The sequence below is a fragment of the Rhinopithecus bieti genome, unplaced genomic scaffold, assembly GCF_001698545.2.
Source record: "Rhinopithecus bieti isolate Rb0 unplaced genomic scaffold, ASM169854v2 scaffold_14454, whole genome shotgun sequence".
NCBI classification, from domain to species: Eukaryota; Metazoa; Chordata; class Mammalia; order Primates; family Cercopithecidae; genus Rhinopithecus; species Rhinopithecus bieti.
This window is the reverse complement of record NW_016808228.1, coordinates 1,558,016-1,630,104: the sequence shown is the minus strand read 5'-3', so window position 1 is coordinate 1,630,104 and position 72,089 is coordinate 1,558,016. Positions and strand designations below refer to the sequence as shown.

Below are 72,089 nucleotides of genomic sequence, written 5' to 3'. Positions count from 1 at the left end.
CTGCTGAAGACTTGAACGGCAAGATTTGATTTGAGGCTCATTCTCAAATCTATAAAAGACCGCTGCCCTTGCTGGCGCTCAGTGTTTGTCTCCTCCCCTCCACCAGCAGTGAGTCTTTACATTGAGTGACATATAAGTTTAGGCTTAAGCAACTCTGCCAGAGGAAGAGGCATTTGAGGAAGTGGGTCTGGGAAACTGAAACTATTTGGGGTGGGTTGAGTAACTGTTAAATATAGTTCAAACCTCAGATGTAAACTTGCTTGGACTGGCATTCCCCTGGGTGTGTTTATCTCCGCTGAGACGTTAAGACTCCTTCCCTAACTCTGTATTCTTGATTTAACTATTGCTTTTTCAGTGATCCTGGCTCCTCCCAGTTAGAGCCAAGCCTCTGGAGGAAATTGACCAACTCCAGGCTGCCACCGTAAATTTTTGTGCAGAAACCCTGGAGAAACCTCCAGAGAGCCATATAGAAACTGAAAGTGGAAAGGAGGCAGCCAGGAGGACCTATTATTTGCATACACTCTTTTCTTTTTTCTCTTTGCTTCCTCCAGGCAGCTTGCCTGTCTTTTTCCCTCTCCAGAGGCCACCTCACCCTGCAGTACCCTCAGTTACTTCCTAGCCAGTTTTATTCCCAGGGTTTTCTCTTCCTCTACCAATTAGCTGCTAAGCCAAGTTGTTGCTTAACGTTTCCCCTAACAAAAGTTACCTTGCTGAGAAAAGATGAAATGATTGTCATTTTTAGAGAGAATAAACATTGTGATTTAGAAACCTAGGTGCATGTAAATCTTTAGTGTTCATAACTTTAACCCCTGCTGCTGGTGGAGATTGCTGACCCTTGCTAGTTAAAGAGAAGATAACTATAAATAGTGCCACCAAAAGTGAGAGGTATGGCAAAGTAGCCTTTAGTCATTCGGGGTTTTTGTAGAGTCTCATTATTTTTTTAAACACCTTTATTGAGGTTGTACACCACAAAATTCACCCATCTTAAGTGTACGATTCAATGACTTTAAGTAAATGTACAGAGTTGTGAGGCCATTATTGAAATTCAATGTTAGAACATTTCATCACCCTGAAAAGATCCCCATGCCCATCCATTCCTCTCACTCTTTGTTTCCTTCTTCAGTCTTAGACTACCACCAATATGCTTTCTAATCTATAGATTTGCCTTTTTTGGACCTTTGCCACAAATAGCATCTCATGTACTTTTCTGACAGTATGGGGAAGGAAAAAAAGCCTTTTTCTCATGAACACATAGCAATGGAGGGGTGTGGTCTCATTGCCATCAACACTTGGAACATAACAGGAGACAGATGTGGGGGTGAATCTTGGGAGAATAATTTAATATTTAAGTCTGTTTTCTGTAAACTAATAATCAAATGAGAACTGTGTGCGTATGTGAGAACATTCTGCAAGCCACACAGTGCTATGTACATGTTATTATGTATCCTGAAACATTTTTGGATGAGCTTATATCTTTTAAGGAATGGAGAGGAAGGAAAAAGAAGTTTTGAGAATTGCATTCACTGTTAGGTAGGTGGACTGATGATGCTGGTCTAAGATGGGAAGAGTTCTTGACCTTACTCAGCAGCCTGCTCTTAAGGTATCTTCTGGAAGGATGCTTTGTGAATTTCCTTCACAGGGGAATCATTGTATTTTATTTTATTAAAAAAAATTTCTTTTGAGACAGGATCTTGCTCTGTCACCTGGCCTGGAGTGCAGTGGCAAGAACTTGACTAACTACAGTCTTGACCTCCCAGGCTCAAGCGATTCTCCTGCCTCAGCCTCCGAGTAGCTGGAACTATAGGGGTGCACCATCACACCCAGCTAAATGTTTTGGGGGATACTTTTTGGTAGCGATGGAGTTTCATTGTGTTACCCAGGCTGGTCTCAAACTCCTGAGCTCAAGCAATCCATTTGCCTTGGCCTCCGAAAGTGTTGGGATTACAGGCATGAGCCACCACGCCTGGCTGGGGAGTCATTTTCAGTATGTTGTTTTAAGTTATTGATGGCATTTGTTCTACCTAATTTCACCATGATTGAACTTGTGACCACCCTTTGGCTATTACTTTCCTTATTCTATAATCTGTCTCTTAGTGACTAGACAGTAAATTTATACTTCATTGAGTCATACTATTCAATCTAGATTAAGGGAGACTTTTGAAATGAAAGCATTGATCAATGTACCTCCCCACTCCCATTCATCCATCCCTAAGAAACAGAGGATAGTCCTACATCAGTTTGAAAGGACACACTTTCTAGTCTCAGAGTTAATTGGATCTTAGGAAATGTAGGTAGGAAAGCTATAGAGTTTTCCAGCTCTTCCTTGGATTGGATGATGACTTTTCTTAGCTTTATGTGAAGTGAAAGTGCCAGAACAGCAGACCCATCTATGTTCAGACAGAAGTATAAAAGATACCAAAGCAGGCCGGGTGCGGTGGCTCATGCCTGTAATCCCAACACTTTGGGAAATCGAGGCAAGTGGATCATGAAGTCAGGAGATCGAGACCATCCTGGCTAACATGGCGAAAGCCTGTCCCTACTAAAAATACAAAAAATTAGCCAGACGTGGTGGCATGCACCTGTAATCCCAGCTACTCAGGAGGCAGAGGCAGGAGAATAGCTTTCATCTGGGAGGAAGAGGTTGCAGTGAGCCGAGATCGTGCCACTGCACTCCAGCCTGGGCAACAGAGTGAGACTCCATCTCAAAAACAAGAAAGATAAATAAATTAAAAACATATCAAAGCAAAAGAAAACATCATTTCACCATTTTGGATTTTTCAGTTTGTTGTCTGTGCTGTGGCAGGTGCCTCTTTCTTGCTAATCCATTTTCTGCACCCAACTGGTAATCTGTTTTCTATACCCAGCTGCTAATTCATTTTCTGCACCCAGGTGCTGAAGCGATCTTTATGATCAGATCATGACACTCCCTGCCTTCACCCTCCAGTGGCTTCTCATCACATTTAAAATAAATTCCAAATTCCTTAGCTTGGCACCCAAGGCCCTGCCTGGTTGGAAGTTTGCTTATTACTCCCTACACTTTAGCCACGTGATTTTTTCCTGCTCTGGGGCATTTGCTGCTCCTTTTTCTAGATGGAATGCTTTTATTCCTGGCTCTTTGCATGTCTGATTTCATATTTCTTCATGGGTGGCAGAGTTTAGAGCCTACTCATTTGGCCTAAGCCATAGCTTGTAAAGAACAGGTTAAGATTTTCATTACCTTTTGAAAAACCTATTCAAAGCCTTTTGTGACACCTCAAAGCAGTGACAATATATTATGGTATTCATCTGGGCTTATCCATGTGAAATTTTCCCTGTATAGTCTTACTTTGGGGGAGAAACCATTTTTTTTGAGACGGAGTCTCACTCTATCACCCAGGGTAGAGTACAATGGCACAATCTTGGTTTACTGCAACCTCCGCCTCCCAGGTTCAAGCGATTCTTCTGCCTCAGCCTCCCTAGTAGCTGGGATTACAGGCACCTGTCATTATGCCCACCTAATTTTTGTATTTTTAGTAAAGATGGGGTTTCACCATGTTGGCTAGGCTGGTCTTGAACTCCTGACCTCAGGTGATCCACCTGCCTCGGCCTCCCAAAGTGCTGGGATTATAGTAGTGAGCCACCGTGCTTGGCTGAGAAACAATATTTTGTGGGAGAAAATTTCTACCTTCCTCCTTCTCATTTGCTGATTACATATTAGAATCTGCCCTTACCTGATGCTTTCTTACTTTTAATTAAATTTAATGATAATAATTGCTGACACTTTTGAGTACTTCTTGTGTACCATATGTGTGTGTGTGTGTGTGTGTGTGTGTGTGTGTGTGTGTACTCCTGGAGTACAAGGGTGTGATCTCGGCTTAGTGCAACCTCTGCCTCCTGGGTTCAAGTGATTCTCATGCCTCAGGCTCCCAAGTAGCTGGAATTACAGGCATGCGCCACCATGCCCGGCTGATTTTTTTTTTTTTTTTAAGTAGAGATGAGGTTTTGCTGTGTTGGTCAGGCTGGTCTCAAACTCCTGACCTTGGCCTCCCAAAGTGCTGGAATTACAGGCATGAGCCTCTGCACTCAGCCCGTATGTTGTTCTAAATACTTTACATGAATTAATTCGTTTAATATTCACAATGATATATGGAGAGGAAGGAACTATTACTATCCTTACTTTACTGATAAGTAAACAGACAGGGAATGGTTAGAAAATGGGAAAGCCAGGATGTGAACCCAGAAAGTATGGCCCCTGAAACCTTGCTTCTGAGTACTATCCTGTATTAAACTCAAGACTCAAATCTGCCCCTGTCCTTAGATTGATTCCCACCTTGATGCTAACTGTGTCTGGATATCCCTGGTGTCCTTGACTCTGGCATCTCATGTGTCATCTTAGAGTCTAGACCATAAAGGTCCACATACATCTTAAATGCTTACTAATGACATTGAGATGAAGACGGTGAAGCCCCTGACTTCAGGAAGCTTGTGGACCAGTTATAGTGAGTCACTTGTGCAGCAGTATGTACAGAAGCCAGGGGAGCCTTGCCCTTCACTGCCTATGGACTCCCTGACTGCACGCAGCCTCTGACTCAGTCACCTTGTCTAGTCCTCTGTAGGCCCCTTGCTTGACCTTGATGCCCCATTGTGCTCCATATGATAGATGTGTCTGTCAGCATCCCAGCAGAATACAGATAACACTCTCAGAGGATGTGGCCGAAGAGAGTTTAATGAAGGGACATTCACTGAGTGTGAGCATGGTTGAGGGAACCAACAAGGGAAGGTGAAGCACCCAGAGACTAGCAATAGTAGGGAGACATTACCCCTAGGCCTGAAGGGCCAAGGGAACACTGGCAAGATCTGGAGCCTTGGATCTGGGACTCCTGATAGGAACTCTCACCAGAGAGGAATGCAGCCACTGGTTATGGTAAGGTCGTTCTGCTGCTATTGGAAAACCAACTGGAATTCCAAGGACAAGGGGGCCTGGGTAATGCAGTTCTTAAAAAGTCAGTCTCCTAGGGTTTAGAACAAGCCCAAGAAGAGTGGGGAATGGATTGGGAGGGGAGAGTAGGTTTGAAAGGAGAATAAGCAGCCCGACAGACAACTTACTACCCATTTCTGATTACTTCATTTTCCGTGCCCACTCCTTTGACCTGTGTTAAGTCATTCATCCATCCATCCATCCATCCATCCATCCATCCGTCCATCCATCCTGAGCACTTAGTGCGTATGAGATCTTTGTCAGACCAGGAAGGCTATAGCAATAACCAGTTCTTGCCCTGAAAGAATTCTTAGTGTACTCTTGCAGTTCCTAGCTCTGCTCAGCAGTTTGGATTCTGGTGTTCCCATCTGTTTTTCTGTCTTCCATCATTATTCCCAGGAAGCAATGACTATCAGCAATCCGTAGTCCCTTTCTGATAAGCATTTCAAAGGGCACTGTATCAGCAAGAGCTCTTTCAGCTACAACAGACAATCTGACTCAAATTGGCCTAAACAAAAAACAAACTCCAAGTGGAGTTTAGTGGCTCTTGGAAGTGAGCACGTTCTGTCTTCAGGCTGTGATCCAGAAGTCCAAATGCTCACTTCTAAGGTGGCTTCAGTATCAGATTCCACAAGGTGCCAGGATGACTGCCAGCATCTCCAGCCTATCTCCCTCTGGCAGAAAACAGCAGAGAACTCTCCCCTCTACTGCCCTGCAGAAGTCTCTTTGCATGTCTGAATGATTCTGTCATGGGCCTGTGATCTATCACGAAAGCCTGTGATGCTCCACAGGGCAGGAATGAGTCATATGTTCACTCTGGAGCCAAGGGAGGGCTTAGTGTCATTGGAAGCCTATGCACTAAGAGAGATGGAGCAGTTGGATGCTTGGGGGCAAGATCTAGGGGCCCTAAAGGTGAAATAGCCTATACCTGAACCTGCTATGGGCAGAGTGTCCAAGTTATTAACCCTCTCAAACCTGAACTAGACCAGATATACTTTGGATTTTTAGTTTTTAATTTTGTCTCTAAAAGGCACCCGCCCATGTTTATGTTCTCTTTCTCCTTAAACTAGAGACTAGAACACAAAAGACCATCCTTTTTAAAAATCTCATGCCTTTAATGGAGTACCTTTAGAAGAAAAAAGAAAGCTTTACATGTATGATTTGCATGGAATCAACTTATAACAAAGCAGGACGAACAGGGTCTACTTAGTTGACTTGGTTTTGCAGGTTTTTTGAAGTAGAAATATAAATTTTTTTGTTTTTACTCAGAATTCATTTGGCATTAAAGGCTCCCCGTAATGTGGTTTCATTAGTTGTGCACTTTAATCCAGATGTTGTATGGACTTTGGAGTCAGACAAAAATCCCAGTTTAAACGTTTAAAGAGCCATATGTACTTGGTCAAATCTACCATCTCTTTTGTGTTTTGATTTCTTCATTGGAAAATGGAGAGTAGTAAGTACCATCCACTGCCAGATACTCTAATCACTACTTTCTCTCTTTCCATATGGATATATATGGGAATATATGTATAGAATGTACATATATTTGTATCTATTCTCTCATATATATATCTCATATATCTTTGATATATACATATCAAATATATATTTGATATATACATATATATCTCATATATATATCTATGATCTCATATAGATATATAGATATATATCTCCTCGATGTGAGTGGGTATATAAGCTCTCATTTACTCCTTGCAATAACCCTGCGAAAAGTAGATGGTTCCTGTCTTACACGTGAGGAGAAAGGATCAATGAGATAAGGAACAAGCTCATGTTCATACAGTAACTGTATTTACTAAGCACAGTTCTAGAGACATGGGAAGCACTCCATAAGTAAAACAGCAGCAATGGTAAGTTTTTAAAAAATCAGATAATAGAAGGCCGGGCGCGGTGGCTCAAGCCTGTAATCCCAGCACTTTGGGAGGCCGAGGCGGGCGGATCACGAGGTCAGGAGATCGAGACCATCCTGGCTAACACGGTGAAACCCCGTCTCTACTAAAAAAAAAAATACAAAAAACTAGCCGGGCGAGGTGGCGGGCGCCTGTAGTCCCAGCTACTCGGGAGGCTGAGGCAGGAGAATGGCGTAAACCCGGGAGGTGGAGTTTGCAGTGAGCTGAGATCTGGCCACTGCCCTCCAGCCTGGGTGACAGAGTGAGACTCATTCTCAAAAAAAAAAAAAATCAGATAATAGAAATGTTAAAACAAGAATGGAATTTATTAAGTGCTATATATTTTACATTTTTAAACTTCCGAGATTTAAGTCCACTGATATTAAAAGCTGCCTTGTAGTAGAAATAGTATAGTGGGGAAAAATTAGTCTGTCCTTTTTTAAAATCGGGAAACAATTTTCCAACATCTCTTGAAATAACTGGAGATATCTGGGAAGGTTACCGAACCTGAATGAAGAGTCTCAGATCCCAAGAAAGCATTGTGTACATTTTGCTTATGAATATTGGTAGTTGTTATATAATAAACCTTACTCATTGACTTGGTTATATGTAACTCTGTGTTTCCTTTTTTATGTTTTAGATGGAGCAGATTAAAAGGGCCAATAAACTGTTTACCAATGACTGTATATTTCTGAAGAAAACTTTGAACATCCCAGTTATATCAGAGAAGCCTTTGTTGTTTAATGGACTTAACTCCATTGATTCTCCAGAAAATGAAATTGTTGATAACAGTTTTTCTCAGGAAGAGGAGCCAGTGGTGGCCGGAGAAGACCTCCCTCCTCCCAGTCCTCAAGAATCTGATGTTCAGCCTGTGCAGCCTGAGGAAGTATCAGCCAGAGATTTCCTGCAGAGACTTGACTTGCAGATTAAGTTATCAACACAGGCAGCCAAGAAGCTAAAAGAAGAGAGCAGGTAAGAATACCCTGGTACAAATGTCAAAGTCTAAATAAATCACTATTAAGATGTCCTTGCTGGGCCAAATCTTTCTTTTCTCTCTCTTTTCTTTTCTTTCTTGCCTTTCCTTTTTTTTTTTCTTTAAAAACTGCATTTTAGTTCTAGAAAGGCATTTTTAGTATGTAAGCTCTAAACAGAGCTGCTGCCTGCTGCACAAGGCTTTATCTGTTGCAGTGTTATTATCTGTTATCTGTTATTTACTATAAAAAGTTTGCTTCTTTTCTTTAATAGCATCACTGTCCAGCTAGCAATTCTGGATAACAGCAAAGTAAAAGCGTCTCTCTCATTGACACATTCAAGAGAAGCAGTGTCATAGAAAATACTTGTAAAATATTGGTCTTTATAAAACTTGTCAAAGACATTGTCTGTTATTTGTTACTGAGTATTTCCTACGTAAGATCTCATGCAAGCTTTTTTCTTTGTTTTTTTAAATTTGATATTAGGACAAACCTTTCTCTCTCCTATAGGAATTGGTTTCCTGTTTTCTTTATGATTTGATTTCAAAAAAGTACAATCTACTGTTTCCTTTTTTGCTCTGGTTACTGGGAAGCTTGCAACTAAAATTGATACCTGGGTTCAACTCCTATAATATTTCTTATGATTAATACATTGGTTTCCTTCTCCTTTCATTAGTCCTGATTTTTTTATTTCTTTTTTTCATCTTATTATATATATGCCTTTTGTTGTTGGTACCTTAAATCCTTTTGAGAAAGAGGTGGAATATAGAAAACATAAATATAAATATGAATATAATTTAGTATAGATTTAAAATATATTTAAATATAATATAGACAAATATAAATACATAAATGAATGATATTATTTATTCTAATAACTGAGATATGAATAAAATGGAGATAGTGAGGTATGTCTTAAGTATTGGCATTTCATACAATTTTCTAGGCATGCACAATATTCTAAGTTGATATATTCCTTCTTTGGCAAGTGGATATTAAATTGTATAATAAGTTTATGTTTTAGTTTTCTGAATACAGTTCTAAACACTGATTTATGCTGTATTTATTTTCTTTCAGAGATGAAGAAAGTCCCTATGCAACTTCCCTCTATCACAGTTAGGTGATTTGGGGGCATAACTCTAACCAAAATTAAGATATGTTTGGACCATAAAGAATCCAACAACTGAAGATTCAAAAACATCCCTTCTGGATTCCTATAGTGTCCATCTTAAAATCATAACTAGGTAGTTCTACCTGCTGCAATTGCACTGAAGTGATTAGTTCCCTCTGGCTTTCTATAATTTTAAGTCTTTATTATGGCATGATGGCAAGGTCGTATCCTAAAGCTCATCACTTTTGTAGGTGGTGTTAGTTTTTAGACTAGCTTTTATAAATACTAATTGACATAAAGCATCAAAGACTATTTATATATTTAGGCTAAAAATAATGTTTATCTCCTTATGCAATCCTGATCATGTGAAAATATGGTTGCTGTTTAAGTGATGCTGAATTTGCTGTGTGTTTATAACTTAAGTGCTATATATATATTTCGATATGTCTTACGTATTCTCTGTTAAAGAACCAAATTTTGTCTGCTATTTTGTAACAATAAACTACAAAGCCTGAATGAGAAAATAAACTATGTTTTAAACTTGAGTCTTCATTTTTTTAACAAATGAGAAAATAAAATTGACTTTTAAATTATATATTTAAATGGTGACAGCTCCTTCTTCACTTTAATGGTTTTTATTGTTATAAATGCAATTTTGAAAAAAGTATTACTAATCTAAAAGCAAATCAATTACAATTACTGGTAATCTTGGCATTTTCTTTTTTTTTTTTTTTTTTTTTGAGGCGGAGTCTCGCTCTGTCGCCCGGACTGGAGTGCAGTGGCCAGATCTCAGCTCACTGCAAGCTCCGCCTCCCGGGTTTACGCCATTCTCCTGCCTCAGCCTCCCGAGTAGCTGGGACTACAGGCGCCCGCCACCTCGCCCGGCTAGTTTTTTGTATTTTTTTTTTAGTAGAGACGGGGTTTCCCCGTGTTAGCCAGGATGGTCTCGATCTCCTGACTTCGTGATCCGCCCGTCTCGGCCTCCCAAAGTGCTGGGATTACAGGCTTGAGCCACCGCCCCCGGCCTTTCTTGGCATTTTCATTGACCTAATGTGATTCAGATATGGTGAAAAGATGGAATAAATCAAAAGAACAAATAAATAATACCATAATCTGACATTATATTGCAGAATTCTAGTTTAGATTTCATTGCTAAGTTACTTTATGAGTATTTAGTAGTCCTCTACTTATTTAAATTGACTTTTATTCTCATAATTTAATTGGTCTTTATTATATGTATAGATTATGGTAGTATACTTTAAGCAATATATCATTTATAATTAAATATTGTTTTGGTCTCAATTTCTGTTCAACTGTTAGATTAAATAAATCTTCAGGCTTCCACAAAAAATCCCCATATCTACCCCATCCCAGCATAGCAAAAATACTTTCACTTTCTTTTTGTTATTTTTTCTCCTTTCTTTCTTTTATCTTCCCTTGTTTTCTTTCCCCCATTGTGCTTCTCCGGCTCATCCATTAAGCAAGAAACAAGTGCCCTTAGGTGTTAATGCATCAGAGCTTGCAGAATTAGAACTGCACATATCCAACCCTTGAGGCTGACCAACTGCTGCATCAATGGGAAACAGTAGCTGTCAGCCCCTGTCTTGCTGATTTTTTTGTTTGTTCCTAACATACATAATCCCTGTGTCTTATCTTTTTTTTCTCACATTATAGGATCTTTGAAATAGGGTACCCTCTTGATCATGCTTTGCTGTTTTCTCGTATTCACTACCTGAACTGTGGGGAGTTAGTTGGATGAAGAGAGACCTAAATGAAAAAAAATAAGGGGAGGAAAACAGGTATGCGTGTAAGAAAAGGTTCAAACAAACATCTGTGGTGGCCTAGGAACCATTAAAAATGTAGAGTTATCATGCTATTTAACATAAAATGTTCTGAAATTTGAGAGTAATCCAAAAGACGTTAACAGCTCAAATTTGAAATTAGGATCACAATCTCAAAAACATTTTTTTTCTGAGTATTTTATTCTTGCCTAAGGTCTCTCTTAGCATTCTCTAGCCAAAACATTGGTCATCTTCAAGTTATTAGTAACTTGGAATTCTTTGTGGCCACAGTTAAACTATTCTGGACTGAGTACTTTAGTCCCTACCTTGCACATAGAATCACTGGAGTGGGCTGAGAGACAAGAAACTTAGGTTCTATCCCAACTTTACCATTTCTTGGCTGCATGAGCTGGAGCATATCCTGTGCTTTTGTTCCCTTTGTGAACCAGTTTCCTCTTTCATAAAACGGGACTGATGATCTTCCTTTTGTTTTGGTTATGGGTAGGAGCTAATGAATGCCAATGTGCTTTGAGAACCATAATAAACTCCCTAAGTACGTTTCTTATTTTTAAAAATACTGCATATTTAGATACTTTATAGAAAAGTGAATGGATAAAATGCTTTACCCAGCGCCAGTTTATTGTCTGATGCACACGCAGCCTGTTTGGGTATGGCTGAATCGGAGTCAGTCATGTTATCAAAGATGACTCATGGAAACAGTCTGATTCACTGTGTTTTGGCAAGTGTTATTTGGACAAAGGTGTTTTTAGTTCCCTGTCCCCACTCACGGATGGGTACTGGCTTCTCTAGAACATACTGAGTTTAGTTCGTGTGTGTGTCTGTCAGGCTTTGGCTTTTGTTTGTTTTTGCAACTCTCTGGAGAGGATGGGAGAAGAAAACAGCCTTTCCCCCACAGTCCCCACCAAAAGGTGGGATACCAAGTAGGGGCATTCAGGACAGCAATGCAGGTGTCAAAGACCGTTTGAAACAGTGACAGCTAATGTGTCCAGAGTTGGTTCCTGCCAGTGGGTTTGTGGTCTTGCTGACTTCAAGAATGGAGCCAAGGACCTTTGCGGGGAGTGTTGTAGCTCTTAAAGATGGCACTGACCCAAAAAGTGAGCGGTAGCAAGGTTTATTTTGAAGAGCGAAGGGACAAAGCTTCCACAGCGTGGAAGGGGACCAGAACAGGTTGCTGCTGCTGGCTGGGGTGACCAGCTTTTATTCCCTTATTTGTCCCCTCCCATGTTCCCTTTTTGCCCTATCAGAGTGCCCTTTTTTCAATCCTCCCTGCGATAGGCTACTTTTAGAATCCTGCTGATTAGTGCATTTTACAGAGTGCTGGTTGGTGCGTTTTACAGAGTGCTGATTGGTGTATTTTACAAACCTCTTGCTAGCTACAGAGCACTGATTGGTGTGTTTTACAGAGCACTGATTGGTGCGTTTTACAACCTCTTGTAAGACAGGAAAGTTCTCCAAGGCCCCACTGGACCCAGGAAGTCCGGCTGGCTTCACTCTAATACACAAAGCATTATGTTATTTTTACAATTTGAAGTAAATATATAGAAAAATATGTATGTAATTAATTTACACCGAGTAATACATTTTCAAAGCATTCTCTGGTTTGGGAACATTAATCATTAACATTTCAAGAGGACCTTGGGCCACTGCATGTTTCCAGGGCTGTATTTGTGGTGGGGGCTGAGTTGCAGGGACCTGAAGTTCATTAACCTTTTCCTCCAGGGAAGCTGCTCTACCAGCTTTGGATCACAAGGAAGGAATGATTTTTATCTCGATTTCTACCCTACTGCCTGGCCCTCTGCTCTCTGTTGGGAAACCTTGGCTTGGATCTAATCCAGTTTAGATAACTGAGATGTGGCATACATTTTTACCTTGCTTTATGCAGGGTTTATGACCTCATTTGTCTTAGAGAGTACATAAATATCTCTATAAGTAAAAATGTCTGAAAAGTCACTAATAGGAAGTGCTAAGAGCAGGGCGAAATTGTTAGTAAATCCAGCAAATCCTATACCCATTTACCTGGATCCTTTTTATGTCACTGGGCCTAATAAAAAGCCAGCTAAAAAGAGCAGCCAAAAAAGCAGATGGCTCCTCCAAAGCTATGAGACTTTGAGAAAATGTGAATTTATTTCAACTCCCCAAAGGGAACTGCTAGTGGAAACGACATCCTGTAATAGACATACTCTGCAAGGTGCTTTGGTACCTGGCATGTCTTGAAAACAGAACCCACTTAATTCTTCAGGGAGTGCTTGTGTGGATGAGACAGTGGAAGAAGGGTGAGTTTTAAGGTCAGTCTATTAGAGGCTTTTTCAAAGCAGCATATTCTGATTATAAAATATAAGTCTATGAGGAAATAAGGATTCTGTATACAAAATCTCAGCTTACATACAACTTTACTTTCAGATAGTTTTTACGGGAAGAAAGCTATGTTTTAACCACTTGTAAAAGGTTAACTACTGCAAATTCAGCACTTTGTAATAACCCTTGGGTCAAAAAATTTTAATCACAGAATTAGAAGTGTTTTAAGCTATATTATGTTTTCTGAAACAGTTGAAAGACTCCTGGATCTTTTGCCATTTTTACAGGCTGCTATAAATGCGCTTGATGGCCTCAGCTTCTTCCTTGTCAAGGATGCCTTTCTCCACATAAGCATCAGCTTGTTGGTTGATGAAATCTCTCATCTTCGAAAGGTCATAATCTGGAAAATATTATTACAGCATCATGAACAAAGATCAGGAAAGGCCAACCCCTTTACAGTGATTACCATTAACTAGAAACATTTTATATGATAACACAATTACCGTTCTCCATTTTTCACATTGGGAGACATTTTAATTGGTGGCATTTGTGCAGTACTTTGCAGTATAAAATAATGTTTACATGTATTATCTCATCTGCTCTTCATCACAACCCTGTGAGATGTTCAGGTGGGTCATACCATCCCCATTTGACCAAACAGGAAATAGGCTCATGACCAGGGCTTTGCAAACTTTAATGTTTATACCAAACACCTGGGGCTATTGGGAAACAGCAGAGTCATATTCAGTAGGTCTGGGGTGAGGATCCAGGTTATGCATTTTAAACAGCTGTCAGGTGATACCGATGCTGTTGGTCCAGGAACCACACTTGAGGGTTAAGTGCCTTGTTCAAGGTCACATAGGTAGTAGAAGTTATGATCAGTACCGGGTGTTCTGACTTCCTGACTTAACACTAGGTTTAAGTCCCTGTTGATGTGACAAATCACTTTTTTTTTTCAAATTAAGAGTCACTTTATTTCATGCTATTTGAATTGTATGTAAGGAGCAAAAAGTCAAACTGTAAACTCTTTTTGGTTCCTCTGTCCTACTTAAACAAACAAACAGACAAAATCTGTATAAATTGTCAAAACACCCACCAAAAATAAAGATTTCCAGGTAAGAAGGCTGCCTATGACACCTTTCTGAAGGTTTTAAAAACCCCCATTTTCTCTTGATCCTTTAAATATTAAGCAATTATAGCTGTAAATGACTAGAGAGAACCCTGCTTTCTGTTCATTGGTAAGGAGGAGAGAAAGGGGAGAGTGGGTATAAAAGGTTGGTTTAGCAGCCACCCTTAGCGAGCCTGAATGCAGTCTGAGCCTGGGTCACTTGGGTATCCTTAAGCTCCTATGAGAAAGGAAAACGAACCATGAAGGACCTCTCTACAATCACTAAGTGAGTGAGGCTTAGACAGGGCTTATTTCCTCTCCGGCAAGCAGGACATCTGCTCCCTGTTAGGGCACAGCCACGAGGATTGAAAGAGAAATCCCAGCACTGAGCACTTTACAGCCATCACCTTAATTGCTCCCCACAAAACCCCATTAGGTTATACCCTATGACTTTCTTTCTTTTCTTTCTTTCTTTCTTTCTTTCTTTCCTTCTTTCCTTCCTTCCTTCCTTCCTTCCTTCCTTCCTTCCTTCCTTCCTTCCTTCCTTCCTTCCTTCCTTCCTTTCCTTCCACCCATCCATCATCTAACTATCTATATACGTTTTTGTCCATGATTCCTGGCTTATAACTCTCATAGCCCTTGTTTCAGCCCTTTGTCATAAAGTTGGGGCACTCTGGGCCTGAGAAGAAGGCCTCAGGAAGAAGAATCATTCTCTGACCTTCCCTCCTTTCACCCAGCCAAGGAAGGACTCTAACCTGATTGTGGGTTTTAAGACCCTTGATCCATAGAGGGTCCTGCCCTGTACCCTGGAGGAAGGAATGCTGCACAGAGAGGTCAAAAGGAATCTAAAGAGACAGGCCTTACTGGGTTTAGACCATGCCCTTTTTGTCCAATCACATTCCTACTTGGTTGCCAATCATGTCCATCCAATGAAGTCTCCATGAAAGGCCCAAGAGGACAGGGTTCAGGGGCTTCCAGATAGGTGAACACGTGGAGGCTGACAGGAAAGTGAACAAAAACTCATTCACATGCCGGAAGGTTAGTGCACCCCAGCTCCACAAGGATGGAAGCTCCTGCACTCTAGACTCTTCCAGACCTTGCCCTATGTATCTCTTCATCTGGTTTTTTATTTGTATCCTTTAAAATATCCTTTTAATAAGCCCGTAAATGCATTTCTCTGAATTCTAGCAATCTTTTTCTTCTTTTTTTAGACAGGGTCTCACTCTTTTACCCAGGCTGGATGCAGTGGTATGATCATGGCTCACTGCAGCCTTGGACTTCTGGGCTCAAGTGATCCTCCTGCCTCAGCCTCCTAAGTAGCTTGGGACTACAACCGTGCACCACCACACCTAGCTAATTCTTTTTTTTTTTTTTTTTGAGATGGAGTCTCGCTCTGTCACCAAGGCTAGAGTGCAGTGGCGCTCTTGGCTCACTGTAAGCTCTGCCTCCCAGGTTCACTCCATTCTCCTGCCTCAGCCTCCCAAGCAGTTGGGACTACATGCACGTGCCACTAGCCCAGCTAATTTTTGTATTTTTAGTAGAGATGGAGGTTCACCATATTGGCCAGGATGGTCTCTAACTCCTGACCTCGTAATCCACCTGCCTCGGCCTCCCAAAGTGCTGGGATTACAGGTGTGAGCCACTGCACCTGGCCCACCTGGCGAATTTTTAAATTTTCTGTGGAGATGGGGTATCGCTATGTTGACCAGGCTGGTCTCAAACTCATGGCCTCAAGTGATCCTCCCACCTTGGCCTCCCAAAGTGCTGGGATTACAGGTGTGACCCACCACACCAGATCCACTCTAGCAAATTAACTGAACCCTAAGAGGAGGCTGTGGAAACCGAAACTTGCAGCCAGTCAGCCAGCTGTTCCAGAGGCCTGGACATGCAACTGGTGGGAAGGAGTGGGCACTCCTTTGGGACTGTGCCCTCACCCTGTGATGTCTGAGGCTGTCTCTAGGTAGATAGTGTTGGAATTGAATTGGCAGACACCCAGCTGGTGTTGGCTGCAGAATTGATTGCTTGCTTGGTGGTGGGGAGAAACCCCCACACATTTGGTCACAGAAGTCTTCTGTGTTGATTGTTGTGTTGAGTGAGAGAATAGGAAAAAGCATGTTGAGGGTTGTTTTTTTGATACTCATGGGTAAGCATTAGTATCTTCATTTCGGAGATGAAGAAACAGAAAAGAGGGGGTAGGTCACTTGTTCAGGTAGTGGTAGAGTCAGGTTCTGAATGCTGGTCATTGATTGACCATTCCGTAGCCTTGCAGTACTGACTATAAAACATCTAACAGGTACAAAGCAAATGTTCAATAAATGCTCCCTTTTGTTTTTGTTTTTCACTTTTCCCATTCTCTCAGGCATGAAGTAGAGAACGAAGCTGAACATACATTTTGTGGGCACTGCACCTAAGGCGATGATTCCTTTATTCCTGACCCTTAGGGCACAAAGGGCACTTCTTGTTCATTACTGGTTCATTAATGCTGGCTCTGCAGAATAGGCTGCAGTGTCAACATCTTTTTTTTTTTTTTTTTTTTTTTTTTTGAGACGGAGTCTCACTCTGTCCCCAGGCTGGAGTGCAGTGGCCGGATCTCAGCTCACTGCAAGCTCCGCCTCCCGGGTTTACGCCATTCTCCTGCCTCAGCCTCCTGAGTAGCTGGGACTACAGGAGCCCGCCATCTCGCCCAGCTAGGTTTTTTTTTTTTTTTTTTTTTTGTATTTTTTAGTAGAGGCGGGGTTTCACCATGTTAGCCAGGATGGTCTCGATCTCCTGACCTCGTGATCCGCCCGTCTCGGCCTCCCAAAGTGCTGGGATTACAGGCTTGAGCCACCGCGCCCGGCCAACATCTTTAATGGAATAAAAGGCAGACTCAAGCTAAGAGTATGCTGAAAATACCTCTTCTCCCTCTGTGCTGTATCTCAGAGGTTTGCAAACTTGGCTGCACACTGGAATAACCTGGAGAGTTGAAAAAATACTGATGCCAGAGCTCTGTTCCCAGAATTTCTGATTTAGTGATGCTGCAGCGCAACCTGGACAGTGGGATATTTAAGAAGTTCCCCAGTGATTTGGATGCACTTTAAAGTTTGAGAAGCATTACTTGTTTCTTTGGAAGGCATCACTTTGCAACTGCTCTGGCCAGATACCTGGGAATCATTATCAGAATCCTCCTTCTCCATATAGCTCTCGAGTTCCTCCCTTCCTTTTTATTTCCTCTGTTGTCCCCTGGTTTACAGCCCTATATTTCTGCTCCAGATCTCTGTCTTGCCTCCTTATCTCTCTCCTGCCTTCTGGGGTCTTATTTTTTCAATCTGTAGTCACACTGCTGCCAGATGGATTTCTCAATTCTTAACCGAATTAGGCCCCAATTTAGGCTCTCTTGGCTAAGATCAACCGCCTCTGAAGGGTGTACAAACATCTTCCTGACATGGCCTCTGCCCACTTCCCAACCCTGTCTGCTGCTCTTCTCCACAAACATCCAGTGTTCCTGGGGACATGAATGGCTCCAGTTCCTAGAACAACCCCTCTCCTTGGTCCCTTTATATCTTGGTACCTAGTGTTCCCTCTGCCTCCATCTCTCCTCACTTGGCAGATTCATTCTTAACTTTCCAGGAAGGGCTTTCTTGTGGCCCTTCTCTCAACTGTCTCTGTCCTAGTACGAAGATCCACCCCATCTTCTCGCCTCCTTGGCAGTAACACACCTATCCATGACATCACAGAGCAGGACCAACCATAGCTCTAATGACGCTGTGCACTCCTTGGGCGGGGCATCTCTGGCACTTAGAACAGGGTCTGATTCTGTGTGTGCTTTATGTAAGTGAGTGACTGCTTTTGTGACTGCAGGGTGCATGAAATATGTGCTCAGAAAATGCCTTTGTTTAAAATACTCCAAGAAAAGGGGGCTAGATAAAACAAGACCGGCAGCATTTGGTAATTATTGAAGAAGGGTATTGAAGACACGGGGATCCATTATACTATTAGTTCTATGTTCGCTTGACATTTTTCATAATAAAATGTAAAACAAAAGAAAACGTCTTTGCTTGAAAGGCTAATTTGAATAATAAGAGAAATGGAGGTTCTGTTCCCCTCTGCATCTGAGAGGTGACTTCAGTCTTTTTGGGGCTCTGCAGGGAGACTTTGGCACAGTCCATTTGATTGTGGGAATTTTACATAGAAAGACCCCTGACAAATGGGTGAAGTTTGCAATGTACAGCCACACCCGGTCCTACCTTCTTTATTTCCTTTTTTGTCATGTTTCTTCAACCATTCAATATTTTTTCTGATGGCTTCCAAATAGGCTTCTGTTTTTCCTGGAAGAGGTAAGAGAACTAAATCAAACACTCAGAAAATATCACGACATCTCATTTTAGAGACCACACTTATATTCAAAACCACAAATATTAGACGTATGCAGCACTTGCAAGGTTGTTTCCCTAACTAGGCAATGTAACTATTTGCATGTGCATATGTGTGTTTGTGTGTTGAGGGGTTTTAGGTCAAGGAGAGCAGGTGGGGATGAGGTTCCAGGAGGAAGAATCAAGTTGGTAAGTGTCAAGGGGCATGATTCCCACACACAAATAAATCCACCTTGATGTCCTGGCAGAGAAGAGTTTTGATTTGGTTTACTAGACAGATGGGCCCCTAGATTAGTTCATTTCTGGGTAGGGATGATTCTTCCAAACTGAGGAGCATCATCAGGCCAAGGACTTGAATGAGAGTGGCAGATACTTAAAGAGTCCATCACTTCAGTTAAAAGTCCAAATGTGTGGCTTTATGTAAGCAGCTCTAAGTCTTCTGCCCAATTCTGGCAGGGGCGGGTAAAACTTAGACAAAAGGCGACCAGTGCTTCACTTCAAGGTTTGGATGGCAAACCTTAGAACTGGTTCTAAGGCCGGGCGCAGTGGCTCAAGCCTGTAATCCCAGCACTTTGGGAGGCCGAGATGGGCGGATCACGAGGTCAGTAGATCGAGACCATCCTGGCTAACATGGTGAAACCCCGTCTCTACTAAAAATAAAAAAAAACAAAAACAAAAAAAAAAATAGCCGGGCGAGGTGGTGGGCGCCTGTAGTCCCAGCTACTCAGGAGGCTGAGGCAGGAGAATGGCGTAAACCCGGGAGGCGGAGCTTGCAGTGAGCTGAGATCCGGCCACTGTACTCCAGCCTGGGCGACAGAGCAAGACTCTGTCTCAAAAAAAAAAAAAAAAAGAACTGGTTCTAATCAAACTCCCCAGGATGTAAACACTGTTCAAAGGGCCTCAAGTGTGGCACAAGAACACCAGGCATCACTCATGCACCTACTCTGTGATGCCCTTTACCCGCACTTATGTCTGCAAGTGGATATTACCATCCACTGAGAGGTGAGGAATCTGGGGCTCAGAGAGGCGAAGTGAGTAGGCTAAGGCTACACAGGAAATAACAGCTGGCATTTGGACTCTGATCTGCTTAGTTTCCGTTACCTGCATTATCTGCAGGATAAGACCTCACCTTCAGACATGGACAGTAATGTTGCTTTGTTCTGTATCAAAAAAATCAGCCATTCTCTTAACCAGGTGAGGCCCTAAAGCTTGAGAGGTCCTAAAGCTTAGGGAGTCAGCACCAAGAAACCAGGTCTCTAGAAAGTACCAGATAGCCTACAAAAAGAGGCTTTCAAAGTCCAGGGCCTCTGCAGAAGCAATAGATGCAGAGCTCAGTGTGGTGACCACCCCATTCTGAGCCGCATCTGAGCCCTGTTACCTCTACTCTACCGCACAGTCCTCTTGGTTTAGCTACCTGTATTGTGTGCTTATCATGTGCTGAGGACTGCTTTATGCTCCAAAATGCACTGTCTCATTTATTCTTCATGACAAGTTTTTGAGGCAGTCCTATTATCATCCCCATTTCACAGATGAAGAAACTGAAGCACAGAGACATAAAGTCGTAATCACATGGCTAAAAAGTAGCAGAGCCAGGCTTGAACCTGGGTACCTCCAACTACTGTCCGTGTACAATAATACTGCCTTAAGAGTTGACTATGTTCCAATTGCCCCCACTGCATTTACCTAAGTGACTTTCTGAGCATCTTTCTTCCTGATCTTGAAGCCTACTCTTGCCTTACCACTGAAGATCTGTGTCATCTGGTTCCCAAAGAAGCACAGAGTCTCCTACGCAAAAAGGGGTAAATGGACACCAGAAGAGATCCATAATTTTTAGTCCTTAGTTGCTTCAATAGTTGGTGTAGAAACTGCCTTGATTTCAGCAGTCTGGGAGGCTGAGGAGGGAGGATTGCTTGAGGCCAGGAGTTCAAGACCAGCCTGCACAACATTGTAAGACCCTATCTCTACTAATAAATAGATACATAAATAATTATTTTAAAAATGCAATGTTTTCTATTTCATATTAATTCAGTTAGATAAGGCATTTTGAACAAGGAGAGAAATCTTAGTGTAGACCATTTCTAAACAATGCAACTTCATTATTTTAAAGAGTTTAAATCAAATTACTGATCCCCATAGGGCTCGCTTTAATGAATAATTTGTCATTCGCACATTAGGTCGTTAGGACTTCTGAAACTTTTGAGTATGTCTGAAAATAGTCTTGTTCTTTAAATAATTTTAAGCATTTTTTCTACTATCTTCTCTGATATCAATATCATGATGTTAGAGCTTATTTGGGATAAGGAAAACCACAGCTTGGTCTGTTTAAACACTGCATTAAAAATTCCAAATTAGAAGAGTAAAAACAAACGAAGTTTTCACCATAGTGGGGCAGACATTGCCCACTCTCATGCCTCCCTCTTCATAGCTAGCTAATAGAGCAGCCCTCAACTGATGATGGATGAAATGGGTAGATCAATGCATCACCTTTTTTGATCCTCAGGCATGTTCTACTGTTTCCCAGAAGTTTTCAACAGGATTGAGCTCCAGTTGCCGATGTTGAAGTTTGGTCATTATCACACCTTATATTGGCCTCTTTCCCTTCGTGCTCATGTACCTACCCTGCAGTGGTGCTTCCTGGGGTCACTTCCCAATGAAGCTACTTCACCTCAAATCCTTCTCTTAGTGCATGCCTTGGAGGGAACTCAACATAAGACAGTTTGAAATAGAGGCCTTGACCAGGCTCTGTGGCTCACACCTGTGATCCCAGCACTTTGGGAGGCTGGGGTGGGTGGATGGCTTGAACTCAAGAGTTTGAGACCAGCCTGGACAACATGGAAAAACCCCATGTCTACCAAAAAAAAAAAAAAAAAAAAAAAAAAGTAGCCAGGCGTGGTGTTGTGCATCTGTAGTCCCAGCTATTAGGAGGCTGAGGTGGGAGGTGGACTGCTTAAGCCCAGGAGGTGGGGGTTGCAGTGAGCCAAGATTGCACCACTGCACTCCAGCCTGGGCAACACAGCCAGATTCTGCCTCAAAAGAAAAATAAATTAAAGGTCTCGGCATTACTGCATTAGGCTGCTTTCTGTTCAGGAACCCACTACCTATAAAAATGGTATGGAATTTTAAACAGTATTTAATGTATGAAAAGCTATTTTATTCACTATATTGATATTATCAACTCACAACAGAGAATGCATTTACTATAGCTTAAAGAAAATTGGACTGCAATTCTAGTAAGACTAGTATCTTAGGGATCATAACATATGATTAGGACAGTTTCCCTAATTTATAACAGAATACCCCATCATTCTCATCCACTTTCATGCTTTATTTTTATCCATCAGAAGGTGACTACTTATCACCTTCTACTGTAGCATATAATTTATTAAGTTTACTGTCTTCCTCCCTTAGAAATATGTTGTTTGCTGATGTACCCTCTTGCCTAGAACAAGGACTGACAGAGAGTAAGCTCTCAAGAAATGTTTGTCAATGAGTAAATGGATGAAGGCTTTCTATACAGAAGCCAAATTGCAATTAGAAGATTGCCCAGTGAGCATGGAATCCAAACTAGGAAACTACGTCTTAAAAAACCATATAAATGGCATAGATTTATCTCTGCCCTTTTTTTTTTTAGTGACAATGAATGATTTATTTGAAAGACTTGAAATGTAATGGATTCTAAACTTAAATGACAGCTATATCAGAACATTTAAAACACAAGTGTGATAGGTATACTATATCCATTTGTCATTCTTCATAGAATTCTATTAATTAAATATCATTGTTCTCGTTTTATTCATGAAGAAACTAAGGCTCAGAGAGGTTAAATGACATGCCCAAGGCGACATAGCTAAGTGAGGGTCTGATATGGTTGGGTTGTGTCCCCACCCAAATCGCATCTTGAATTGTCGTTCCCATAATCCCTATGTGTCATGGGAGGGACCCAGTAGGAGGTAATTGAATCATGGGGGCGGTTACTCCCATGCTGCTGTTCTTGTAATAGTGAGTGAGTTCTCACAAGATCAAATGGTTATGTAAGGGGCTTTTCCCCATTTGCTCAGCACTTCTCCTTCCTACCGTCATGTGAAGGAGAATGTATTTGTTTCCCCTTCCACCATGATTATAAGTTTCCTGAGGCCTCCTCAGGAACTGTGAGTCAATTAAACCTTTTTCCTTTACAAATTACCCAGTCTCAGGTATGTATTTATTAGCAGCATGAGAGGGAACTAATACAGGGTCAGAGCCTGGTTTTGAACCAAAATAAATATGGAGTCTTTAATGACTGGGGCTGGGTCAAATTCACCTTTTAGACTAGAGAAATTGAGTGCCTGCTGTTGTTGTTAAACTGGCTGACAAGGCAGTGGTTTTCAAACTTTGATGCACATTAAAATCACTTAGTGAAAAATTTTAAAGGCCCAATGTCCAAATTATTCCTCAGACCAATTAAATCAGAATATCTGGGAATAGGGACCAAACATTTGTACTTTTTAATGATCCCGAGGTGGCTCCAATGTGCAGCAAAGTTTGGGAACCACTGCCACCAGTTTTAAGACCTCCACACGCTTACAAGAGCATTGGCAACAATGGGAATCATATCAGGTACTCTTTTGCTCTTGGAGCAAAGCAGCTGGCTCATATTGACTTTTCTCTTTGCAGGAGCTGTAAAGCAAATCTTCTATTTACACAGTATGCACTGAAAACCTTATGAGAGTCGACTTTGGAAAGCTGGACTATTTTTTTCCTCAATTTATTTCATCTTCCTTTGGAAAAAAAATAGCTCATGGCTGAGGTAATAGAGTACAAGCCTTAAAACATACGCTGAAGCAGATGGGAAAAGGGCCAGAATCAAGATGCAGCCTTGTTTTTCTGGCTGTTCTGGTTTTTAACACTGTGAGAAAAATATCTTTTCTAAACATGAATTTGTCCTTACTCTGCTATGCTGTCCTGACTGTCTCCCTCTGGGGAAAGTGTATAAATCAATAAGGTTGGCTTATTGCATACTGCCTGTACTAAAGACATTAGGTTTTGTAAAAGAGTGTTTATAAAAATTAACGTTTGATATAATACTTAAAATTATGCCAAGATTACATGACTGCACTTTTGAACTGGATGAGGCAAAGCAACTGATACTGATGCATGGGAGCTGACACAGGCCACAGAGCTGTGAGATTCAAGATTCTGCATAATGATGACATTTTACATGCCCATTAGATGCAGCATGGAAGACTGGAAGAGCACTGGAAGAAGAGTTGGAAAACATGGGTTCAAAGCCAGCTCCACCACTCTGGCCATGAGATCTTGAGCAAGTCGCTCATCTTCTGGGCCTTGTTTTACTGGTTTGTAAATCAAGGGGTGAATGCTAAAAAGGAGACTCATGATTTGTACATATAGAAAGAAATTCCCTTTTGTTGTCCTTGAAAAATCCATGTTGATATATAGCTCTCCCAAGCCAACTTGGGACTTCCTCACCCACTTGCTGACTCCCAGGGGAGAATATTGGACTCATTATTTTTGGACATTTCTAGCAGAATCCCCAGAGACTTGAAGGGAGGCATGAATTCTCTTATGTTGCTTAAAAAATAAGTGTATCCACATGAATTAGGCAACTTATTACCAATTTATTAAATAGGCTAACTTTTCTGGCTCCTGTAAAAAAGATATGACGATGATAGGACATTTAAGTGAAAGTTATCTTAGAGATCACCTTTTCCAACCTAATTTTATTGTCCAGCCATAAACTTAAATGATAGCACTGGAGTGAGTTTATGGGTATTATAATGCTTATCTCATCCCTTGGATGATTAAAAAAAAAAAGACTTTCAGAGACCTACAGAACAGATGTGAATGAGTAAACATCCAACTGGCAAAAAGAGCCACACTTAGATTATGAAATAAAGTTTGAAAGCAGTTTTCTTTGGTCTTCAGAGAGCAATTTACTTGAAAAGTTAAGCAACTTTATAGATTTGGTTGAAGTTAGAATAAATTATAATTTATTAGTATATCCATAAAAATTTAGGAATAATTATTGAATCAGTCAGACAACTAGACCGACATTGAAAAACACTATTCTTTTTTTATTTTTTTATTTTTTATTTTTTTTGAGACAGAGTCTCACTCTGTCACCCAGGCTGGAGTGCTGTGGCCGGATCTCAGCTCACTGCAAGCTCTGCCTCCCGGGTTCACGCCATTCTCCTGCCTCAGCCTCCCGGGTAGCTGGGACTACAGGCGCTGCCACCTCGCCCGGCTAGTTTTTTGTAGTTTTAATAGAGACGGGGTTTCACCATGTTAGCCAGGATGGTCTCGATCTCCTGACCTCGTGATCTGCCCGTCTCGGCCTCCCAAAGTGCTGGGATTACAGGCTTGAGTCACTGCGCCCGGCCAAAAAACACTATTCTTAATGTGGGTCCCTGTGGAAACCGTAGTTTAAATAGTTTAAACTATTTTCAAAGGTGAATGTATCATTTTTCATTATTGATAATTAAGTTGGATGTTTTTTACATTAAGCTGGAAATGAGATGTATAGAAACATGCTTTGTAAACTGAAACATGATATAAATGTAGAGTATTATTATTACTTATATTCTTCACAGAAACCAGTTCATACTAGGCATGGTTGCTGTGGTTAGATGGGGCTATCACCTCACAGACTGCAAGGCCAAAACAGACTCCCCACAGATACTACTGCCAATGTGTTCTTCTTATAATTGTTTCCGTAAGTGGTTTTAGCTGGACCATTACCTCATCCTTTATTCTACTCTGTAACGTCCTCCAACTTTCTGTCCTGAAGGGATCCTGTTCTATATATGTCTGGCTCATCAATAAGTGGGATATGTGTGCATGTATGTGGCCTGTGTTGCACTTGCCAGCATATGGGTTAAGGACTATTCTTGGGCCATTTCAAAGCTTGCTTGAGTCCTCAAAGGCAGGAATTGGTTCTTATATTCCTTCTGTAGCTGCTTCCTAGGCACAGCATTAGGCATGCCATTGGAATAAGTGTTTATTTCTTGCTGAATAACTGTCCCAGAAAACCCAGTCAACCCTGCCTCCACTCAGATGGATGATTTTCTTTTTCTACCTAGAGACAATGGGTGTTTTCTCACTGGGTTTCATAACAGAGAAGCAAAATAGCCCTTGAGAAAAATGCAATAAAACAATTACGAACACAAAGATATATGTCGGTATGTCCTTTTGGGGATTAATTACATTTTTTTCTTAGAAATTGTTAGTCCTTGGCTTAAACTTAGTTGGTGTTTTCTAAACTGTGTTAGAGTCAGTTGTCCTTATCCCAGAGTAATGGGGTCAAGGGCAACATGAATAAATTACATCTCTGAACAATAGCAGAGGGACTAATTTTAACCCCAAATTCCTGCCTTCTTTTTAATGTTTTAGGAGAGCCATTGCAAAGAATAACCCTAGGCTGGGCGTGGTGGCTCACACCTGCAATCCCAGTACTTTGGTAGGCTGAATGGATTGGGTGGATCACCTGACGTCAAGAGTTTGAGACCAGCCTGGCCAACACGGTGAAACCCCATCTCTACTAAAAATACAAAAATTAGCTGGGGGTGGTGGCACATGCCTGTAATCCCAGCTACTTGGGAGGCTGAGGCAGGAGAATTGCTTGAACCTGGACGGCGGCGGTTGCAGCGAGCAGATATCGCACCATTGCACTCCCCCTGCCTGGGTGACAGAGCAAGACTCTGTCTTAGGAGATAAAAAAAAAAAAAGTAAATGGATAGAGTTTTAGTCTATTCTGTTCCTCTCTCCCCATTACTATCTGATGGAAATCCTAATGAAGAAGGAAATCCACTCTCATCATTAGTCTCCAAACACTCACATCCTAAATAGGCTATAGTGGACTACTGAGAATCATCTCCTTTATATTCATTTTTTACATAATGTTTTCTTAAAAAGAAGCCAAACAGATCTGTCAGCTCGCATTCCTATAGCCCTGTGCACAGCGATAGAAGGTGGTGTTTAAAGCACTGAGAATGTTACCCCAGCAAGTCAAAGGATGTCGCCTATGGCTCGCTGGGTTCTAGGGAAATATGATTGCTATACATGGGCCACTTCCAGAGGGGATGATTGAGGCATGTTGGGTTTCTGTTGAGCTGAGCTGTAATGCTCTATGCTGCCCAATTCCTGGTTCTCTGTCTCAGGTCACAGGCCACTCTTTTCTTGGTTAGCTATTTTAAAAAATTTACCATTCATCCTCCACCTCACATCTGTTAGGATAAAAAAAAAAAATCCAGAAATAAAAAATCTAGGCAAGGATGTAGAGAAACTGGAACTCTTGCACACTATTGGTAGAAATTTAAAATGGTGCAGCTGCTACAGAAAACAGTATGGTGGTTCCTCAAAAAATTAAAAATAGAATTCGCATATGATCCAGCAATTCCACTTCTGGATATATACCCAAAAGAACTGAAAGAAGGAGTTCAAAGAGACATTTGTATACTCATATATATATATATCCGTATTACTCACAACAGCCAAGAGGTAGAAGCAACCCAAGTGTCCATAGACAAATAAATAGATGAAATGTGGCATATACATACAGTGAAGTTTGGTCATTATCACACCTACTCTGTGATGCCCTTTACCTGCACTTATGTCTGCAAGTGGATATTACCATCCACTGAGAGGTGAGGAATCTGGGGCTCAGAGAGGCGAAGTGAGTAGGCTAAGGCTACACAGGAAATAACAGCTGGCATTTGGACTCTGATCTGCTTAGTTTCCGCTACCTGCATTATCTGCAGGATAAGACCTCACCTTCAGACATGGGCAGTAATGTTGCTTTGTTCTGTATCAAAGAAATCAGCCATTCTCTTAACCAGGTGAGGCCCTAAAGCTTGAGAGGTCCTGCACCCTGCAGTCACAAAAGCAGTCACTCACTTACGTAAAACATCCAACTTCATTATCAATGATGAAAAATGATACATTCACCTTTGAAAATAGTTTAAACTATTTAAACTATTTATTCAGCCTTAAAAAAGGAAGAAAATTCCAACATGGATGAACATGGAGGACATGATGCTGAGTTACATACGCCAGTTGCAAAAGGAAAAATGCTATATGATTCCACTTATATGAGGTCACTAGAATAGTCAAATCCATAGAGACAGGAAATAGAACGGTTATTGCCATGGAGTGGGCAGAGCGGGAATGGAAAAGTGTTGTTTAATTGGTACAGAGTTTCGATTTTGCAAGGTGAAAAGAGCTCTGGAGATGGATGGTGGTGACGGTATGAAAACAATGTGAATGTACTTAGTGCCTCAAAACTGTACAGTTAAAAATAGTTAAGATGGTAAATTTTATGTTATGTACATTTTACCACAATTTCAAAAAGATACATATATATTTTAAAAAGAGTTTACCACCCATCCGGAGTGACTTAGGGTTAAATGGAAATATCAAAGCAGCCTGATTGGTCTACAGGGTCCCCAGACATAGCATACATATCATCAGTTCTGCCTGCTCTTGCTCAGGACAAGCATTATTAATTGATCATTACAGCTTTCCTTTTTTTTTTTTGTTTTTCATTTTTTTTTGAGACGGAGTCTTGCTCTGGTCGCCCCGGGCTGAGGCAGTGGCCGGATCATCAAGCTCACTGCAAGCTCCGCCTCCCGGGTGTCACGACCAGTTCTCCTGCTTCAGACCTCCGAGTAGCTGGCGACCTACAGGCACCGCCAGGTCGCCCCGGCTAGTTTTTTTTTTTTTTTTTTTTTTTATTGAGAACGGTAGTCTCGGGTCTCGCTCTTCACCCAGGCTGGGAGCTGCTGTGGCCGGATCTCAGCCTCACTGCAAGCTCCGGCCTCCGGTTCAGCGCCATTCTCCTGTCTCAGCCTCCCGGGTTAGCTGAGGACTACAGCGCCGCCAGCGTGCGCCCGGCTAGTTTTTTGTAGTTTTTCACGTAGAGACGGGGTTTCCACGTGTAGCCAGGATGTGCGGATCTCCTGACCTCGTGATCCGCCCGTCTCGCCTCCGCAAAGTGGCGGGGATTAGCAGGCTTGAGCCACCGCGCCCCGGCCTTAGTTTTTCTCTGTATTTTTTAGTAGAGACGGGGTTTCACCAGTTAGCCAGGATGTCTTGATCTCCTGACCTCGTGATTCCGCCCGTCTCGGGCCTCCCGAAAGTGCTGGGATTACAGGCTTGAGCCACCGCGCCCGGCGATCATTACAGCTTTCTTTCTTCCTGAACCCAGATGAAATATCATAAACTTTCACAACATGGGCCACTACCAAACAATTGGAGTGGACACGTCAGCTATGTCAATGTAGGAAAAAAATATAGGAAAATGTACAATGTAGGAAATGTAAAATGTAGGAAAATATAAAATGTAGGAAAAAATTGTGATGGTCTATGAAATCCATGCTAGAGAAGAGGAGGATACAAAATATAAAATGTATAAGATAGGAAAATCAACACAAACTTGATACATTAAGGAAAATTATATTTTCAGTGCTGTCTCAAAAAAGTCCCAATGGCTGAAATAGAAGCAGCATCTTTCGCCACTATTACCACTCATTTGAACCCGTATAACCCAGGTTTGGGTGTCCAATTCTACAAGTCTTTTCTACAAAAAGGAACCAGAACTCCTTCAAGGAGAATTGATTTCAAGTCTTGGGAAAGGAAAATTCAGAGTGGGTGTAGAATATCCCATTGTTGCTAGAAAGCAAAGACGATGTACTACAAGGACTAAAGAGGAATTTAGGGAGCCCCCACTGCCCAAGCTACACCAATTTAGGTATAAAGTGTTACAAAGGTAGTAGTAATATAAAAGGGAAATAGTTTGTAATTTTATTGGTATTATTGAGTTTCAAGGTATTGAATACATAGCTAGTTTGTTTCTCTTCTACTTCATACACAGACATTAAGCATGGGTCTATTATTAAGGGTGATTAGGAACCTGCTTCTATTTGTGTTAGCAGGAGATACTGGGTGGGGAACCTTTAAGTGGGCCAGTCGCTTCAAAATCAAGAGCTATACCATGAGCAAGATTGGTCCTTGTGATCTCATATCATATCATAACAAGGAATAAGAAAAAGTCTACCTATTCATTGCCACTGATGGTTATACATAATCAATGAAAATCCCTTTTCAGAGAGTCCAGTGGTACGTTTTCAGATGATAAATTAGCTGGGTTCCTCCACCACCTCCCCCAAGAGAGCACTGACCCACTCCCTCAGCTCCTAAAGAATAAACTCTGTAGATGAACCTACTAATGAGACATTAATCTCGCTGTGTCACCCAGGCTGAAGTACAGTGGTGCAGCCTCCACCTCCTGAGTTCAAGTGATAAGACATAAATAAGGTTCCAATTATATCAAAGATGTCAATATATCATAATGACAGAAAAATAAGTTAGGTTCAAACCATTTGTTCACAACTTCTGTTAAAGACATTGAGTTTCAGAAAAATAATATCTATCTGAGACATAGAGATGTAAATTTCCATGATGTAATTAGCACAACTTTGTAACAAGGGGACTGGAACCATGAACTATACAACTAGATCCCACATTCAGACCTGAAATCAAAGGCATAACAATTTAGAACTTATAACCTCATCGAGTCTTTTTCTTTGGGGGTATGGTAAAGTTTCTAAAATCCTAGGAAGATGGCCGGGCACGGTGGCTCACATCTGTAATCCCAGCACTTTGGGAGGGTGAGGCAGGGGGATCACTTGAGGTCAGGAGTTCAAGACCAACTTGATGAAACCCCATCTTTACTAAAAATACAAAAAATTAGAGGGCATGGTAGTGCGTGCCTGTAATCCCAGCTACTTGGCAGGCTGAGGCAGAAGAATCACTTGAACCCAGGAGGTGGAGGTTGCAGTGAGCTGAGATCGCGTCACTGCACTCCAGCCTGGGCACCAGAGGGAGACTTCATCGCAAAAAATAAAATAATAAATCCTAACAAGATGTAAATTACATTATATATTTCATAGATATATTTATACTATTTAGGGAAATTTGATATATTGAATTTGTTATTTTTATCAAGTCCTTAAAAGTGTTTAAAGTTACAATCACTGGTTAAATCATTTTAAAATTTTGCTTTGTTAAATTTAATTTTTTTTTTTTGAGACAGAGCCTTGCTGTATCACCTAGGCTGTAGTATAGAGGTGCAGCCTCCACGTCCTGAACTCAAGAGATCCTCCTACCTCAGCCTCCTGAGCAGCTAAAACTACAGGCATGCACCACCATACCTGACTAATTTTTGCATTTTTTGTAGAAATGAGGTTTTTCCATGATGCCCAGGCTGGTCTCAAACCCTCAGCTCAAGCAATCCAAACTGCTGGGATTACAGGCATGAGCCACTGCGCCTGGTCAAATTCATAAATTTTGATGATCTTTTTGAATAAGTAGTATGTGATTATTTAGAGGAGTATTCAGTAAGTTTAAAAATATTGCTCAATAAATTCATAAGATTATAAATTACACATTAAACAATGCACTAATGGTCATACACATTCCTCTCCAAACAGCAAAGTCCATCGAACACTAAAGACTATCAAAAGATGAAAGCAGTTTGCCATCCCAGGAAACTCAAGACCATTAAAAAAGATTGCTATTCAAATAAAGATACCACACGCCAAGCCTGTTCTATACAGATTGTGTCAATTTCTCAGATGTGATGGAGCTTGCTCTTTGGATCACCCTACCTTGTGTGGTGAAAGCTTTTGTTTCCCAATTTTATTGCTAACCTAGAGCTGTCAATTCCATACCTTTGGGTTCATCTGTCTTTCCTCCTGGGTTGGAGTTATCATCTTTTGTGGAATCCTTCAAGGTTCCATATTCCTTTTCCATCTTAGCTGCTTCTTCCTTGGTACTGTCTGTTTCTTCATGACTCTTCTCTGATGGTACTGTAATCAGATTGAGCATTGTTGTCATAGGCCTATTTCCTATCCATTAATTGGTTGCTAAAGTAGAAATCAACTTTATTGACAAAGTACAGTTTGAGGTCAGATCATATTTTGAGTTGAATGGGATCTTAGTGCTTATCTAATCCAACCCTCTAACCCCATATCACAGAAGAGCAAATTGAGGCCCAGAAAGGGGAGAGATATGTCTAAAGTCATCCCGTGAGTTGACTTTAGACATATCGCCCCTACCCCACTCCAGCTTTCTGAATTCTGATTTGGTAATTTTTCCTTTCTGCCACACCGTGCCATTAGAGGGCATATATTCTTTGTCTTACTTTAATCAGTGTAGGTGATCAAGCCAGGATATGTCAGGTTCTGAAGTATATTTGGTGGGTCTTGATTGCAAATGATAATAACTCTATAGCTGCCCAATCTCTCCTTGACATTGCATTTTTGAAGGACAGTCTATTACTCAGAGTCACACCTAAGGATCTGGGGCTATGGCAGGACTTCTTTCCTTCTGCTCCTTTCTTCACACTCCTTTACCCCAGGAACCCTAAATTCAAAGAAGAGACTTGAACTCTTGCTGTCAAAAGAGAATAACTCTTGCTCCCTTCTCACTTTAAAATAACCATACTTCCATGTAGTAATCCTTTGTTGAATTAAAAACCATAAAACGTAAAGTAGGTAACCATTTGAAAACAATTGTAATGCATTTCTGTAGCCAATAAAATATTTGGAACCTCAAGCAGTCTAACAGTAAACTTTTAAAATAAAGTGTTTTTTTATTGTAGAAAAATAGGAAGAGGCCGGGCGCGGTGGCTCAAGCCTGTAATCCCAGCACTTTGGGAGGCCGAGACGGGCAGATCACGAGGTCAGGAGATCGAGACCATCCTGGCTAACACGGTGAAACCCCGTCTCTACTAAAAAATACAAAAAACTAGCCGGGCGAGGTGGCGGACGCCTGTAGTCCCAGCTACTTGGGAGGCTGAGGCAGGAGAATGGTGTAAACCCAGGAGGCGGAGCTTGCAGTGAGCTGAGATCCGGCCACTGCACTCCAGCCTGGGCGGCAGAGCGAGACTCCGTCTCAAAAAAAATAAAAAAAGAAAAAAAAGAAAAATAGGAAGAAAAGAAAGAAATCAGTTATTGTCTGATATCAAACATCCACTAGTGTGCTGCGGTATATAGAGAGATGCGTATTTTTTTCACAGTTGTGGTACAATTTTATTCTTTGCTTGTGTCATTAACATTATATGGAAGGATGTTTCCAGGTAATTAAAAACTGCTTGAAAACATATTTTAAAGGGCTGTATACTATGCCATCAAGAATATGTACATGATTTCTGTGATAGGGACAAAGAGTCAAAGTATAACAATTTGCAATTTTTGGTTGTCATTAATACTTAAACAAATTTAAAAAAGAATCTGCCATTTGCAAACTTTTCTCTTTTTGTTCCACCCTCCTTCTTGAAACGAAGCTTCTTTCCATAGCTCAGTTCCCTGGGGTTTGATGGGCAGAGTAGGGTGATGGGTGGAGGTATGGAACGGATGAAATCAAGAGCGGTGGTAAAGCGCACTACCCAGGGGCACAGACCATCCCAGGGGAGAGAGAAGACCTGGGAGGCGAGAGCAGGAGGTGGGGCAGTGGGGAGTGAACAGATGACCAGGGACAGTAGTCTGGAGAAGTGGTTATCTAGCGAGAGAAGATACGTAAAGGAGAATTTTAGGACGGATTGCTCAGTTTTGTGATGTAGCCTTTTCCTTTCCACCTAAGATTCCTAGCCACCTCCAAGAATCTTCAGTAAAGAGCTACATTATTTTTCAATGTTTTTTGAGGTCAGATTTATGTGCTGTGATTGGCCACAAAATAACCAAGGTCACATCTAATTAATCCTATGGCTGCATTTCAGCTTTTAACACGTTTCAAAATCTGTAATTTTTTATTAATGTTTATTAAAGTTCATTATTTACTACTCAAAATAGTTATTATTCTAAAGGCTAGAAAAATAGTTAAATAATCGTACCTGGGAAAAGCTTGCTTATATTGTCAGTAGCATTTTTTTCTAGCTTGTTTTTGGTCTGAAGAGCAATCATTTCATCCAAGTTTTCTGAAGGGAGGAAGGAAAGAAATATAATTTTATTCCCTGAGAGATGACATCAAATTTTTACTAAAAATGTTTAAATTGCACCAGAAATATCACAATAGCAACTCCAAAATATTAACACTGCTGGTAAGATGTTTTGACCTGGATTTTATTTCTGAGAATCATAGACTCTCAGGATGGAAAGACATATCATTTGAGATCCTCAAGTTCAGCCTCCTACTCAGCTAATTGCAGAAGTCGCTTCTACATCTCTGTGGCCACTGCTAGAACACTTCTAGGATTGGGAATTAGAGTGGATACTTGGAGTTTGACCTACTCAACACCTTGTGGTAACTGCACCTTGATTTTTCTCTGGGGAACCTACCCCTGTCTCACTCTCAGAACATTTGACTCCACTGGTGCTAGAATAACCTTAGAATGACTAAACAGGATCTTCCATGACTTGGGCTATAATTCAAGGAGGAGCCCAGGACCCTATCCAGGTCAGCGAGACTCAATGGTAGGACCACTGGTAGAAAGAGACTCTCTTTCCACTGAGATTGATGTGCTGTGAGGAGGTGAGACTGGGACTGTCCCAGCCATCTTGTTCCCACAGGGAGCAATCTGTCTGGAATAAATGAAGACACAAAAAGTCAGAGCTGTGAGATGAGATAAGGTCAGTTCCTCACACTGTTGATGGAATTCACAAACCCAAAGCCAGACTACCCCATCACTCCACAGACTTTTCCAGTTATACGCAGCAATAAATTCCTTTTTTGCTTTAGCCAAACAGTTTGATTTCTGTCTTTCAGGGCTTTCACTCATTCATGAGGAAGAAAGCTCTACTGTCAGGTAATCTTAGGGATCATTTCCCTACTTATATTAAGGTGCACTCTGTATCCTTGTCTTTGTTCTAATTCTGCTCTTTGGAGTAGTATCATATTAAGTGTTGCTAGACAGGAGTCTAGACTGTGACTTCCTCAAGGTAGATGATGAATTAGAAACCACACTTTTTGTACTTAGCTATTCAACCAGCCACATAGCTATCTCACTACACTATTTTAGGATGAGCCTTTTCTACCATTCGCGAACAAGCAAGTCTTTGCAATTAGTTTGTAAGAATCTTATTATTACTTTGTATGTTTTCTCCCCAAGTAAACTCCTCTTGCCCTACCCCTATTTTAAGAATATAATTAATATATTCTAATGTGTAATGCATTGCTTTCTTCCTGGATATAGTTGCCATACCTGGCAACATTTGTAATCATGATACACTGTTGAGGTCAGAATAGAAAGGCAGATCACTGCTTGTCACTAGCTCGGATGGGAGGAGAGGAGGCTGGTCAATCGTCTTCTACCCACGCTGCCCTGAGCCCCTGGGGATATAAGGGTGGTTCTCCACGGCAGCAGAAGTCGAAAGCCAATGTGCTTATACAGAAAAATTCTTAAAGACATAACTCAAGCTCTAATTGTAAAAGTTACACATACACACTTAATACATATATGTATATAAACATGTACATATACATTAATATGTATGTAATACATATATATTTATAAACAATATTTACTTTGCATATGTAAGGAGCAGATATAATGATTTAAAAACACAAACATTTAGAATAAAATTTAAATAGTCTATCATAAAAATAAATAAGTAATTTACTTTAGTCTTCTCTTGTGGAGTATCTAGCCTATTTTCACTGCTTTGCTCCTACAAGCCAATGTTGTCCAATAGAACTTTCTGCAATGATGAGTGTATTCATTTCTGCACTGTGCAATACGGTAGCTACTAGCTACATGTGGCAACTGGGCACTTGAAGTGGGCCTGGTGCAACTGAGAAACTAGATTTTAAATTCTGTTTAAGTTACTCTTAATTTAAACAGGAACTTGTGGTTAGTGGTTACCATATTGGGCAGCACAGTTATAAGTGACAGTGGGAATATCTGCCTTGCACATAAGCCTTTGAGGCATTTCTGATTTATTTCCATAGGATAATTGACTAAGTGTGGAATTTCTGACTCACAGAGTATTGATATGAAACAGTTGTTGATATGAAAACAATGTCTTTGATCTACTGTTAAAAAAATAAAGTAGGCCCCAAAGCACTATGTGTAATATGAGCTTATTTTTTGTTGTATAAGAGAAAGAAATGACATAGGTACACACACACACACACACACACACACACACACACACAGAATAACATTTGGAAGAATATAAATCAAGATGTTACCAGAGTGTTGATGTTGTGAGTGATTTTCACTTTCTTTTAGTACTTTTGCATTGAATGACTTTTAAAATAAACATGCTCTTTTACAGTCAAGGAAAAAACCAATAAAACTACTTTCATTTAGAAAAAAAATGAGGTTCATCCAGAGTAATTCTGGATAACCCTATCTGATATAGTTTTGATATTTGTTCCCCCAACACTAATGTTGAAATACAGTCCCCAATGTTGGAGGTGGGGCCTGGTGGGAGGTGATTGGTTCATGGGGGCAATTTCTCATGAATGGCACCATCTTCTTGGTGCTGTCCTCGGATAGTGAGTGAATTCTCACGAGATCTGATTGTTTAAAAGTGTGTGGCACCTCCCCCACCCTTGCCTTTGCTTTCACACTGTGACATGCCTGCTCCCACTTTACCTTCTGCCATGAGTAGTTGCTTCACCAAGCAGATGCTGGTATCATGCTTTCTGTACAGCCTGAAGAACTGTGAGCCAATTAAACCTCTTTTCTTTCCTTTTTATTTTATTTATTTCCTATTTATTTATTTGAGACAGGGTCTTTCTCTGTGGCCCAGGCTGGAGTGCAGTGGCACTATCTCGACTCACTGCAACCTCAGCCTCCTGGGCCCAAAGTGATTCTCACGCTTCAGCCTCCTGAGTAGCTGGAACTACAGGGGTGCACCACTACACACAGCTAATTTCTGTATTTTTTGTAGAGATGGCATTTCACCATGTTGGCCAAGCTGGTCTCCAACTCTTGGGCTCAGGTGATCCGCCTGCCTCAGCCTCCCAAAGAGCTGGGATTACAGGCGTGAGCCACCGTGCCTGGTGGAGTAAAATTTTTATAAAATTGTCTCCATAAGATTATTAGAAAATGCTAATGAGACAATTAATAAATGTGAAATATTTGTACTCAAGCTGGTTCTATAAATATAAAAGTTGAAAACTGGTTAATTTTATTTGCATATATTATCAAACTGGTCGATTCTTGCTACCCGGGTGATCTGGGAAGCTTTGGCATAAATTATCAAATTAATGAGGTCATTATTGCCAAGTCCCTAATTTACTTTGAACAATGAAAACCACCACAGTAGGAACAAACCACATAGGATCTCACCAAGGTAGGAAACACCTTCTTCTGGAGATATTGTTCCATATTTCACCATCATCTTCACAAAGTCAATCAATGTTTTCATGATAGTAATCAGTGTTTCTTTCTCTTTTGCTTCTTTTTCTATATGAAAGAACAAAATAACTTAAAACTAGTGGGGGATAGCTTCCTCTTTCAATGTCAGTTTATAAAGTACAGCATCTTTTGTTTGTTTGTTTGGGTTTTTTTTTTTCTCAAAGATGAGGTCTTAGTGTGTGACCCAGGCTGGAATGCAGTGCTATTTGCAGGTCTCATCATGGCTCACTACAGTCTCAGACTAAACCCCTGGATTCAAGAGATCCTTCCATGAAGCTGGAACTATAGGTAAACACCACCACACCCAGCACTAATTACAGTATTTTACTGAAATATTTTTCTCTACATTTATAGCTAAAACCATATATATTTAACTTACAAAAAAAATCTAAGTTTGATTGGAAATATAGGGTAAGATAGATACAGCTATACTGAACTTTTTTCAGAAATAGGCAATTATAACTTCTCCAAAAGAGTTTAATTTCATTTAAAATATTTTGCTGATAGAGTAGATGATAAAGACACAGTTTTCAACCCGAGATAACATGAACTCAAAAGGAAGGGTAGAAGACTGGCAAGCCAACAACATTTCTCTACTCAGGTGGTAAGTCTTTGAGGGCAAGAACAATCTTTATTCATTAATTAAGCTTAATTTTCTTAATTGAAAATAAGAACATATACAGTTTTAGTTTATAAATGCAAAATTGATTTTTGAACAAGATGTTACTTTTTAATCTTTATTTCATTTAAAAGAATATATGCATATAGTAAAAATATTTCAACTGCTCAAAAGTAAATAAAAATGGAAAGTGATATTCCTCATCCCCTCTAACTCTCTTTAAGTAACTATTACTAGCAGTTTCTTGGGAACCTATTTTCTTTTTCTTTTTCTTTTTCTTTTTTTTTTTTAAGATGGAGTCTCACTCTGTCACCCAGGCTGGAGTGCAGTGGCACCATCTTGGCTCACTGCAACCTCTGCCTCCTGGGTTCAGGAGATTCTCCTACCTCAGCCTCCCAAGTAGCTGGGATTATAGGTGTGAGCCACCATGCCTGGCTAATTTTTGTATTTTTAGTAGAGATGTGGTTTCACCATGTTAGCCAGGATGGTCTCAATCTCCTGACCTCAGGCGATCCGCCCGCCACAGACTCCCAAATTGTGGGGATTAAAGGCATGAGCCACTGCGCCCAGCCTCTTGGGAACCCTTTGTATTTGACATTCTGTTCTGCATCTTGATGGAACAAAATGGATAATTATGCCATAATAGCTGAGAAAAAATATTAATTCTAAAATCAGAAAAACATCAGTTTCCATTTTTGAAGGGAGCCCGTTTTCTCTATTCTTTGAGCTTCCACTGAAAGATTTTCTCTAAACACTCCTAGCCTTTCCCCCTTCCTCTGCATCCTCCCCCACAGATATGGTTGGTAAGCAACAGCCATTAGCCTATGTTTCTCAACTGGTGGGGATTTGGAATCTTTCTTTTTTTCCACTTGCCTGGAACAGTGCAAGGCAAGAACCTGAGAAACGAGCCCGCTCTGCAGACCCAAACCATCCCTGAGACTGGCTGTTGATCTAGACAGAAGAGTAGGGAGCAAACAAAGGCCACAGTTGGCTCTCACATGAAGCTACGTTCTGCAGCCCCGTGTTTATCAGCAACAGAGATGATATTTTGGTTTCCTACCTACTTTATTCATTCTTAATTTGTTGAGACCCTGGGCAAGAAAGACAGATGCTAGCAAAGAACTCAGTATAAATATTTAAATTAAAATTATGGGAAAATAAAGGCAATAAGAAATGAGATGAGGAAAATGGAAAGATAAAAACGAATAAGGAACATTTTATACAGTAGCATTTTTAAAGATGCCATCAAAGTCATGGGTTGGGAGGGAGGAAAAATGGGAGAAGAGGCAGGGGAAGAGATCTTGGAAAAGAACTGATAAATAGTAACTTCAGCTATCACATTATTTGCTCAAGGGCACATCCGTAGAAGTATTTGGCATCATGCTGGTGCTCTTCACTGATGAGAAGTGACTCACCAGGATGACAGAGGTTCTGAGTTGGGCATCTGCCAACCAATGGGGCAAGATGGCTCAGAATGGACCCTAAAGATGTAAAGCCCTGCAGAGCCAGCAGAGTGGCCGGTGCCATCTGGCCAATGTCTGGAATTGAAGCACAAAGGATGTTCTCCAGAAATGAAAACTTATTTTAAGGTCACTTCTTGGGAGAAATAGATTACAGTTATAGAAGTCTTTATATAAATGTTCAATCTGGGGCTGAATCCTTGAACAGGGAAAGGAAAAGCCATGAAGGCACTAGAGCATCTGTTTGAACCATAATAAGAGAAACATTGCACATTATTATCCTCCTTGCAGATTAACCAAAATAAACATGGACTGAATCCTCAGTTAACTCAGTGCATCTAGGAGCAAAGAGATCAGCATGAATGACTTTGCTTTAAAAAACAAAAACAAAAAATAATTTCCCAAGTGTGTTTTAGGCTCCTGGATTTCTTCAGTCTAATGTTCTCCATTTTAACTCTGAAGTTAAAATGTTCATAAAGGCTGAAGCTGAAACTGTTCATAAAGAAGTCTTGAATAATCTTTTGAATTAGGTTTCATACACTGTTTCCATTAAGGAAAGTGAGTAAAGCCTTTTAAAAAAAGATATGTTGCAAATGGCAGGATTTCCTTCCTACTTTTGTGTGTGTGTGTGTGTGTGTGTGTGTGTGTGACAACATGTATGCTAATAAAAAAAGTCAGGCAAAGAAAGAAAAATACTGTATGATCTCACTTATATGTAGAATCTCAAATAGTCAAACTCATAGAAGAGAGTAGAATGGTAGTTGCCAAGGGCTAAGGGAAGGGAAAAATGGGGAGGTGTTGGGGTTAAAGGGTAGGAAGTTTCAGTTATGCAAGATGGATACATTCTGGAGAATGTACAGCATGGTGGTGATAGTTAACAGTATTGTACTGTGTACTTGAAATTAGCTAAGAGGGTAGGTCTTAAGTGTTCTCATCATACACACAAAAAGAATAAAGGAAAAAAAAGAAAAAAATGTTAACTGTGAGGTGATAGATACACTAGTTAGATTCATTGTGATAATCATTTCACAATGTATAAATGCACCAAAACATCAAATTGTACACCTTAAATATATACAATGTTTGTTTGCCAATTATACCTCAATCAAGCTGAGAAAAAAAGAGTTGCAATAAGAGTTGAGGTTGAACTGGGTAAGGGCAGGGACACTGCCTGGTTCACATCCATCTTGGTGCTAGGTCTTTTCCGGTACCTTGTACATAACACATGTCCAGTATTTGTTTGCTGAACAAATAAATGAACCTTCTGTTAACAAGAAGATTAAATTATTCAGAAACATCACCTTTCCTGATTATCCTTTCCTAAATATTTTCATAACTGGTATGCTCCTTTGGAAAAAAAAAATTGATGTGAACGATTTTCCCCAAGCCCACAGNGAACAATCTTTATTCATTAATTAAGCTTAATTTTCTTAATTGAAAATAAGAACATATACAGTTTTAGTTTATAAATGCAAAATTGATTTTTGAACAAGATGTTACTTTTTAATCTTTATTTCATTTAAAAGAATATATGCATATAGTAAAAATATTTCAACTGCTCAAAAGTAAATAAAAATGGAAAGTGATATTCCTCATCCCCTCTAACTCTCTTTAAGTAACTATTACTAGCAGTTTCTTGGGAACCTATTTTCTTTTTCTTTTTCTTTTTCTTTTTTTTTTTAAGATGGAGTCTCACTCTGTCACCCAGGCTGGAGTGCAGTGGCACCATCTTGGCTCACTGCAACCTCTGCCTCCTGGGTTCAGGAGATTCTCCTACCTCAGCCTCCCAAGTAGCTGGGATTATAGGTGTGAGCCACCATGCCTGGCTAATTTTGTATTTTAGTAGAGATGTGGTTTCACCATGTTAGCCAGGATGGTCTCAATCTCCTGACCTCAGGCGATCCGCCCGCCACAGACTCCCAAATTGTGGGGATTAAAGGCATGAGCCACTGCGCCCAGCCTCTTGGGAACCCTTTGTATTTGACATTCTGTTCTGCATCTTGATGGAACAAAATGGATAATTATGCCATAATAGCTGAGAAAAAATATTAATTCTAAAATCAGAAAACATCAGTTTCCATTTTGAAGGGAGCCCGTTTTCTCTATTCTTTGAGCTTCCACTGAAAGATTTTCTCTAAACACTCCTAGCCTTTCCCCTTCCTCTGCATCCTCCCCACAGATATGGTTGGTAAGCAACAGCCATTAGCCTATGTTTCTCAACTGGTGGGGATTTGGAATCTTTCTTTTTTTCCACTTGCCTGGAACAGTGCAAGGCAAGAACCTGAGAAACGAGCCCGCTCTGCAGACCCAAACCATCCCTGAGACTGGCTGTTGATCTAGACAGAAGAGTAGGGAGCAAACAAAGGCCACAGTTGGCTCTCACATGAAGCTACGTTCTGCAGCCCCGTGTTTATCAGCAACAGAGATGATATTTTGGTTTCCTACCTACTTTATTCATTCTTAATTTGTTGAGACCCTGGGCAAGAAAGACAGATGCTAGCAAAGAACTCAGTATAAATATTTAAATTAAAATTATGGGAAAATAAAGGCAATAAGAAATGAGATGAGGAAAATGGAAAGATAAAACGAATAAGGAACATTTTATACAGTAGCATTTTAAAGATGCCATCAAAGTCATGGGTTGGGAGGGAGGAAAATGGGAGAAGAGGCAGGGGAAGAGATCTTGGAAAAGAACTGATAAATAGTAACTTCAGCTATCACATTATTTGCTCAAGGGCACATCCGTAGAAGTATTTGGCATCATGCTGGTGCTCTTCACTGATGAGAAGTGACTCACCAGGATGACAGAGGTTCTGAGTTGGGCATCTGCCAACCAATGGGGCAAGATGGCTCAGAATGGACCCTAAAGATGTAAAGCCCTGCAGAGCCAGCAGAGTGGCCGGTGCCATCTGGCCAATGTCTGGAATTGAAGCACAAAGGATGTTCTCCAGAAATGAAAACTTATTTTAAGGTCACTTCTTGGGAGAAATAGATTACAGTTATAGAAGTCTTTATATAAATGTTCAATCTGGGGCTGAATCCTTGAACAGGGAAAGGAAAAGCCATGAAGGCACTAGAGCATCTGTTTGAACCATAATAAGAGAAACATTGCACATTATTATCCTCCTTGCAGATTAACCAAAATAAACATGGACTGAATCCTCAGTTAACTCAGTGCATCTAGGAGCAAAGAGATCAGCATGAATGACTTTGCTTTAAAAAACAAAACAAAAAATAATTTCCCAAGTGTGTTTTAGGCTCCTGGATTTCTTCAGTCTAATGTTCTCCATTTTAACTCTGAAGTTAAAATGTTCATAAAGGCTGAAGCTGAAACTGTTCATAAAGAAGTCTTGAATAATCTTTTGAATTAGGTTTCATACACTGTTTCCATTAAGGAAAGTGAGTAAAGCCTTTTAAAAAAAGATATGTTGCAAATGGCAGGATTTCCTTCCTACTTTTGTGTGTGTGTGTGTGTGTGTGTGTGTGTGTGACAACATGTATGCTAATAAAAAAAGTCAGGCAAAGAAAGAAAATACTGTATGATCTCACTTATATGTAGAATCTCAAATAGTCAAACTCATAGAAGAGAGTAGAATGGTAGTTGCCAAGGGCTAAGGGAAGGGAAAATGGGGAGGTGTTGGGGTTAAAGGGTAGGAAGTTTCAGTTATGCAAGATGGATACATTCTGGAGAATGTACAGCATGGTGGTGATAGTTAACAGTATTGTACTGTGTACTTGAAATTAGCTAAGAGGGTAGGTCTTAAGTGTTCTCATCATACACACAAAAGAATAAAGGAAAAAAAAGAAAAAAATGTTAACTGTGAGGTGATAGATACACTAGTTAGATTCATTGTGATAATCATTTCACAATGTATAAATGCACCAAAACATCAAATTGTACACCTTAAATATATACAATGTTTGTTTGCCAATTATACCTCAATCAAGCTGAGAAAAAAAGAGTTGCAATAAGAGTTGAGGTTGAACTGGGTAAGGGCAGGGACACTGCCTGGTTCACATCCATCTTGGTGCTAGGTCTTTTCCGGTACCTTGTACATAACACATGTCCAGTATTTGTTTGCTGAACAAATAAATGAACCTTCTGTTAACAAGAAGATTAAATTATTCAGAAACATCACCTTTCCTGATTATCCTTTCCTAAATATTTTCATAACTGGTATGCTCCTTTGGAAAAAAAAAATTGATGTGAACGATTTTCCCCAAGCCCACAGTGTATGGGCTTCCAAGATTATATTTGGAAACTGAAAACAGGAAGAAAAGAACCCACCCACACATTTCCTGGAATTACTCTTTCTGTTCCACATAATCACAACCACACAGTGGTTACCTGAATCAATACTTTTCAGTAATGCATAGAAATTTGGGAAATATTGGAGTTCCTCAAAGTTGTCTTCACTGTAGGTTTTAGTTCTCCTTTCCAAGCCATTTGTCAAGGTTAAGGTGTTAGATACTGTTTCATCGTTTTCTCCCTTAGTAAGACCATCTTGAATTGCTGCCATTGGAGTCTCCAGTGGGGAAAAATCAATAAAAAATAAACATTTTGTTAGAACTAGTGAAATTCCAGCTTGATTCCTTCCTTTGTGATGCCCTTAAATGTGAAGTGCAAGAATTCCCCCTCCTTTGCAAGCTCCTGCAGGTTCAAACCCATTTCTAGACATGTGTGCTCTTGTCATTTGAAAAGGTCATTGAAGCTTAGGGAAAGGAGCTCTACCTCAAGGGAAATCCCCTGAAGAACCTGGCTCCTGCTCAGGGGAAAAAGGGGAATTTCTGGGCTCCTTCTCTGACCATGTTTACCTCCATAAATTCTCATGAGTCTCTCCTCGAAAAACTGCCTTTTAATGAAGAGGGAAGCTTTGAGTTCACAGAATCCACTAAGAGGGCTGGTGTCAGGATACAGGAAAGCCTGTTAGAATGTCTATCCCTAGCAGGGCAGTCATACTTGGGAATTTCTGAGTAAAATTTAAGTGCTGTCTGGATGAGTGCACAAAATCCTTTCTCTCAGACCTGATATTTGTTCAATGGCTCCCATCTTAGTAAATGATTCATTCTGGCCGGGCGCGGTGGCTCAAGCCTGTAATCCCAGCACTTTGGGAGGCTGAGACCGGAGCGATCCCACGAGGTCAGGAGATTGAACCATCCTGGCTAACACAGTGAAACCCCGTCTTACTAAAAAAAAAATTAAAAAAAAAAAAAAAAAAAAATAAAAAAAAAAACCTAGCCGGACGAGGTGCCGGTGCCCCTGTATTCCCAGCTACTCAGGACTGAGCAGGGAGAATGGCTGAACCCGGAGGCGAGTGTTGCAGTGAGCCTGAGATCATGGCCACAGCACCCAGCCTGGGCGACACAACGAGACTCCACTCAAAAAAAAAAAAAAAAAAAAAAAAAAAAAAGTAAATAGATTCATTCTCCGTTCAGTGAACTAGATAGACATTTAAGAGCCTTTCTTGCCTCTTCTTTCTTTTCCCCCATCCAATCAATCAGTAGCCTTGTTGGCCCCGCTTTCAAAATTTATCCCAAATTTGCACGTTTCTCTCTCCACTATGCCACTCTAGTCCAAGCAGCCTTCGTTTCTCACCTGCTAGCTGCAACACCACCCTCCCCAAATCTGTGCCCAACACTGCGTTTCCACATTGTAGCCAGAGTTATCTTTTTAACAGTCTGATCATGTAACTCCTTTGCTTAAAATTCTTCAGGGGACCAGAAAATTCTCATGGTTCTTACAATAAAGATCAGAGTCCATCCATGGCTCATAAGGCGCTGCATGGTCTGGCCCGGGTCCACCTTCCCAGTCTCTTCTTTTTTTGCTCTTTCTTTCTGTGCCAGCAACACTGTGCTTGTTTCAGTTGCTTGGATACTCCACACATCCTTCGCTATGTGCTGCCTCTCATGTTCACAAGTTAACTCCTATTTGACCTTCGGTTCTCAGTTCAAGTTACTTCCTTAGGGAAGCATTACCTGAGCCTAAGTCCAGGTCAGGTTCCTTTTATGAGGTCTCATAGAACCATGTTTCTTTCCTCAGAGCACTTAATGCAATTGTAATGAAAATACATGATGATTTAAACACGATCTACCTCTTCCACTAGACTTTGAGCTTCATGAGTAAGGGATTATGTCTTTTTAAATGGGCATGGTATTTCCAGTGCTTGGTACAGAGTTGGTATTCAATAAATATTTGTTGAAAGAATATTTCATTTGTATTTTATTTGCATTGATGCATTCAGGTAACATGAGTACACAGGTCAAGCATATGAACATTTTAGAGATGGGTGAATAGGATTGTGTAATGGGAGTGAAGAATTATGGAAATAGCTATGTTAGTTGTTAGTTTTAGCTCAGACTGGTAAGCTTGGGTGAAAGTCATAAGGGTTTTTTCTTTTTTTTTTGATAAATCTAGAACTTTTTTTTTTTTTTTTGAGTGGGTGAATCTTCAAAAGCTGCTTAAAAGATGGCAGCTGGTGAGGATTGGAAGTAAGGAGAGCAGAGGAAAGTTTTAGGCTACCCAGTTAAAAAAAAAAAAATCCAGACCCAATTTCTATTTTCTAGCCTCTCTAAAACAGAATTATCAGCCTCTATAGTCTTTGTATTTGAGACAAGATGTTGGAGGAGATGAGGAGCCATGGGTGTGGGTTCTTTACGGAAGAAAATCAAAGGACAGATGAGGAATTTGATATCACCCTATGGTCAGTTTCATCTAAAGTTTTAAAGAGAATTCAAGGTGGGGAGAAAGATCTCAGCGGCTTGGTTGGTACCAAGGAAAAAATAAAGAGGCAAGGAGTCCAATAAAGGGAAGGAAGGATGAAATTAGCCTGGGTAAATAGGCATCTAAACCAATGAAAAGGGGAAGGAGCAGGTGGAAGAGCACTGCCAAGAACAGAGAGGCAGCATTAGGCAGCTGGCTCTGGGGAACACAAAAGCTGGTGGAGCAGACGATCTAGTAACCCACTTCTTTGTGGGGGGATTGGGCACAGATGATGACATCTGCTGTGAACAGATGTTGGATACCAAAGGAACTGTGAGATGTTTGGTTGCAGTTCACTGGGACTGTACCTATAGTTGCTATTATGTGATATTGTTACTTCACATATTATTATGTATTATTTTACTGTGGGGTATACGATGTAATCTTTACGAAATAATAGAATATAACATAATCTTTACATTATTTTCAAAGTTGAGATCATTTATATTTTTAACTTTTTGGTATTTTATGCATATACATATTTTAAAATTAATTAATTAATTTATTTTTTGAGACAGGGTCTCACTCTGTCACCCAGACCGGTATGTAGTGGTGCCATCATAGTTCACTGCAACCTCAAACACCTGGCCTCAGGCGATCTTCCTCTCTCAGCCTCCTGAGTAGCTGAGACTATAAGCTTGTGCCACTACACCCAGCTAATTATTTTTATTTGTAGAGATGGGGGTCTCACTATGTTGCCAGGACTAGTCTTGAACTCCTGGTCTCAACTCCTGCCTCAGCCTCCCAAAGTGCTGGGATTATAGGTTTGAGCCAACATGACTGACCTGAATATAAATGGGCTAAAAATGCCACATACCTCAAATCTTCCTTGGTATCAAGTAAGGCACTAATTATTATACAGATAGAAATACACACACACACACACACACACACACATCCATCCATGCAGATACATATATACACATACATACCACTTTCTCTGGTATTTTTCCAGCCTGATTCTCAGTTCTGCTGGTTGGCTTATTGGGATCTTCCTCATAATTGTTGGCTTCCTTTGAGATTAATTTTTGTAAAACCTCCGCTACTTCATCTTCCAGTGTATGTGCTTGGCTTTCTGTGATCTGTCATAAAAAGGGAAAACATATATAACTGCTATATTCTCAGTCCTGTGATTTAAAAAAAAAATGCAGACTAAACTGTAGTCAAACATACATTTTTTAAAGAGGACTCTTCTGAACCATCTTTCAGACAGCCCTAACTTATGCCTGCACCACATACTATACTAGCTGTTATAGCGATCGCTCAGCACTCCTGGAAGAAGTATATTTGGGCCCACCATGCAAGCTGGTAGTCCTATCTCTTGAAACCCATGGACCACATATTTTGAGAAACACCCAGAGCATTGCTCCACCACAGCTTTAGGTCATAGTCAGATAACCTTTGACATCCCACAACATTAGCATCTTAATAAAGCCTGCCAGGGCCAGGTCAGGGCAGAGGAGCCAAGCTGAGGTGGATTCAAATGAGATCACCTGGAGTTTCTAAAATATAGATCACATGCCTTTGCTCATGTTATTTCTTTTTTGTCACATACATGTCTTTTACCTCTGCTGGTTATATCCTAACCATCCCTCTAAGCTTCCTTCATGCGCCTCTCCTCTGAAGCCTTTCCTTACTCCAGTTGGATATAAGCTATTCTCTGGCTCTTATGGTTTTTAAGCAGCTGGCATTTTGGGCGTGTGTCTACTTGCCTAGTTCTTCTGATGGATGATAAACTCCTAGAAAAAAAGAGTGGTGCTTTACTTGTCCTTAAAACCTACGGGTCCTAGTAAAAGGAAGACACATGATAAACACTTGGCTACTTGAGACAAGTGACTTGGCTTCTTGGCATACTCTACACTGCACTAGGAATTTGGTTTATTTCCATGCACATGACTTACAAGGCCAAGATTCAGTAGTTTAGAAACAATCTTGTCAAACACTGCTCTGTCATTTTCCTCATAAATCCTGGTAGCAATTTTATGGACAATGTCTTCAGCAGTTAAAGGAGTCCCGTCTAGTTGATGAAGACCATCTGGATCATCTAGACAGAACGACCACAACTTCACACCATAGTGATCACAGATCTGTTTCATGCATCATATTATACTTACAATCTGTACTTCACTTTTGTACACTCAGATATGTTTGCGATGTATTTATGGTGGTTCTTGGTCCACGGAAACCCTTAGTTTGAAATAAAATTGATCTGCATGTTAAAAACTTAGTATGATAATGGACATTCTGAAACTTTCTTAGGTGACTATAAGAGGAAGGAAGAGCTAAAGGCAACACAAAAGCCCTTTCCATTTATTGTTATCACAAATAATACAAACCATATTATACCTTTTATTAACATAGTATGCCATATTTATATAGCATGTCATATTATTCAATGTACCCTTCTATATATTGTATGATTTGATATTTCAGTTCCATACAGGGAATAGATTGTTCGGTAATATCCCCACATGTACTACCTTTGCAGGCAAATTCCTGGGGTAGGGGCAGGGACCGCTACCTCACACCCAGAATCAGAGAGTGTGTACTGAAGATTTAATGACTCACCTAAAATAAATATTTACTTCTAACTGAACCTGTATCAGAGTGTCTTTATGTAAAAAAGGCAGCTTAAGGTAACAAGACTCATTCTTAGAGAACAGGGAACTTACTTTATGTGCCTGGAATTTAAACTTTTGAAGTGTAGCAACAGATCTGCACAAAGCAATATGTAAATCTTTGCAGAGAAGCATGCTAATATGTACCCTTGGCTTTCCTAGGAATACATTTGGCAATACGACTTCAAACCAAAGTAAGGGCCCATCCTGAGGGAAAGGGCTAGTGGCAATGAAGCATTGTAGCACATCCATGGAGGTCTTCCAGGAATCAATTATTAGTCATCTCCAATCTATACCACATTGAATGGATCAAATTTACAAGACACTTAATTCTCCCTGTTTCCTCTGGGAAGACTGGAAAGATCAGAATTGTAGCCCCAGTGATACCTCTGGTTAGCTATATCCTTGGATCACTGTAAAGGAGTCTAATAAGGTATCTATTTCATGGGATTGTTGTGAAGATCAGATGAAATAAAATGTAAAAGTACCTTTTAGATTGAACAGTACTTAAGGTCGGTGCAAAAGTAATTGCGGTTTTTGCCATTACTTTTAATGGCATTACTTTTTAATGGCAAAAACCGCGATTACTTTTGCACCAACCTAATATATGAAAGCTAATGTATTATTGTTATTATGAACGGTATATTTGTATTTTGAAATAAAGGAACTGCAATTATCTTCTAGAGAAAATGGAAATTGAATCTCTGGCCAGATTCTGCCCAGACAATCCCCATCACACTCACTCAAAGAAAGAAGAACCTAGTATTTCTCTTCTGATTCTGCTCTTTTCTTCCATGGGTTTTGGGGATTTGGACAGGGAATATCTCCTGTGGCTTTTCTTTCAGATTCTATGAAAATAGAGGTATATGCTGCCTCAGGTAGAATATCTTCTTCTTGTTTGGAAAGAAGCTTAGGAAAATGAGTAGGGGTAAGTATACATGGAGGACTGGAAGTTCTCTGTCAGTACAAAATTGCTGAGCTGTTGGCCAGCCCATGAGCCATAAGCCCTTCGAGCTGAGTACCAGACAGTCATAAAAGCAGAAAAGCCCCTAAGAAAAACAAACAACATAAAATCAGTTCTCCTCCTGGCTGACTGAAAATTTGGTTCATCATCTATTTTTCAGTAGCAGAGACTCACTATTATGTGTCTGATTTTTCCATTTGTGGGTTGCAAGTCAGGCTCTCGGGAATACACAGAGCAGAAACTGCCCCAGTCTATGCAGAGGTGGAAGAATTTATTTCCCTTCCCACTTATCCCTCAGGATCCGTAAAAGGAGGAATATTGGTTGCCTGCTAAACCTGGAAAATAACTGAGATGACTGTTTTTCAGTCCATTTACTTCACAACAGGGAGGATGTTAGTAACCCACTGAAGAGCCTTTGCTCTGCTGCACTGCTGTACTCTCTTGAGCCAGGAACTTAGGTCTCCCCTAGCAGCGCTTTGCTGGATGGGGTAAACAGTGGAACATGTGACCATTGCTCCTCACCTTTCCCTGATTTCCTTCACTGTTCTAAAATGCATAGTATGACTCAGAATGGCTTCCCTCCTGCTCATGGAGGGGTATTTCACCCTCCATGTATAGACTCCCAGAGGGGAGCCAAACATGGGTTTAACACATAACTTTTGTTAAGTAGCCACAACATTCTAAGTGAATGTCAAAAGGTCATGTCCCAAGTCATCATCTGCCCAGTTATGTTTTGAATCCCTAGCATCTAATATAGCACTTGACTTTCATTTGTTCAATATATCTTAATTGAAGTCTTACTATGTGTCAGACACTGGAAATAGAGTGATGTAAAAGTTAGGCATGCTCCCTGACTACACAGGGTTTATTGTCTAGCTCATAGTCTAATACGTAGCAATTGCTCAATAAATATTTGAATGCATACAGGAGCCCCAAAGCTCTACTTTATAAAAGAAATTTGGAGAGATCCTAAATTGTGCATATTATAGAAAACAGTGAAAAGGAGAATTGATGGGTCCTGTAGCACAAACCTGTTTGGAAGCTTCCCAAAGGCAAGAGTAGGTCTGGGAACACATCCGGCAGAAGTTAGCTTCCTTTACCTTCCCCTCTGGGATGAAGTCTACATGCATCTGAGGCTCTATTCAACTTGGTGGCCAAAACCCTCTGGTTTCAGGATTTCCAGAGCACAAGGGGAGACTAGAAGCTTACTCACAAATCATTGTCTCCAAGAACCCTGGCCGGTCTTCTCTGTGATCTCGAGTGGAGTTAATACATCCTACAGTAAACCTGAAGTCATTAGGACTAGCACTTGGTAGTTCCAAACATATTTGGGATGGTAATAAAATGTTGAACAGTTAAAAAATTAGTTGCTCAAGTTAGCAGTCAGATCAAAAACAGATCTATGTCTCTGCCTGCATGTACAACCAGTTTGACCATCCAGCCAACTCAATATTAGATTATTCTATTAAATCAAATGATCACTTCGGTTGAAGTGGTTGAATCTGTTTTGTCTGCAGTTATAATCAGTGTCTATTTGTAGTCCCAATATTTTAGGTAAAAAAGTTGAATTCAAGATTTTAAAAAGTAAATTTCCCTAAGTAGCATGGCATATGATATATGTCAAAATATAAACCCATTGCCTCCATTCCACTTCATAGGTACACAAGACACTTTGGAATACTCCTAGGTTATTAGGTCCTATGAAAGTCCATTATTTAATCATCATGTAAAAGTCATATATTTAATCGTCAGTTGTCTTCTGGCAGAGATAATCAGCATAAATCTCCTGTAGCCATGGAACAGAATAAGGACAGGGAAGAAACCTGTACTTACTCCTAAGCACTGGTTCTCAAAATGAAAGACATACTTTCCTCCTTAATGCCTAGGTATGGCAGTTCATTTATTCCCTCATCTGTTATTTCTTTTGTTCATTCAGTCTTTCATAAATTTATTCAATGAATTCATGGGCTTCCAGGCACTGGGGTTACAATGTCTCTATTCTTATGAAGTTTTCAGTTTAGTTTTGGAGAAAGGCATTAATCATAGATAGTCACACTTAATGAAGGTAAAATTACAAACTTTATGAAGTGCCATGAAGGGCAAGGACAAGGTTTCTATCAGGTTATGTGTGCTGGATGAACCTAGAAATGTAGTCAGGAAGCAGTCCATGCAGGACTGTGCAAGCTTCATTAAGGACTTTGGTTTTCCTGTTTTGTTTGTTTGCTTGAGACGGAGTCTGGCTCTGTCGCCCAGGCTGGAGTGCAGTGGTGTGGTCTTGGCTCACTGCGGCCTTTGTCTCCTGGGTTCAAGTGATTCTTCTGCCTCAGCCTCCCAAGGAGCTGGGACTACAGGTACCCACCACCACTCCCAGCTAATTTTTGTATTTTTAGTAGAGACGGGGTTTCACCATGTTGGCCAGGTTGGTCTTGAACTCCTGACTTTGAGTCAGGAAACTATCATATTGGCTGCCAAATGAAGAATGAGTTGGGGAGAGGCAGAGTGGTAGCTGGGAGAACTGTAGATTTTGCAATAGTTTACATGAGACATAATTGGAGCTTGGACAAGGATTGGAGTTTGCACAAGTATAGAGAAAAACAATTGAGAGATGCATAAGACATAAAATTAGTAAGTTTTGGCAGAATAGAATTTGAGAGGTGAGGGAAAAGATAAGTAGTTTGATCCTAGATTTCTGTCTTTAAAAAACTGAATGGATAGTAGTTAGTGTTTTTCCTAAAGAAGCAGTACTCTAAGAGAGCTAGGTTGTGAAGTGGACACAGATTATGTATTTAATCATGGGCATGCTAAATTTGAGGTGCTTCTGAGACTGCCAACGGAAACTGTCAAATAGGTAAACAGATAAATAAGTGTACGGGTAAGAAAAGCCTGGTCTAGTGATATAGGATATCAGGATACAGATGTAATTGAAGCCATGTAAAGGTTAGGATGACCTAAGGAGAAAGGATATGACTAGGAGGAAACATTGAAAAGGAAATAGTGGATATTTCACCTTTTTTGTGTAGGGTGGGAGGGTACTTTATTGATCTAATTATTTGAAAATTATGTTATTTTTAAAAAATATGTTAATTTAAAAAATTATGTTAATTTTAAAGTAAATTTGAATGTTCAAATGAATTTAATAACATAAAACATAAATACTAGATTAAAATGTTTCCAGAGCATTGCTAAAGGAATTTTAAAGGAAAATAAAATTTGGCACTCTGTGGAGCTGGGGCTTTACACGTTATTGTAAATAGATGCTTTATCTCAATTTCAGACTTGACTAATAAAGGATTATGAATGTTTAAAAGATATTTTAAAATATTGGACTTTCTCTTAACCCACTATAGGGAACTCCATGTTAACAAAAAGTTCTTTTTTCTCATTTACCTTGAAATTTATGATCCAATCCACTCTTAGTAGAATCATAATCATCTATCAGTTTTCGATTCTTGGTTGAATCAACATCTTCCACATTCAACTTATTATCAAGTGGGGAGCTTCTTATAGATTGTCTTTCTTTCTCCATTTTTTCCTTTTCTGTTATTGCCTTTAGCAGGTTCAAGTTATCAACAAAAGAATAGTTGCTCTGACCTGGCTTGTTTTCTGGAAGAAAAGCCCCAAACCAACACAGCCATTTTAGTTCAGATTCTCATAGCCTACATTATTTAAATTAACATCAACATGATTTCTTTTTACCTGGAGGATATGTTTTTTTAATCTTATCTGCTTCTGCTTCAGCAATCTGTGAACAAACAGGAGATAGACCTGGTTTAAAATCATTGCTCCACCACTTACCAAGTATGAGAGCCAAATGATTTAATCTCCATGGGATTTAATTTTCTTGTTTGTAAAATGTGGATAATTCCTATTTCAGAGCACTGTTATAATTATTAAATGAGATAAAATTAAGGGCAGATGCTCAGTAAGTGTTAATTCCTTTCTGCTATAATACTGGTGAAAGAGAAATCTGGTAAATTAGGCAATCTTACAACAGAGTGGATGTGATGCTGAGCTTACTGGGTTATTATATAGCTACTCTATGTATTCAATATACAGAACTCAATATAAATAACTGCTAGGGCACAGAATTTACCAAAACTAGATTTCCCATCCCTAATTTCTGTCAATTAACTATTAAGTTCCTGATGTTTGTAAATTCAAAATGACCAAAATGTCACAGCATAATTACATTAAATAATAATAACTAAATCAAAATGAAATAGCATTCATAATGTTACTTTTGACCTACCTGTTCATTCAAAGGTCTTTCTGCACTTAATTCTCTATTATGTAGAGATTTGTCTAGAATAAACACAAGTGAATATAAATATAATTGTGTGTTGAAAGACAAAATATACCTCTTATTAAATAAAATCTTTATAAAAGGAAAACAAAGATTAGGAGAAACAATTTTTGGATGACTATGAAACAAATACATACTAACAAAGATTATCAAGATTATACAATAACAGTAATTATCAATATTGCCTTGTTTATTATCTTGGTGTATCTCCTGAGCTGACAGAATCACAATTTTTTTTTTCTGACCAGAAATTTAACATATAGTTCTAACACTAGAATTACCAGCTCTTCTCAACTAGAGAGAGCATAATTTGGATTGATATTATTGGCACACTAAAAGCTCTTTCATCATATACTGCCTATATAATGAATAGACTATCTGAGAAAGGTTGTAAGGTAACTAGGAAAAAATCCGAGCCAGTTTAGGTGAAAAGATTCCCTTCCCTTTTCAAAATAAGATCTTTAAAACAATCCATATTACTGTTCCATCATTTTAAAGTGAAGAAAAAAATCTGTCTTCTGTCTCTAAATTCTAACTGATTTCTCTGTCCGTATTCATGGATATGATTTGATCAGAATGCGAGGCAGGGTGATTTACAGCTCACGTTATTATACCAAACTTTACCTTTTGGTGGCGAAATAAAAGGAAGGTAGGAAGAAGAAAAGTGCTCACATACCTTGGCTGCCTCCAGGTTTGGGGAAAGCTTGAATCGGGAGCGCTAACACCAGAATCCAAGTGCCGGTCCCGAGGAACCCCATTCTTCCACGCTCGGCTTGGGTCACAGCCCGGCGCTGGGCTCCTGGAGCTGTAGCTTTTGTTATGAATGAAAAGGAGGAGTAAAAACAGGAAGAGCCAGGAGGGCGGGTGTGGGGCGGGAGAGGGGCCGGGACTGGGCTGCAGCGGGATCTCTGACCCTCGGGGGTCAATGGATTAGCAGGGTTGGGGCACGCGGGAGTCAAGTCTCCAGGTAGAGGGGAGCGCTGTCCGCCCCGTGGGTGCTGAAGTTCCTGTGACGCCGAGACTGCCGCGCCAGGGCGTAGCTTTACTCTCGCTCCCTCCTGGAGAGGAAGTGAGGGAGGAAGCGCATGCTCCATGAACGCCAGAGGCGGGAGGGGATGGCGTCAGTGACTCCAAAGCTACTCCAATCCCCCGGGAATGGAACAAAGGAGGAGCGACCGGCCAGCTGGCGTATTTTCTGTGCTGCAGTCCTAGGGTGCTCCTGGGCTCAGGGTCAGCTGGCTTGCCCTAAGCGTGACAGAATTGTCCTAACCTCCCAAGTAAACGTTACCTCGAGGGCCAAATGCCTTCTTTGCGTGTGCACCTGTCAAGGAGATTTAGATAACCTTGTGCGAGGAGTTCTGCTTTGCGATTCTTCTTTCGGGATATCTGTTCCAGAATCCCTTCCTTCCATTCACCTCCTGTACCCAAAAGGTAGATACAATTCTAATCTCTTTAGAAAAGTCCTGCCTTTTGTGGTCTGTGTTGATGTATCAAGCATCCCTCAGCTCTACCGAGTCTTTTGAATTGGGAAATTCAAGGAGCAGTCTTCCAAATAGTCAGATTGCTGCAACACACTCTCACTCTCTGATGCTGAAACACAACAACAACAAAAACAAATCTTTGCTTATTCCCCTAAGAATGAGTGTCTCCATCAGTCCTGAGTAGACGAGCAGCAATGGCAAATTCTCCTTTCCCCACCAAGTGGAACCTCCCCACTTTACACACACACCACAAAACTAAATTAGAAAAAAAGAAGCTGCATTTCTGTAAAATCTTGCCCGGAATTTAATTATGCCCAAAGACCTGGCTGTTTCAGGGGTCCTTCAAGGGAAGGGATAGTCATGAAAAGCACTTTTCATCTTTACTAAGTTAGGGAGATGCTTCGTATGTTCTAAGAATATTCCCAGAAGCCTAAGGTTATTGCATACAAGGAACTGTCAAAAGACTTTAAATAATGAAAACAAGCAACATTAATGTGAGCAGGGTGCTGAGTAAGCTCTTTAGTCTCTGATTTTTAAACAGAAGTTGGACCTTTTCCTCTGGACTGCGGCATGCTGGGAACCAGTCTGAATAATGACCAAAGAGAAGGATTCAGCACAATCAGGCCTTTGATTTCTGCACCCTCCTTTTCAAGGAGGAAGTTATTCAAGTACCTAAAAACAAACAAACAACCAAGCTGACAAACAAATCTCCCTCGCTCTGGAGGTTTTTGAGTTTGGAAGTCACTCAAATACTTCCTTTGAGGATCTAAAGAGTACTTCTAAATCTAACAGCTCCTTCAAAACAAAAAAGCTCTTTCTTGGCAGTGATAACATAGCATTATTATCCCAGTATACTGCATTAAAAAATTAAGTCATATTTTTAAATCCCAGCTGAATGAAGGGTACATTTCCTTAGTTTCCTTTTCTTTAAGATGGAAATGACAGGCTCTGTTTACCTCACACTCTTATTATGAAGATCAAATGGGTACATGTTTTGAACTAGTCATTTTGATACCAAGAATATTTTGATACAGCCTAAGAAAATAAGTCATGAAATGTTTTCAGCTTTTACGAAACATTACCCAATGTTATCTGAAATAGCCATTCACTGATCCTGAGACTCACTGACCTAATCCCAGTTTCACTTTGTCCTTTGTCCCATTCCTGACTCACTTATCTCCTCAATATATGTTTGCAATTGGGAGACACTCAGGATGGAATGAAGGTCAGGGATATCTGCTGAGTACATTGCATCGCTTGCCCAAAAGAAAAAGGGTATTTCGATATAAATGATGAATTGATGGGTGCTGACGAGTTGATGGGTGCAGCACACCAACATGGCATAAGTATAAATATGTAACAAACCTGCACGTTATGCACATGTACCCTAGAACTTAAAGTATAATTAAAAAAAAAAAAAAAGAAAATCGGAAAACAAAACAAAACAAAACAAAACAAAAAAAAAGAAAAAGGGTATTTCATCTCTCTCTGCCATTTGGATTTAAAGTGATTATGTTAAATGGACACTAAATCTAGGATCATTTTATGTTTCTGATCAAATGAGTGGTGGAGCATTGAGTAAACCATAGGCATGAATTAGTTTACATTATTCAGCCTTACGGATGATCCCACTGGACTTGGTATAGGTCTGTGAATGGAGTAATCCTAAATTGTATTTATTCATCAATTCGCTTAACAGGTGTTTATTGAGCATGTGAAATGTACCAGGTATTGAGATAGTTGTTGGGTGTACAAAGACAAGCAAGACGCTAGTCAGTGCTATATCACTATAGCCTAGTAGAGAGAAAGGATTGTGAATATAACAACAACTAGTTGGTGAACAGGTTTCACATGCAACACACTATTCTTATTTAAATATAAGTGAATTAATAAACACAAAAGTGTGTTAAGTATCCTTTTTGTATGTGCAAAGTTCAAGTAGAGTCTGTCCAAATAATGGAATGAATGGTCAGAAAAGATTTCAAAGAGAAGACAGCCCTTTTATTAATAATAAAAAGATTAAAATATTTGATTCTTATGTGTGAGCACACTATAAACATGGAATATGAAAATATATGCTGAAATTACAAGACAAATAGCATTGACACAGATCAGATAATTATTAAATCGACAATGTACAATGCACAGTGAGTTTCTCAATGCTGCTTGTTCGTTTGTCCATACAAATGGAACTATTGTAGTGTGCTCATTTACTAGTGGAGAATATGATTTTTGGGCTGAGTCTTGAAGATATAGACATTTGTAGGATGTTTTCATTTATTACAGAAAAAATATATTAATTATTATTGTATTTTTATAGAAAATTTCAAGCACAAAAGTAGAGGAAATAGTGAAATAAGCATGCATGAATCCACTACCCAACCTAAATTATCATTAACTCATGACCATTATTTTTATTCTATATTTCCATCTACTTCATACCCCCAATGAATTATTTACTCATTTAAAAACCCCAGACATTATCACAAGGTCAAGAGATCAACACCATCCTGGCCAACATGGTGAAACCCTGTCTCTACTAAAAATACAAAAATTAGCTGGGTGTGGTGGCAGGCGCCTGCAGTCTCAGCTACTTGGGAAGCTGAGGCAGGAAAATCACTTGAACCCGGGAGGCGGAGATTGCAGTGAGCCAAGATCGCACCACTGCACTCCAGTCTGGCAACAGAGAGAGACTCCGTCAAACAAACAAACAAACAAACAAACAAACAAACAAACGAAAAACCCCAGACTTCATATCATTTCGTCCATAAGTATGTCAAAGTATGTCAGTATATTTATGTAAAAGATAAGGATTTTTTTTTCTAACATTACTGCAATGCTTTTAACATACCTCCTCCTCATTACAATAGTACCATAGTATCATCAAATATCCAGTCAGATTCAAATTTCCCCCACTTGCCTCATACTGTAAATATTTTTACAGTTGGTTTACTTGGACCAGGATCCAAAGGTCATGCTTTGCATTTGGTTGACATGTGAGAGACCCATATGAGTAAGAATGGAAAGGCAGATGTTGCAAGGTTTTCTTTGACTTCCTAGATGAGATCATTGCTTCCTCAGGATACCATGCACACTCCCAGTTGGGCATATATCCCATCATGCTACTTTGTGTAGATGCTTTGTTTCTCCTTAGTTCCAGAATGATAAATACATATTGAAGGAAAAACTTCTGAAAATACAGATAAGAAAAAAGGGGAAATATCTGATAGTGATAACCAATGCAAACTTCAGGGGCATGTCCTGTTGTTGCACATTTTTTCTAAGAAAACACTTTATACATATATTTATAAAATTATATCTCTCACTGTAATTACATGCTTACATATCTGTGTTTCTACCACACTAGACTGTGAATTTTTCAAGGAAAGGATCTTGTTTCACTCATCTTTGATTTCTCAGCCCTTCTTACAGGGTCTAGGTATCCATCTGCTTAAATAAATGAAGGGATGGAGGGTTTCCTGTTTACCTTTGGTCTTCAAATGCATATCCTTCAAATGCTGATGGCTATCCCACATTGGAGGATCATGACACTGTCAGTACAATTCTCCACTCAACATTTTCATTACAAAGGCGTAGTCTCACAGAAGAGATGTTCATAAAAGGGCTAAGAATAGAGAGCCTGAGCTGGCAAGGCCCTCGCAGTTACAGAGTTATAGGAATGGATCTGTTGCTGTGAAAGAGACCAACACAGGATGCCAGCACCAGAGGTGGCTGCTGACATAGACGAAAGGAGAAATAAATGTGAAATCTAGAAATTCACCATCACAGGAAAGTTGAAATGACAAAGAATAATGGAAATGAGCAACTAACAAAACTTAAGGAAAGTGAAGGCATGGAAATGAAAAGAAATGGGCATATGAATAAGGAAAGCAGGCCCAAATGACAAGATCATATAGGCCACCTACAGAGTGAAAAGGGCCAGAAATGAACCTGAGAGTGGGTAGGAGGAGAAAGTAGTAAACTTTTCTTGTTCACTTATCTTGCTTGTACCATAGTTGAACCAGGTTGGGTCAGTCACCTACCCTGGGGGCCATAGGAGGAAGATGTAAGAACTATGATTGAGGGTTCACTCCAGAACCATAAGGGTAGAATGACTTGCCAGAAGGAATCAGGGTGAGGCTATAGAGTAAACAAAAAACAACAGATGCTCACTACATCATTAAATACAGTATTTAAAATGAATTAGCATTATTGAGTGAAAATATCAGGTTGCCTATCAGCAATGTGATTCCTATTATAAAAAGAGTGTGTGGCTGGGCACAGTGGCTCAGGCCTGTAATCCCAACACTTACAGAGGCTGAGGCAGGAGAATCTCTTGAGTCCAGGAGTTTGAGACTGGCCTAGGCAACACAGGGAGACCCCATCTCTCTCACCCCCACAAAATAAATACATAGATAGATAAATAAATAAGCTGGGCATGGTGGTGCATGACAGTAGTCCCAGCTACTCCGGAGGCTGAGGTGAGCGGGTGGCTTGAGCCCTGAGGCTGTAGTGAGCCATGATTGCAACACAGCACTCCAGCCTGGTTGATACAGTGAGACCCTGCCTCAAAAACAAAACAACAACAAAAAAGTGTATGTGTGCTCACACCTAGAAATTTATCTGGAAGTCTATTTCCCATATTTACAATGGTTATCTGGTTAGGAATTTTCTTTGTTCATTACGCAGTTCTGAGCTCCTTAAATTTTCAGCATAAGTATTACGCTGTTTATAATCAGAAAAGAACAATAAAACAACATAGTCTATGTAAATCATTTTATATACTATAATGTTTCATATTGCATTATGTTTCAGACAATCGTAATAAACTGTTTTCATTTGGGATGTGAGAATATATTGTGATAAGGTCAGTGGAAGGGAAATTAAAATTTGGTGGGAGGGTTTTTTGTCTTCTCTGACACTCTGCTACTACTTGAGTGCCATTCTAAACAGTTTTTCACAGTGTACTGTCATTACTTATGCGTCCTTTTCATTGCGACCTCCTAGAGAGGAGGGGCTTGTCAGTACTCATCTATTTACCTCAGTGCCTAGTATATATAGTAAAGAGATCATAAATGTTTGTTGAATGGAATCTTATCATCTTATGAATCTCTAGCAGTTCTATTACATGAGCCTTGGTACCTTTTTTCCAAGTGTATTCCACGAGTGTATTTCAAGTGGCCATACTGCACAAATTCCTCATCAGCCCCGCCCATTCCCTCATTTTCCAGGGACAATGCTGCCAGGTAGACACATGCATGCTTGAGGTGGGCTAAGACTTCCCAAATGCTCCTCAGGTTAGCACCCACCCTCTGCCCTGTGAGGCTCTGGAGCTGAGATTTGTGGTACTAGGAATTTGGAATAGGAAACTATTCTAGTTCTTCTCCCTGTTCAGTGATGCAGGTATGGGGGTTATCAGGCAGGGAGATAAAACGTACAAAGTGGCGTTTCTTTCTATAGGGTTCAGTCTTGGGGAATCTGCTAAAATACAGAGGGGATGTGCTCCCTTGTGAATCTCCACAAGGTACTAGCCATGCAATGTGTGTTCAGCTTGCATAAAGTTAAGGCCGCTCTTGACCCCCTTCATTAGTGTGGTGGTCAGGCTGACCCTGAGTGAGCTACTTCAAACTCTTAGAAGTGTTGGTGAAGATCATCTGGATTTCTGAGGAGGAGACAGTAAGCATCAGAAGCTTGGCCTCTGGCTGCTGGAAGGCACCTTTCTCTGGGTTGTGCAGAGGTGACAGAGCAGTAGATGCACCAGAGTCATCCTTCCTGGGCCTCTGAGGTCAGGTAGAGGACAAGGTGGAGATGGGCACCTGCCCCGAATCACTCCTGTGCTGGAGGTCATGCAGATGCTCATTAGTAGCACAGGAATGTGGCAGGGCTAAAGGAATTAGAGACTTTGCTCAAGGTAAGGGGCTCCACGAAATCACTGCTCTCTGGGCCTACTGTGACTATTATAGGGTGTCAGGAATTGGGATTCCTCTGTCATTAGGTGTGGTGGGCTTGGAGCATGAGTTGTTTCTGCTCCATGGTTATAGTGAGTGAAGATGATGGACAAGTACCAATTTAAGACAATCATGTCTTAAAGGAAGGCATGATTGGAGTTGTGATCAATAGCATAAACTGTGTCACCAAGGCAAGAGATCCAAAAGCAAGAACCAGAGCTCACTGCTTAAAGGGGCAGGGAAACTCAGTGAATTGATGAATCAGAGTACTAGGAAGAAGGCCGGTCTGGAAGAATTTTTGACTTGGTGTTTAGGCACCTACAGCGGCTTTTTGTGCAGGTCATTTCCTGCTTTGCCTGGTTGTGGCAGATCCGTTAAAGGAACTGAAATGGACTGGCTGGGGATATGTAGAAATGGGTACAGTCTAAGCATCACCCCAGCACTCATGGCAGACCTTAGCTCTCCATTTCTCTTCTTCATGAACACAGTAAGAGGGCTCAACAGGGCAGGATTCCCATTTTAAGTTCTGGATTTATTTTTTAATGTTATAAAAAGGATTTGTTTGTTTGTTTGTTTGAGACTGGATCTTGCTCCATCACCCAGGATGGAGTACAGTGGCATGATCTTGGCTCACTTGAGTCTCAACCTCCTGGGCTCAAGCAATCCTACTGCCTCAGCCTCCTGTGTAGCTGGGACCACAGGCATGCACCACCAAACTTGGCTAATTTTTTTTTTTGTAGAGATGGAGTTTTGCCATGTTGTTCATGCTGGTCTCAAACTCCTGGGCTCAAGCGATCCACCCGCCTCAGCCCCCCAAAGTGCTGGGACTACAGGTGTGAGCCACCACACCTGGCCCCTTTTAAAGTTCTTATCTATAGATTTTAAGAGAGTTTCTAAATTTCTAAATCTAAGTTTCTAAATTTCAGATTCCATGAAGTAGTATTTCCTCTACATCAGTATCTGGGGCTTGGATGTGATAACTCAAAGAGAATTTCTCCCTAGAGGTCAACCCAACCATGGACAGTGGGAAGCAGCTTCTATCTAGTTGTACCAGATCCTATTTGGTAAAAGATGATACCAAGGGACTGAGGAATCAATGTCCAGATGCAGGCAGTCTCCAATGGACCAAGGTGACAGTTCTTGTTCCTTGTCTTGGCTCCATATTAGATTCTCTGGAGGGAGCTTCTAAAGTCTTCCCAAAGAAAAACAATGACCTAGAGACTGATGAAACTCTGGCCCAGTAGCATTAGAGCATCGTCCAAAGCTGGGCTCTCAAGTGCCTGGTAACGGTGGCTTAGGAGCCCCTCTTATATGTAGCATGAGGGCTTCCTTGCTCCATGTGGGTTTAATCTGCCTACCTGATTCATGGTTCTAGAAGATTAAAAATATGTGGAAATCTTGCCTAGAAAGTTGAAGCAGCTCTGAGAAAAGCCAGGTTCTTAAATGGTGCATATGTCTCTATACTTTTTGGCTCCCTGCATTAACTCTCATTTCATCTTTTATTGCTGTCCCCCTTGCTTTCTTTAATTCAGCCATGCTAGGTTCCTTGCTTTTGCTCACACACAGCAGGCCTGCTTCTTCTACCTCAGGACGTTTGCAGTTGCTGTTTTCTCTTCCTGGAATGCTCTTCCTCTAGAAATTTCCTTGACTCAATCCCCTACGTACATCATCTCTCTGCTCAAAAGTCATGTTCTTAGGAAGTCCTACTGTCTCAAGTTGGGTTTCCTGAAAAGCCAACTCCGAAGTGAAAATTAGTATGCAGGAAGCTTGTTAGGGAGTGCTCTTAAACCAACTCCTATGGAAGAGAAGGAATGGGAAGGAAGTAGGATTTGGCAGAGGGACAAATTGAGCTGCAATGCAGTCTCGATAGAAGAACTTGCCAAACCTACAAGGAATTCTAAAGATGAGAGGACTCTTTAAAGCTGTCCTGAGCTGGGGTGGGAGGGCTCAGCTTTTATATTTCTGTGTAGATCAGTCACTGGGTGTGAGCCTTCCCAGCATGACCTCGGATGAAGAGGTTCTTTTCAGCAGCTGGAGGAATAAGTCTTTGTGTCCTGAAGGGGGATCTGAGGAGTGTATCTCACTGCTTACCACACATACTCTGGCCCCCTATTTAAAATTGTAACCCCTTCCCCTGCACTCCCCATTCCCATCCATTGCTTGCTATTTCTCCATTGCACTTATCACCATCCAGTGTATTGCACCTTCACTTATTGATTTTATTTGTTATCTCTCCCCCACATCTAGAATGTGAGATTTATATGGACTGAGAATTTGTCTATGTACTTTTTTCATTGCTGTATTCCTAGCATCTAGAATGGCATCTGACTTACAGTAAGTGCTCAACAGATATTGATGCCTGGAATTTGCTTTAAAATACCCAAGAAAAAAATATACAGTTAGATAAATAGATACAGAGAAAAAATAAGAGTGGCTATTAGTTGATAATTATTGTTTCTTGGCAATGAATACACAAGGGTTCAATATACTATCCTCTCAAAATTTTCACAATAAAAGCTTTGTATAAAAGATTTGTTTTAAATTTACTCCTCACTGAGGGAGGGAGTAGTAAGACAGACTATTTTTCTTTCCTCTTCCTTCTCCCAGTGGTATTCTGAAAATGCAATTTAACATCTTCCTCAGTGGAGCAGAAAATAAACAGCGTTGCTCTGGTGCTCTAAAGTCCATCCTCCAGTCAGTCGTCCTCCGGCGACCCAAAGCGACTTAGCTGCCAACTCCTCTGCAAGATTAGTGGTGCAATTAACAGTCCTTGAAGAATTAGGCCAGCATTTCTTGTCAGACACTACATAGGTATACTTTGAATGAATGTATTCTGAGAAACTAACAGAGATTAGTGATTCCCCCCCTGCCCCACCTCCCACCCCACTTTCAATAAGGCATGAAACAGTGGCCAGGAGGAGCCTGTGTGAAAATCCTCAGCTCTTCTCAAACGGGAGGGTGGGTTGTGGACTCATGGTGGGTGGGGAGGGGGCAGGGAAGAGAAATCAGCAGTTCCTTCTTCTCTGCTGCTCCTGTGGCCTGTCTGACCTTCTTTCTTTCCACTCTCCCTAAGCCCTGAGCTCCAGCCACACTGGCCTCTGCTGCTGCTGACATGGCCAGACACACCCTTATGTTGGAGCCTTTACTGTGACCCCCTTGTCTACATGGTTTATTTCCTCACCTTCCCCCGAGCCTTAGCTCAAATGTCACCTTCTCAGTGATGGGCTATTTAAAATTGCACCCTCTTTCTCCACTCCTGTACTCCCAACCCCATGACCTTGTTCTACTTTTTCATTATTCCTTGCCACTTGTCTCTTTCAAGCATGCTATATAATTTATTTATCCATCTATTTATTATTATATAATTTATTTATCTAATCATATAATGTATTGATTCATCTATTCTGAGTGCCTATAGTAGTGCCTGGCGTGTAAATATGGAAAAAGTTGAAAGAATAAATAGAGTTGAGTCCTGTGTTTCTCAGTGTCTATACATTCAAGATTTTTTTCAAGTCAGTCCTGGTTTTAATTACGTTACTATCAGTCTCTGTCTGCTTCCCTTCCTCTTGTCCTATACCTCCATCCCTCCAGTTCATACTTTAAAGCAACCAGGGTGATCTTTAAAAAATGAGTCTGATCAAAGGTAAGTGTGGAGTTTAGGCAAAGCAACATGGGAAATTGTACCCCCCATGCCCAGTCACAGCAGAGAGCCATTACCATCCAAAGCCTGAGCCTGGTGTGAGAACTGACAGGGCCTGCAGCCTTCAGTAGAGGATGCAGCCAGCAGGAGACAACCCATCAGAAAGGCAGCCAAGGAAATAAATCTCTTGACTCCACTCTCCTTCCTTCCTCTCATCTCCTACAAGTGCCCCCCAGTGACTGAACTCAACCAGAAACCAGAGGGCAGGGGTGCCATTGATGCAATCCTTAGAAGTCAGCCTTCTTGGGTGCAGGGCCAGGTGGACAGTGGAAGTTAGGAAAGGGAGAACATGGAAGATACCCACTTTTTCTCTTCTATCATGTTGCTCCAGTCCCAAGGCCCTTCATATCACTCCCAAAATACAAGCTTTGCCCCAGCTAAGGACTTGTGCACCTGATCTTCTTTCTGCTTGTAGTTTGTCTTTACAAAGTTAGCTCCTTCTCATCCTGTCCTTACTCAATTATCTTCTATTACATCATCCTCTTTCTTTCTTTCTTAGTATTTGTGACAACCTTTAATAAATTTGCTTCATGGTCCATCTCCTCCTCTAACCTATGCAACCTCTCTTAGGCCAGGAACCTTGTCTATCTCATATTCCAACACTTGGAACAGAGTCTGGCGTGGAGTAGGTGCTCAATAAACATTTTTTGAGTGAATGAACACGTACGTGAATAAGCAAGAAAGTTTTAAAAGAAAATGAAGGTGAGTTGGCTGACCAGATATTAAATTATAAAGCTATAGTAACTAAAAAGCTTTGGCCCCAGCACAGGGATAGAAAAAAATAGTCAAGAAATAGACCCACTGTCATAGCTTCCTAACTAGTTTCCCTGCAATATGGTGGTTTAGTATACGATCCAAGTGGCATTTAAAATCAATCCGTTTTGTGTTGCTATAACAGAATACCTGAGACTGGATAAGCCATAAACAATAGGAGCTTATTTGCCTCATGGTTCTGGAGGCTGGGAAGTCCAAGATCAAGGGGTCACATCTGGTGAGGACCTTCTTGTTGTGTCATAACATGGTGGAAGGCATCACATGCAAGAGAGTGTGCAAGAGAGCTGAACTCAATTTAACAACAAACCCACTCCCACGATAAGGACATTAATTCATTAATCCCATTAATCCTAGGGTTAGGCTCTGTCCTCATGACATAATCACTTCTCAAAGGTCCCACTTCACAACACTGTTGCACTGGTGATTACGTTTTCAACACACGAACATTGGAGGGCACATTTAAACTATGGCAATAATTAATCCCTAAATGATGTTTGTATGATTAGCTAACAATTTTTTATAAAAATGTTTGGGAAGCCAAGGTGGGTGGATTGCTTGAGCCCAGGATTTTGATACCAGCCTGGACAACACAGTGAAACCCCATCTCTACAAAAAAATACAAACATTAGCCAGGTGTGATGGCATGCACCTGTAATCCCAACTACTTGGGAGACTGAGGTGATAGGATCACCTGAGCCTAGGGAGATCAAGGTTGCAGTGAGCCATGATTGTGTCACTGCATTCCAGCCTGGGTGGCAGAGTGAGACCTTGTCTAAAAGAAAACAAAAAAGAAAAAGAAAAATGAATGCATTCCTCACACCTTCATTGAACTAAATCGTATACAGATCAAATATGTAAAGTGAAAACATGAAAAAAAATGTGCGAATACTTTTACAGTTTTTTTGTTTGCTTTTTTTTGAGACAGGGTCTCACTCTGTTGCCCAGGCTGGAGTGCAGTGACACGATTATGACTCACTGTAGCCTTGACGTCTCAGGCTCAAGCAATCCTCCCACCTAAGCCTCTTGAGTAGCTGGGAATACAGGTGTGAGCTAACATGCCCAGCTAATTTTTTAACTTTTTGCAGAGACAGGGTATCCCTACATTAACCAGGCTTGTCTCAAACTCATGGGCTCAAGAGATCTTCCTGCTTTGGTCTTCCAAAGTGCTAGGATTACAGCCATGAGCCACTATGCTCAGCCTACTTTCGTAATCTTGAGAAGATAAATACTATCCTAAACATTACAGATAGAAAACATAAAAGGCTGGGTGCTGTGACTCATACCTGTAATCCCAGAACTTTGGAGGCCAAGGTGGGAGGATCACTCAAGGCCAGGACAATATAGCCTGGACAATATAGCCAGACCCTATCTCTACAAAAAATAAATATATTAACTGGGCACGGTAGTGCATGCCTGTAGTCCTAGCTACTCCCCATAAGGTAAGGAGGGAGGATCCCTTGAGCTCAGAAGTTTGAAACTGCAGTGAACTCTGATTATGTCACTGTGCTCCTGTCTGGGTGATAGAGTAAGACCTTGTCTTAAAAAAAAAAGAAAGAAAGAAAGAAAGAAAATAAAACATAAAGAAAAAGAATGAGTAGATATCTACATTTCATGTTTTAAAAAATTACGAAAGTGTTATAAGAAGTTTGAAACACTAGGCAAAATACCTGCAAAACTTAATTTCTGTAATATATAAAAAGCTCATATAAATCAACGATAAAATAGAAACACTCTAAAAGAAAATAGGCAAAGGACACAAACAGAAATTCAAAAATAGGAAGAAAATTCATTACGTATATAAAGCGTTCATTTTACAATGAATATAAAATGTCATTTTTGAATTTTCAAATTAGCAAAGATTGAAAATATTGACAATACTAAATGTCGACCAGTATAGTAGTTTCTTACTGCTGTTGAAACAAACCACACCCAATTTAGTGGCTTAAGATGACACAAATTTATTATCTTATGGTTTTGTAGGTCAGAATTCCAACACCTGTTTCACTGGGCTGAAACCAAGGTGTCAGAAAGGTTGCCTTCCTTCTAGAGACAGTAGGGGAGACTTTCTAAGGAAACTCCATTTCCTTGCCTTTCCCAGCTCCCGGCAGCTGCCACATTCATTGGCTCACGGCCCCTTCCTCCATCTTCAAGGCCAGCGAGTTTGCTTCTCCTCCTGACTTTTCTTCAGTAGTCACATCTCCCTCTGACAACAGCCTGAAATGGTTCTCTCCTTTAAGGACCCACGTGATTAGGCTGGGCCCACCCAGATAATCCAGGATAATCTCCCCATCATGAGGTCCTTGACTTAATCACATCTGTAAAGTTCCTTTAGCCATAGAAGGTAACATACAGGTTCCATGTGTTAAGACAAGAACACCTTAGGGGGTGGTATGAAGTGGAAGAAGTATAATTTGGCTTACCACAGCCAAGGTGAGGGAAAAAAAGGACATTTCATTTAGTTTTCCCGATAAATCTTACTTTAAGAATGTACTCTAAGGCAGAATAACCCAAATTGTCTTCTTTAGAACTTTATATAAATTTTCTCTTAGGAAGAGAAAGGAATGTCAGAAGATTCACACTACACATTAGCATCATAAAGTTTATGAGGTCCACAATTTAAAAAACAAAACCAAAATAGTTTTAACATTTCCTAAACTTCTTTAGCCATGGAATCTACTTTCTTGTATAACATTGGTTAACATTCAATTACTAAAAGTTATAATATAATTGAACTTTACATTCATACATATACATACAATATATACTATACATATATAATTGTAACAAAGGGTTGTGTTCCTATTTTGTCTCCACAACTAGCTCAGTCTTTAAAAAGAACACACAGAAAGAAATATTGCAAATAGTAAACATGTGAGTGGTCAAAAGCATGGAAAAATAACCACACAATAAGTAATAAGAGAAGTAAAATGTTTCAAAGAAAGAAATCATTAGTTTTTTTCAAATTTAGGACAGATTTTTGAAAAGATAAATGCTAGAATTGGCAAGGATATGGAAGAACATGTCCTTAAGTATATCGTTCTGGTGAGAGAGCAATTGGCATAAGCCTTTTGGAAAGCAGGTGGGTTATATAAATCAAAAGCCTAAAAATACATATGCCAGATGCCTGAGATGAAAAGATATGTACCCCTTGGTTTAGCAATTTCACTTCTGAAGTGATCAGTGGTAGAAAAGAATGAACTACTGCCACATGCAACAACAGGAATACATCTTGCCCACATAATGACGAGTGAAAGAAGCCAGACACAAAAGAACACATGTGTTTGTTTATATGAAGTTCAAGAATGGGCTAATTTATCTATGGTGGTAGAAGTCAGAATGGTGATTATTCTGGGTCTGGGGGTAAGTACTGGTAGGGAAGGGACATGAAGGAGCCTTCTAGGGTACTGGAAATAGTAAATATCTTGATCTGAGTGTGGTTACATGGCTGTATACATATTTAAAAATTCCTCAAGCTGTAATTAGGTCCTTTATTGTGTGTATATTATACTTGAATTAAAAAAAAACTAATATACATATAGACACAAGGCCCTGTTTAAAGTGATCCTCAATTACCAAAGTCAAGACAATTTTAGCATTAAAATAATGACTGTAGTGACTGAGGATAGCTGAGAGTAATACTTTGGACAAATAAAAATCCATGAACCCATAATGAATACTCAAAAAAAAAAAAAAAAAAGGAAGGGACTGGGTAGTAATCCTTCTTCTTTACAGAAGAATGCAAGCTAACAAATCAGAAAAGAATTCTAGAATTAGAAAATCACCACTTTACAACCTCATATTACAAGAATCATCAATGACCACTTAAACCATTAGGTGAAAAATGATTAGGGAACAGAGTAGTCACAAGATTTCAAAATATCACTTCATAGATTACTTGCTAATTGCAAGCAGAAAATATGCCTTTACAATGGAGTGACTTAGTAAGCACCATTTTAATTTGGTGACCAAATTCAGCGTCAGTCACTGACGTCAACTCAACATTATGTGCCTCTTGATGTGTTGTAAGATTAAGTACACAAGCATCACTATCAGCTGTTATATGCTGCCAAAGATGCTAATTTCCCTGGTATGGAATAGAACCTGGACACTGACGTTGGAAGTCTTCACGAACTCCCCAGAAGATCTTAGTACGCAGTTAAATTAGAGACAGAACCATTAATTTAAATATTTGCAAGGTACATATTGAGTACCTCTATAAATTATTTCGTAACTGCATACTAGAGTCCCATTAAGATGAGCTGAAGGAAGAAACACAGTGCAATGGGAAACTACCTTCCTGATTTTGGTAAACAGCCAAGTAATCTTTTTCAAAGACCCTTTCCCTTCTATTTGGACTATCATAAATTTTTAAAGAATATGTATCTTTAAAATATGCCATGGTAAGGAATTACAAGTCAATGGGACAAGGCGTTTCTACAGATCAAAGATTGTTACTGCTACTTAAGGATATTTGGGCTGAGTGTGGTGGCTCGCACCTGCAATCCCAGCACTTTGGGAGCCCAAGGTAGGCGGATCACTTGAGGCCAAGAGTTCAAGACCAACCTGGCTAACATGGCAAAACTCTCTCTCTACTAAAAATACAAAAAATTAGCTGGGCATGGTCGTGGGCCCCTGTAATTTCAGCTACTCGGTAGGCTGAGGCAGGATAATCACTTGAACCCAGGAGGCGGAGGTTGCAGAGAGCAGAGATCATGCCACTGCACTCCAGCCTGGGCAACAGAGTACAATTCTGTCTCAAAAAAACAAACAAACAAACAAAAAAGATATTCGATATAATATTTTAATTTTGAAAGTAGAACGGTGTTTGCCAGGGGATGATGGGAGGAGAAAATGGGGAGTTATTGTTTAATGGGTATGGAGTTTCAGTTTTACAAGATGAAAAGAGTTATGGAGATGGTTGGTAGTTATGGTTGCACAACATTATGAATGTATTTGATGCCACTGACCAGTACACTTAAAAATTGGTTAAGATGATAAATTTTATGTTATATGTACTTTACCACAATTTTGAAAATTGGAAAAAAATATGTATTTTTCTTCTCACTGCCCAAAACAAACACTATCAGAAAAGAAGGTTTTCACTATTTAAATAATATTTGCCCTGACAGATTACTGCTAGTCATGAGGCAATGAATGGGAGGGTGCAATTTTACAATGCAAAAGTCAGGTTGTTACCACATATTGTATAATTTTGTTTATATAAAATGTCCATAATGGATAAATCTTATAATAATAAAGAGTAGATTAGCGGTTGCTCAAGGCTGGGGTGGTGGTGGTGGTAGTTGGGAAGTAGGGGTTTCTTTCTGGGGTGTTGAAGATGTTCTGAAAATATTTACAGTGATGGTTATGCAGCTCTGTGAATATACTAGAAATCACCGAATTATATCCTTTAAATAGATGAATTGCATGGTATATGAATTGTATTTGAATAAGGCTGTTATTTTTTTAAAAAATCAGTCTGTCACTCCCTGAATCTAGGGTTCAATCTTTAACATCACAAATAGTGGAACAACCAGACATATGGGCATCCTGCTATAATGCAATTTAAAGTACCACTAAAATTGTCTTGCCAGAAAAAGTTTACTTGAATCTAATAAATCATTTAGATCTAAATTTCCGGGGCTAGAGGAATAAATCCCACCTCCATGAGGAAGCAATGAGACAACTCCAGAAGGTGGAAAATTCTACCAGACTGTTAGTAGAAGAGACTACTTTTCTAGCCTCCTCAACAAGTCACTGTCATGTGAGGATATGTGTGGACTGAAACTGTTCCAGATTGCACAAGACTTAAGAGATGTAACAAATTCAACGTGTGGGCTTTGATTGGATGCCATTTTGAACAAACCTCTAGAAAGAATATTTTTGTACAATTGGAAAATTCAGATATAGAATGGGTATGTTATGATATAAAGAAGTTATTGTTAATTTCATTAGGGATTGTTGTTATATGTTCTTGACTTTTAGAGATGCCTACTGAAATCTTTAGAGGGTGAAAAACCATGATGTTTATGATTTACCTTAAGAAACGTAGAAAAAATATAGAGGAAGCAATTATGGCAAAATGTTAATCATTGTCAAGTCTAGGTGAGTATATGGGGGTTAATTTTACTATTTCCTCTCCTTTCCATAGGAAAATTCTCATTAAAACAAACAAACAAACAAACAAACAAAACAAAACTGTAAGGCCAGGAAATTGTAAAATCTGTAATAATAATCCAAAAGAATTATCCAAAGATTTCTCTAAGAGATGTTTGATTAAATACAGAAGTGTAAGTACTTTTTAACAAAAATGAGGTCTATATAAAAGCACAGGTTGGCCAGACGTGGTGGCTCACACCTGTAATCCCAGCATTTGGGGAGGCCGTGGAGGGCAGATCACTTGAGGCAGGAGTCTAAGACCAGCCTGGCCAACATGGGGAAACCCTGTCTCTTCTAAAAATATAAAAATTTGCTGGGTGCGGTGGCACGTGCCTGTAATCCCAGCTACTCAGGAGGCTGAGGCACAAGAATCACTTGAATCTGGGAGGTGAAAGTTGTGGTGAGCAGAGATCGTGCCACTGTACTTCAGCCTGGGTGA

At 40.2% G+C, this 72,089-nt stretch overlaps 2 protein-coding genes across 2 annotated transcripts in view; one reads left to right on the top strand and one right to left on the bottom strand.

Annotated features, from left to right (window-relative positions):
- The window catches only part of LYSMD2 (LysM domain containing 2), a 15,764-nt gene extending 6,270 nt beyond the window's left edge, over window positions 1–9,494 (top strand). The window contains exons 2-3 of the mRNA XM_017886160.1: window positions 7,508–7,839; window positions 8,916–9,494. Coding sequence (XP_017741649.1) covers window positions 7,508–7,839; window positions 8,916–8,958 — 375 coding nt within the window. The 3' untranslated portion in view covers window positions 8,959–9,494. The remainder of the gene's footprint in view (window positions 1–7,507; window positions 7,840–8,915) is intronic.
- A 3,628-nt stretch (window positions 9,495–13,122) lies between these two features.
- Window positions 13,123–54,750, bottom strand: SCG3 (secretogranin III). The gene is made up of 12 exons (XM_017886183.1): window positions 54,265–54,750; window positions 53,535–53,587; window positions 52,982–53,027; window positions 52,673–52,888; window positions 47,605–47,747; window positions 46,636–46,785; window positions 43,292–43,469; window positions 36,796–36,912; window positions 33,391–33,474; window positions 31,229–31,366; window positions 18,381–18,461; window positions 13,123–13,446 (listed from the first exon to the last, which is right to left on the bottom strand). The coding sequence occupies exons 1-12, from the start codon at window positions 54,680–54,682 to the stop codon at window positions 13,328–13,330; spliced, it is 1,743 nt and encodes a 580-aa protein (XP_017741672.1). The 5' UTR covers window positions 54,683–54,750; the 3' UTR covers window positions 13,123–13,327.
- Between the last annotated feature and the right edge of the window lie 17,339 nt (window positions 54,751–72,089).

What these genes read in the sequence shown, in the direction of transcription:
- SCG3 (XM_017886183.1), bottom strand. Translation starts at nt 54,682, where the DNA reads ATGGAGCATGCGCTTCCTCCCTCACTTCCTCTCCAGGAGGGAGCGAGA. An exon ending in AAAGACCTTTGAATGAACAG is followed by an intron (nt 53,028 to 53,534) that starts GTAGGTCAAAAG and finishes GTTTGTTCACAG; the next exon opens with ATTGCTGAAGCAGAAGCAGA. An exon ending in TAAAAAAACATATCCTCCAG is followed by an intron (nt 52,889 to 52,981) that starts GTAAAAAGAAAT and finishes CTTTTCTTCCAG; the next exon opens with AAAACAAGCCAGGTCAGAGC.